This window comes from Phaethon aethereus (genome assembly GCF_964289735.1).
Source record: "Phaethon aethereus genome assembly, chromosome: 6".
NCBI classification, from domain to species: Eukaryota; Metazoa; Chordata; class Aves; order Phaethontiformes; family Phaethontidae; genus Phaethon; species Phaethon aethereus.
Window position 1 is genome coordinate 799,613 of NC_138580.1, and position 70,539 is coordinate 870,151.

At 46.5% G+C, this 70,539-nt stretch overlaps 2 protein-coding genes across 2 annotated transcripts in view; both read left to right on the forward strand.

The window, feature by feature from the left end:
• Positions 1-4,632: 4,632 nt before the first annotated feature.
• On the forward strand, positions 4,633-34,596 carry ACVR1 (activin A receptor type 1). The gene is made up of 9 exons (XM_082001714.1): positions 4,633-4,702; positions 12,321-12,587; positions 13,114-13,331; positions 18,623-18,722; positions 21,037-21,183; positions 23,747-24,022; positions 27,613-27,810; positions 32,229-32,359; positions 33,413-34,596. The coding sequence occupies exons 1-9, from the start codon at positions 4,636-4,638 to the stop codon at positions 33,545-33,547; spliced, it is 1,539 nt and encodes a 512-aa protein (XP_081857840.1). The 5' UTR covers positions 4,633-4,635; the 3' UTR covers positions 33,548-34,596.
• A 15,812-nt stretch (positions 34,597-50,408) lies between these two features.
• The window catches only part of ACVR1C (activin A receptor type 1C), a gene marked incomplete at its 3' end in the record, with an annotated part of 31,583 nt that continues 11,452 nt past the window's right edge, over positions 50,409-70,539 (forward strand). The window contains exons 1-2 of the mRNA XM_082001744.1: positions 50,409-50,686; positions 64,154-64,384. Of these exons, the coding sequence (XP_081857870.1) occupies positions 50,614-50,686; positions 64,154-64,384 (304 nt within the window). The 5' untranslated portion in view covers positions 50,409-50,613. The remainder of the gene's footprint in view (positions 50,687-64,153; positions 64,385-70,539) is intronic.

Here is a 70,539-nt window from a genome sequence, read left to right on the forward strand (position 1 = left end):
GACACCTCATGGGTCTCTAGATCCGTAGCAACTTGCTGTGGAGTTTTATTAAAGAATGGTTTGTTCTTTACATTAAAACTTATATTTTATTTCTCTCTAAGCGGGTAGTAAATGGAAGAGATGTGCTTGCTGGTGTCACTAGAACCCGATTTTGGTTCTTACGTATATGTATTATTAGTTCCTTATAAAAAAATTTTTTGTTTTGTGGGTTTTTTTGTGGGTTTTTTTTGTTGTTTGTTTGGGTGCTTTTAGCAATGGAAACTGGACTTTTCAGCTCAGCCCCTGCTGTGTCTGCAGTTTGCAGCTGGGGTAACCTGAAAGCGAAAGAGAGCAACAGCCTGGCCGCGGTGTTGTGTGTGGTTCTTGCGCCTTCACTTAAAAGGGTACTGTGGGAACGTGGATGACTGTAAAAACCAGAGCACCATTTGGAGCCGCAGGACGCCGCGGCTCCACCCCGCCCCAGCACCTGCGGCGGCCCCCAGTGGGGCCGGTGCCTGGTGGGACCCTGGAGAGGGGTCCTGGCACCCCCAGCCCCGTGTCCCACAGCTGCCTTGCAAGCAGCAGGCTCTCCGGGCTTATTTTTAACTGCTGATTTAACAGGCACGCAGCAGATACGGCATACCCTGGGCGAAATGGCAACTGGCAAGGGATCGGGGTGCGTCTTCTGAGGCTCTGGCAGGATTTCAGCTGTCTAAACGGCGCGTCGGCCGGTGCTGGGTAACGGTGCGGGCTGGGAGCAGACCTCGCCTGATGCCACCTGAAATGTTCTCTTGTTTTAGAGCAGGGATTAAGGACATGACATGGGTTTAATATAGTGAAGAGTTAATTTGTCACACTTAACTTTTAGAGTGGATGTACTTGCGCTAAAATAATTTTTTGAAGAAAATCAGTATTTTGCAAATGTCAGAGGCTCCCTCCTAACTCCTTCTCTCATCTGGTCTCCCAGTCCCAGCAGACCCAGTTGAGGCGGTGTAACTGGGCTGTGCTGTGCTGAGGGTTGTGCGGGCAGCTTGCCAAAAGCCCAAGAGCCTGCACATAACATGACACAGGATTTTAATAGGCAATAAGTACACACAGGATGGGGTTTTTATAGGCTGTTGTAAGTATGCACAGCACTTCTCGGCAAAAGCAGACAAAAAATTCTTTGAGGCTTTTGGGAAAATGAATGTCTACAGGAACAAAGTTTCATAGAAGCAGCGTTTAAATTCTTAGTATTTGACTTTTTTCTTCAAGAGGACAGTGCATGATGTTAAAGCCTGTTAATGGTCTGATTTTGTTGTTTTCATTTACAATAGGAAAAGTCTATTCATAAATGTAACCCTACCAAAGAGGCTTGCACAAATAGTTGCTTGCTAACACTGGGCTGAATGCAGGTCAGTGCCTTTCTAAGGGCACTGGGCAAGTCATTCCCGGCCTATGGGACCAGGATCTGAGCCGGAGCAGCCTCTGGCTGAGCTCCTGCCTGTCCCTGCCGGCGCTCGCCCACTGAGCCACAGCGGGTGGCTTCGGTTCGATGTGTGCACCTCTGCAGCTGTGAAGCAGGGTAAGGATGCTGGTCTTTTTCTGTTAGGCACTCAAATGCATTTAACACAAAAATTTGGTGTAATATCAGGTCTGTTACTGACTGAAGTCATCCTCGGGCTTTGTTGAAGAGAAACTCTGAACAGTGTTTTGGATGAGGGGGTCAAGAATGACTGTTACTGTGGTTTCGTGGCTTTTTCCTTATTTGATCCCTTTTGGTGAGGACTGGTAAAAATCCCTATACTTGTTGATGAACTGCTGTCTATCTCAACCCATGCTGGCTTTGACCTGAAGTGCAGGCATGGGCTGGGTACATGGGGGCATGTGGAATCGGAGGACGGGGAGCTGATTTTAGCACCCCGGCTGTGTTACAACCACCCTTCTTGAGATGGGAAATAGTCACCGCAGGCCAGTTCCCATAGGAGGTTGTTTGCCTCTTCAGGGAGGTGCAATCTAGATTTCCTTCCTCCTCCTCCCTCTCAGAAATACAGAGCAGGGGCTTGCATGTATACATATATATTTATTTTTTATTTTAGGGACTTGAAATAAACTGTTTGAAAATAAAACAAATAGGTACATGCAACTTGCAGAGCTTTCCTGATTTCCGTACTGTTGTCTGCTTCCTGTATCTTAAATTTCTCCGCTCTAGCTAGCTCATGTTTCTTGCGTTCAACCTCCTTTCCCGGCAGACCTGAACTGAACGCAACGCACGGCAGGTTCCTCTCCTGCTCTCGCTTCAGCCAGGTTTGGCAGGAGGAAGGGCTGAAACGGCCACGGGTGGGGGGACTCGCAGGTGGTGGACGGCTGGGAGGAGGGAGGGAGCCCCGAGGAGGGGAGGCTGCGGCGTGTGCGGGTCTCCAAGCCGACCTGTGGCGTTGGAGGGTGGTGTGAAACCAGCAGAAAACAGGCATTGTCGCTTTTTAATTGGTCATGGAGGATGCAAGCAGGAATTACAGATCTGTAGAAAACCCAGCAACTGCTCTGCATGCCAGCAGCATGCTACCATTTAATGTTTTAACCCGCTCTATGTAGTTAAGGTCATTTTTTTTTGTCTCTTGTAAAGCTCTTTTTCCTTGTGGTCGGTGTCCCCGCTGTCTGAAGGGCTCTCTGGGTGGACCAGCTGCCTGTCCCTGCCAGGCTCACCCTGAGCTGTGCCTGGCAGCCCCCAGGGTGGCTGGCTTGCCCAGCTCTGCTGCGGCTGTGGGCCGGCATCATTACAAACTAAAGTTTTCTGCCTTTGCTCTTTGAACCGTTGATGTGTTGAAAGAAAGAGGGCACGTCTCATGAGCCACCGTTGTCTGGACTTGCAGGGAGTTTTCTGGGTGTAATGCTGAGGAAAATGCTGGTGTAAGCTGTTCGGCCAAAGAAAGCCTGTGTGGTGGCTGAGGAGGACGGTATTGCTCTCATGTCCTGCAGCTGCCCCCTCTTTGGAGCAACGGACCTCTTTAAGCTGATCCGGAGCATTAAGCAACTAATCATTCTCTGGGATACCTTTGTTCTGCTTTAAACTTCCTGTATTGGATTGCTCGATGATCATTCTATGTATAATTTCATTTCATGAGTTTCCAACATAGTTGTTGAAGGTTAAATATTGGCACGTATTAAGAATGCATTGACGTGTATCAAGAACAAAGGAAGGCAAAGTTATTTGGTGAATGGATGTTTGAAAGTGAGAGTTTGACTCCTGGAGGTTAAGTGGTGAGCGCTGCCCGATCCTTTCTGTAAGGATGAAAACTCTGAATACTTGGGTTCAGAAGTCTTTGATCATTTTAACTGATGATGAAGCAGTTACTGAGATGTTTCTCATATTCTGCAAAACAAATCCATGTCAGGAAATAAATATAGAAGTAAATGGCTTGGCTTTCATCACCAAGCACTTATGCAGCCTGCTAATGATTTGAAAAGGCAGCAACAGAAGATATCAGAAAGAAAAATGGCAACATCAAATGTATTTTCAAGTTCCATCTCCTTCACCAGAATTAAATCTGAAAAATGAAGACAAATTCTTACACATAAGAAGAATGGTAATGACTTATGCCTTGGTCAAGGAGTGTAACCTTTGTTTTGCACATACTACTTGCTGCTGCTTTTGATTGAAATTTTACAGCATGTGATTAGGCCAGAGAGTCTCTGTAGGAACCAAGTAGCACAGGACAGATGAGCCCTTCTGAGTCATCCAGCCCTGCTTGTTGGGTTAAACCCCAATGAAGATTGATTGTAGTTAACCTCTATTCTCTCGTAATAGTGATCATTTAAATGCAGAGTTTAAGAAACTGCAGAAAAGTTTCTTTTCAGAAGCCTGTTAAGTAACTGTTATTTCACAGTAAAAGGTGGAGCTTTTATATTCTTGTAAAGAGCAAGCATCCTGGAAAAGATTTGAAACACACAAGAGAATTTACTCTTTTTTTTTTTTATTACTGTTTTAAAGGGAGCATGTGCCTCTACTGATACGCTGTGAAGAGCCCGAGTTTTCACACAAGATGTAGTTACCTGTTTTCAACAGCAGGTAAATTAAGCCAGGCTATTGAAAGACAAACCCTTGGAAAAGCAGTTTAAACTGGGAAATCATTCTTCTGAGAGCAGTGTCTCCCTTAAACGCATATCGCTCTTTTTCTTGCCATCTAGCAATGGTTTCTGCTGGTTAAAGAAAGTTACTCAGTTTTCTGGCTGAGATCTTTTCTGTTTCCCCTCAAAGCCTAAATAATATGGTTTTACTGAGCTTTTCTTCAGGTCACGATAATTTAACTTTTTCATAGGTGGTTGAAAGAACTTATCTCCTATTTTACAGGCCTGTTTGGTACTGAAAGGGTTCATGTTTTCCTACTAGCGTAGTTCTAGATATGCACTGTAGTTGCATGTGATGTTTCTATAACTCTAAATTAAAAAAAATCAGATTTAAGAAATTGCAGTAAATTATTAATTTTATAAAGCAAGGAAATGACTTGGGAAACAAGACACAGTAAAAAGGAGACCAATCAACCTTGGGTGTTCTGTGTTTTGTATAAGGAATTGATGAAAGACATTGCTAACCACTGATTTTGGGGTGGTTACATTTTAAGACAACAGTGAAAGCGTACACAGCTCTCATGTCTCTCTTCTTTCTGCAGCTCTACAATGGTAGATGGTGTTATGCTTCTTCCTGTGCTGATCATGCTGGCGTTTCCCTCCCCGAGTTGGCAAGGTGAGTGACGCGCGTGGCGATGCGGTAGCTGTCTGTGCTGGAGGAGCCGGCTTCGAGTGCCGGTTGGAGCCGCCTGGCACCGCGCCGTGGCACCCTGCTTGCTTCACGCGCTGACAGCGTGGGCAAATTCCTCTTGGGAATGACATGTTTGCTTTTCCGTTTCAAGTTTCTTCAAAGGATATTCGTTGCCCATTTATGTGTAAAACTTAGAGCATGTGCGATGGGCACAGGTCTCGCCGGGGCCTGGAGAGGGAAATGGGAAACCTTATTTGAGTGGCAAACTATCGAGCTGTGTAACAAGTAGGTCTTTCTAGCCCATGGGCTGAGGGGCAGGTGTGTTGCCTGCCTTCTTAAAAGTGAAATTTTTTCTCTGGGAAAGGTTTTTGGAGTATTTAGTATGGTGTTTGATAACTTTTCCATGACTGCCTCAGTAAGGTCTTTGGCTACGGAAGGTGACTTTTTTCATAAATCGTTTAGGCAGTTGAGTGCACATAAAGGTTTGATGACACGCAGTGCGTTTAAGATTTGCCTCAGCAAATGGGAGAAGGGCATTTCCACTGCCATGGAGAGGCAGGAGTGGTTCATTTGAAGGTCTTCTGGATGTTTTGAGAGATGACCTCCTGAAAGATGCATACTCGCTACTTCACAAACAGCCTTTTAAAAATGTTGAATAAAGGTTTTTTGCGAGTAACTGGGTTTCCTCAATTTTAAATTTTAAGTGACTTGAGAGATGTGTCTAGTGTTTGTTATGGCTTATCTATGGTCTCTTGTATTTACTTTGTGAAATCTTGCTGAACAACTATGCTGAAATGCATTTATTTTGAAATGTTGATGCAAATAATAAAAGGCAAAGGATTAAATGGAATGTTGGAATAGATGGTAGAAGGGGAAGGTGAAAAATGCACGGAGGTCTAGTGGTTGACTTTAGTCATGTCTCAATTTCCTATTCATAGACAAAATTTAAAAAGGGAGGAACGTCGGATGAATGTTTGTGGAAATACATTAAACTGCTAATGTTATTGATACAATATTATCTTGAAATAAGTAGCAGTTATCACACTGCGCCTTTTTACCACTCTTGAAGTGCAGCTATCTGCTTCTCAAACATTTTTTCGGCTTTCAGAGCTGCTTATATTAAAAATCTTAAAGTTAAACCACCTTCCTTTTACATCCTTAACACGAAGAGCAGTAGATGGAGAAGAGAACACATGGGAAAGGTGCCTGTTAAAGTCTGACGTTCTGGTTATTTTCTCTCGTACAATGTGCAGAATAGATGCTTGCGCTGCCTGTGTAGTGCAACCTGTAGGGCAGCGTTATCAACCCACCCTACCCTTCCAAAGCTACCCTGCAGGTGTTCAAATCCTAGTTATTTGACCTGACTCTGCTTTAAAAAAAACCCAGTGTGTTCTAGGGCTTAAACATTACCTCTTTCTTGAAAAGATGCCCATAAGTGATCAACAAGGGAAGAGTTACTAAATCCGTGCCAAGACGTTTTCTTTCTTTTCCTGGCTGGCTGCTGCTAAGGCTGGAGGTACAGGACCGTGCCTCACCTGGGAGCAAAGGCAGAGCTAGACCAGATGTGCTGCTGGAACGGGCTCTGGACAGGGTTTGTGTGGGGGCAGGAGCCTGTGAGCAGAGATGTGCAGATGTTGTGTTCTTGCTGTCAGTCTGCCTGTGCCAACTGGACGTCTACAAAGAGCAGAGTTTCCTGCTCACGACGTGGGGCTGCTGCGCCGAGGGAGAGCTTGCGCAATAACACTTTTTAAAGAACTCTCTGTTTGGGCCTGCATTTCTCTCTCAGTGACAGAGCTCCTGTGAAAGACTTTATAGAAGAGACATGCAGCCTTGCTTTGCTTTGCTTTTCCTGCTTTATTCCTTTCCTTCTCCCCCCCTTGTACTTCCTATGGTGAGTTTTCTTTTCCTGCGAGCAATTACTTGTCTAATGCACATAAACGATACTGCTCTTCCTGCTTTTCACATTTGCTAGTAGTAACGCTGCTCTGTTTCCTTTGGAAACCGTTTCCTCCTTCCGAGGTGGTTGTAGGGGAGTGTTTGGGGAGGCAGAAATACCTAGGGGACGCCTCAGCAAATTTTCATTTACGTCTCTTCATCTAGGTTTTGGCTTCCTCACCAGCCAGACACGTAGTAGCAATGGGACAACTCACCGCTTTGTTTTGAGCGTCCAAGTGCTGCTCGGTGCTTACAAGCCAGCAGCCTGTGCTGGAGTGTTTTTCAAGGGAGAGTGTGCTTTTGGAGATCCTTTGAGGGAATGGTAGTTAATCCTCTGCTGCCTGCTAACAGGCCCCAGCGGTGGGTCTGGTGCACCCTGACCAGCATGCCTTCCCATGTGCTTTTTCTGAATTTTTAAAAAAGTTGATGTTTTGGTGGAGAACAGTGATTTTTGTCTTCCCTTTTTGGAAAATAACAAAAGCGCAAAGCCTTCTGGTTGTTTTCCCCGTGTATTTTACCACAGGTCTGTCCTTTTCCTTTCACTGGGGTTTGGACCAGGGTGGGCTGGTTTTTTTGTGTTTTTGATGAGTGAAAACTGGCTGGACATATCTTTGGGTAGCATTCAGGAGCAGGCTCTGACTATTTCTGCGTTGCCCCTAGGCTTCAGAAGGTGAGATAAAACATGATTTTAAGAAAGGAAAAAAAAAAAGAGCAACCCTACAACCCAACCCACAAAATCAAATACTGTAGAATTCTAGGTGCAGAAACACTTCTCTTTCCTACTTGAGTGTCCAGAAAATCCTTTTATTCTAAATGTTTATTGCAGCTCTTTCTTCTGTGTTACTTCTTTATTAGCCCTTTAAAGTGGGGAGAGGCTTTTCATTTTGAAGAAGCTAAACCCTGACCAAAGCAAGCACTTTCTAAATAATGTGATGCCTATGCTTAAGCGCGTGAGGTTTTTCACTTACTAGCCACCGTGCACAAATGCCACTTCCTAGTCCCGATGGCAGTGTTAGGAGCACGGTGCACGAAGTGCTGCTGCCAACGCCTCTGCCCTCTCCAGCCATGGCGGAAGGCGTCCGGGCCATGTCCTGCTCTGGCCGTCACAACTTCCCTGCCAGGCGCAGCCTCTCCTGGGCACCAGAACTGGGCAGGCTGGAGAGGGTCTCGTGTCACACTGTGGCCAGGAAGCGTTTGGGAGCTGCTGAAACTCCAGGAGCCACCGTCTGGCCTGTGGGCAGCCGGCTGTGGGAACAGCATGGGACCCGCTGCAGAGCTGGGCACCTCTGCCCAGCCTTGGGGCTCTCTGACTGTCTGTGCCTGTAGCACTCGTGCTGTTTCTGGTTTAGGGGGTCTTGTAATATGGGGAACAGTAATAAGGCTAAGCAGCTGTTTCTTAGTGCTGGTAAATTCAAAGGCTTGTGTTAAATTAATAAATCTTAACCAAATTATTATAGGCTGCCCAGGGAAGTGGTTAAGTCACTTTTAAATACCTGGAGGCATTTAAAAGACATGTAGACCTGGCACTTAGGGATATGGTTTAGTGGTGGACTTGCAGTGTTAGATTTACAGTTGGACTTGATGTTAAGGGTCTCTTCCAACCTAAGTGATTCTGTGGTTATTATTATTATGGTTGTTGTATAATGCTTGTTACTGTATGCACTGAGAAAGAGAAAATAAAGCTCTGAATGGAGTAGTCAACTCTACAAGCTTATTTTCTGTTTCCCTGAAATGGCTAAGAATTACAAAGGGAAGCTAACCACCAAAAAAGAGCTGGCTAATGTACAGTGAAATGGACTCTAAGGAGATTTTAATTTTTCCAAGTCTGCTTTCCTTCATCTTCAATTCATTATGATATGAAGTCCTAGCAGACCCCACCTCTTCCCCCAATCCTAGTTATTTAAAAAGGAAAAGAGCATTGCTGCTTTTAAATATTTTGGCCTTTGAGCATGAAGTCCCTTTCATCCTACTAGAGATTTCAGCAGCTCTCTGAAACAAGCTTCGCCTGTGACTTGTAACCTTTCTGGTTTGATTTCAAGGCTGGCTTTCCATCTGAAAAGAGTGATCCCACTCAGCAGGTGGTCCCACTCAAAGCCTAGCAGCAAGCCTGCAAAGGGGCTAACCACTGTAGTACGGCTCCCGAGTGGTTTGGGCTTGGGGTCCCGGTGTCTCTGAGGGCTGGGACTGGCCGCGTGTGCCCGAGGTTAGCCCATGACTGCAGCGTCTGTGCACGTGCAGTATGCGGCCGCGGAGGCACGGCGCCTTCCGCCCGCACAGCTGCGGCTGCAGGAGAGTGCCCGGGGGGGTCTTTTCTGCCCTCTCACTTGTGACTGCAGGTGTCACTCCTTCTTGCTTTGCTTTGCTCTTTGGAAAAAGAGGAATCAATTAGATGGAATTGTTCCTTTTAAACTTACACCGTTGTAAAGTCATGTCTTGGTGGGTGAAGGATGAGTATGTTCAGGGCTTGTTTACCTCTCTCCATCCTTGGCCACTTGACTTTTTTTTCCAGCCACATACTAAGGTCTTGTGGTGTCATGTAGGTTGTCCCTCTGAACACTCGCTTGCATGCATGCACTAAATGTGTATTATATCTGTGTAGTAAGATGCACTAGTCTGTATCTGCAAGGTGAAATTCATTTCTGTGAGGAGCAGGGAGTTAGACTCAATGATCCTTATGGGTCCCTTCCAACTTGAGATATTCTATGAAATGTTGGAAGGGAGGGTATGCAGTGGTGGTGCACTGCTGGAAGGAAATTATTTGATATTGTTAAAGCCCTTCTTTAATAGGTACATGTAATATAATTAGAGACTGTGCCTTTATACACCATAAGAGTCTCAATTTCCTTTCTATTTTTACTTTTTAATGCTTTTTAAAATTACTTCAATATGTGTTGACCAGATCACACGGTTAATAAAGGTGTTATTTCAAGTCAAAGGTATTTGGAGAAACTGTGGTTAATAAAGGTGTTATTTCAAGTCAAAGGTATTTGGAGAAACTGTGGTGCTGTAGTGCCAATAAGAAAAGGTGGCCAAGTGTCTCTTGTACTAGCTGTTTTGATGGAAAATGAATCACTCTTCTAAATGTGAAGAGATCCCATCAAAATTAAGATGTGTTACCGGAAGCGTATGTAGTATATTTTTCCTCAGAGAGAAGCAGCTTGGTATTTTCCCAAACAGTTAACAGTGTTTATAGTCCAGGAATTGGATATAAAATATGACATAAAACTGTCTAGATTGGTAACTGGCTGTGTGAAATAAACTTCACCTAGAAGTAACTAACTTGTACAGATGCAAGGAAACCAAGATATTTCCATCATTGACCCACGTTATGAGAGTCCTGCGGTTTGGTGTCCTGTGGATTCAGGCCGGGATGGCTGGGCTGCGTGCGGGCACACGAGCGCTGCGGACAGCGGAACGTGTCCTGGGCAGTCACCAGGAGGGTTGAACACAGGACCTTCCACTTCACTGAGTAAAATGTGGAGTGTCTTGGTTCTTGTTCTGTTGAAATACCTAGGTAATTGGTTAGCACTCTTAATTATTGACTTGCACAAAGTGAATAAGCAACCAAAATAAAGGAGCTTCAATTTTGCCACTTTCTTAATAATGAACTAATAAAGTAGTTAATGAGAAGTTAATGCAAATCTCTATCTTTGTGTGGCAAGTCAGATTTTTTTTTTTATATGTGTATGCACAATATATAAGGGCCAGAAGTGTAGCAATGAGTCTCTGTATTATGAAACAAAAATATATGCAATGGATGTGTTTAGGTGATGGAAGTATTTTTAAGCTTGGCTTCAGGCCTGCGTGTGTTGCCCGACTGCTACATACGTAGTTGGTCTGACAGCCTTCCACGCCTGGAGCTGCTATTGAGTGGGTACTTACCTCGGAGCGTGTGTTTTTGAGGGAATTGATCTGCTTCAGCTGTAACCTCTTGATTGCAACTGGCCCATGGCATTTGCTGGTCACATCTGTCCTGCAGACTTGCTCGGACAGCCATGCTCATGAGAGCTCTGGAGAAGCATCGCCCAGTCCAGCTCTGCCCCTGCTGTGGGTTCCCCATATGCCACCAAAACCGTGCTTTGCAGGTGCGGCTGGTTTCACTTTGGGGAGCTATGGCTAGAATGCCCAGCCCTTCCCAGCTGGCTTTGTGCACGGGCAGAGCGCTTTGCGGGTGTAGTACCGTGGTTAGCTTGGACATGTTCCCTGAAGCGGTGTCCCGTCTGTCTGCTCTCAGCTTCTGACCTGCAGCTCTGTCTTCGCTGGTGGCCTGCAGAGACGGGAACGGGGAACACGGTCAGTGCTTTGGCTGGTTCTGCATCCTCAGTCAGCCTTCCTGTCTGGGTAAAGCCCAACCTGTATTTTGAGTGTGGTACTGCAGGAGCATTAATGAGGGAAGGGCTGGTTGGTCCATGGTAATACACCATGGAGTTGGAATACCAAGTAAAGAAAGGAGCAGTTTGGGCATAGGAAGTAGTAACAGTAGTAAAAGTAATGATAGGCTTGAAAAAGTCCCAACACACAGTATGCTCAGCTGCTATTTTAGGAGCATCCACTGTATTTATGGCTGGAAATTTTTCTTGTGTGTCAGAACTGAAAAAGAGAATGTAAATATGAGTAAGAGTTGCTATAAACATATGTGTGTATGCATGGGATGTGTGTCTTGTTCTGTCTGTCACAGCTGTGCCTCTTTTCTCAGCTGTCTGTGAGTGCGCATGGTGCTCTGCCACCACGGGCACCTGTATTTTCCGGGAAACTGAAGAGCTTCCAGTGTTGTCCATTAGCTAGTCGAGTGGTGTTCCCTCCTGCCGAGGCTGGAGTGACCCAGTGCTGTGCGTTTAAAGGCACGTGCTGCTCCTGAAAGCAGCAGTGTGCGTGGCTCTGCGTGGGGAGGGTGGGTTTTCCCAGCTCGGGATCTCCGAATGCTTTGCTGAGGATACTTAGAAGTTTAGTTTCGTACTCTATACACTCTTAAAAGCCCTTTCTTTTACTTATCCGAAGCATTTAGAGGTGGAAGGGACGTGGTGTACCTGCTGACAGAGTGTGCTGCTTCTTGCTTTACTTTTTCTCAGTGGTTACTCAGACTTGCAAGGTACTCCTCAAAGGCTTGGCTTCCTGGGAAAGTTGGTCCGGATTTACTTTTCAAGCAAGCTAGTTAAACCTGCCAAATCCTGTGTAGCTGTGTCCACTGCAAATTTAAGTGGCCTTAATTTGATTTAGTTAAAGTCGTTTCCGGAATGCTTGAGAATAACCATTTCCATAAAGAAATATAATGTGGTTTAGCAAATCTGTTTTAAATTTACACTGTTTGTTAGGTGTTTAGTTTTTTCCTGCTCTGCTGAGTGTCCCTGTGTAGATGACCCTCCCATGTTGTATGCAGTAGTGTGTGTGTGAGAGGGCGTGTAAAATGTCACCAAACTCTCAATTTGAGTACTTGGAGTGGGCAGATATGACTGGTATTTCTTTGATGGCACAAGCTCATATCGTTGTCTTGCTGAAACAGCTAAATTAGTATCGTTAGCTCCTACTTGGTGGTTCTTCAGCACCAGCTGCAAGTAATGTTTCTTCCCTAACACAGAAGGTTTTATTGTCTAACGATTTCATTATCTCTGTAAAACTGAATCTATTAAGAATATGATGGTGTCTTTTCCTCAACTCTCCCCTTTTACAGATGATGAACTGAAGCTAAATATGGTCCACTACGAATGTGTGTGTGAAGGCATGTCCTGTGGGAACGGAGACCGTTGCCAAGGCCAACAGTGTTTTGCTTCCCTGAGCATTAATGACGGTGCTAAGGTTTACCAGAAAGGCTGCTTCCAAGTCTACGAACAAGGCAAAATGACGTGCAAAACACCTCCCTCTCCTGACCAAGCTGTTGAGTGCTGCCAAGGATACCTGTGCAACATGAATATCACTGCACAGTTGCCCTCTTCTAAAGGTGAGAGGTTAATTAATAAATAGTGAATTTTGAGAAGGACAAAAGGTGTTCAGGTTTCATCTGATGTGATGGGAGTGAGATGGCTTCATTGGTAGTGAAAGTAAGGGTTTAATCGATGCAGTAAGACCCTTTCTACTTTGTTCCCCACCCTGGGGCCCACTGGCACGTGTCTGATGTCTGCAGGTTGAATGATCCGTATTGCTGGGTGAAGGGCGTTCAAATGCGCAGTCACGGTCAGGATTGAGTTGCTGCCTGTGAGTTGCACGGTCAGGGTGGGGTGTGCTCTGAAGGGATGGGGTTATTCTGACTGCGCCGCAGGCAGTCACTGCAGTAGCGTCCCTTGTGTAAGTGCACACTCATAGCTCCGGCTGTGTCACAGCTCCTCTTTCAGACTAGGTGTCTACCAAGTTAAATGCTGGTGTCAGCGCTACTGGTTTTAAAGACTTTCTCTGGGAATTCGCAAACTTATTTTTTTTTTTCCTCTCTCTCTTTCCCCTCCCCCACCCCCCCCGTCCTCCTTTCCAAGGGCAAACCTTTCAAGGAGAAGCTGCAGGTTACAGCATGGAAACACTAATAATTGTTATACTGGCTCCTGTGATAGTGTTGATAGTTTTTTCTGCAGTAGCTGTGCTGATTATCCGCAGAATACAGAAAAACCATATGGAGAGGCTGAATTCTAGAGATGCAGAATATGGCACAATTGAGGGACTCATCGCATCAAATGTTGGAGACAGCACGTTGGCAGTAAGTAACCTGCGTGCGTGGTGAAAATCTGTGTGAGCTTTCTTTACTTCCAAACTCCCCTCTCATTCCCTCCGGACATGACCACATCAGTAACAGGACATTTTGCTGCCAGGGGATGCCACTTAGCATCAGGGCTTCTGTGTTTAAAAGAAGCATAAACTACTATGCTCACAAAGCCGTAGTTTAAATGAAATTTAACTAAAAGATAGCTTTTGCAAGTATAGCTCCTTTGACCTGGAGAATTGCTATAAACTGTAGTCAAACTGTTTATGTTCCTAGACGCAATGTCTAAACAGTGAAACAGAACATGCCTGATTGGTGGGTAGCCTGAAGTGATCTGAAAGGTGTAAAAATGTAAAAATGCATCTTTAGTATACGGAAGACAGCCTGAAATGCTGGAAAAGATGTGACACTGGGAGGAAGAAAATACAAATATTTTTAACTTTTAAAAACGTCAAACCTGACTCCCATGATCTTAGCAGAAGAGCTCTTGGATGACTAGGAAATTAGTGAAATTTTGTTGACAGAGGAGTGGTAGGAATTTTCAGAAATGAGAACCGCTTACTCAGAATTCTTTTTTTAAAATCTGTTCTTGTTCATGCAATCTCTGGAAAATAAAATGACATGCAGAAATTTTCCTTTTTAAGGACTTAATGTATCTTTCACCCGAGGCCAGGAAAAAAGTGATCCCAGCAGCTTTCCCATGCTTTATTGAAACTGAGCAAGTAAGGCTTCACAGACAGCTTGAGTGTTTGTTTCTGAAACCAATGCAAAGAGGAGAAGTTTTCTCCTCCTTGCATTTCTAAGGTAAAACCTCTTTGACATTAAGAGGTTGGAAAACATTTTCCGTTTTGGTGCTTTCCTGCCATAATGTGCTTTCACTGTAGGGTTGAAAAGTGGCTAAAGAAAAATGGTCCAAAACACAAATATTTTTAATAATATGCTACTAAATACATTGACTGCATATTTTCTTTCTGTGTTTTGGACTGTGTTGCTCTTTGTAGGAGAGAAAAACTGAAATGGGTGTTTCTTTAAGTGAGGAATAACCTTCAATATCTTCCTTAGAAGGTGTTGCTTTTACCACCAACTAAGTAAGCAGTTTTGACTATGTCCAAAAAAATATGCCAGAAAATGGTTGCACCTCCTCCGCTGAAAGTTGACAGCTGCTTTGCAGGTCCAGCTGTGGAAATTTATTAAAAGAAAGATCTGTGGAACCATACAAAGTTGAACTATTTTGGGGATCTGGAAACTTACTACTTGCATCTCTTTTGTTTTGAGTCAGAGATGTTTCTATAAAATACTGCTGTGAATAAGTGCTGGAAAAGTCACGTGCAAAACCCTTTCATTCACAAGACAGTGTGTCCTGACAAGGAAGTTTTCAGGGTTTGAGATGGCCAGTAAGGGGTACCATTGGAGCAGGGAAGGATAAGGAAGAATAGGTTAAAAGCGAGTAATAGGAGTCCTGGTCGTCTGGATGCTCTAGTATGCATTTTTGAAACAGCCGATGTGGGGAATGCGTAAGTAAACCAAGGCTTCAGCCAGGAAGAAGAACTTGGTTCTCTTAAGGGAGTGAGCGTTATGACACAGTCACAACGAGACAAGGGGTCAGGAGAGGATGGATAGGAATCCGTTTTTTGCCTGCTGCAGTACAGTAACAGGGGGAAGCGTCAAAAATTAGCGAGCAAGAGCAAAGATGAAAACAAGGAAGGTGATTCTTAACACAGTGATAATTGAACCAGTGGAACTCCTTGCCTGTTGACTTTTCTAGATGTCACAGGTTTGTATACGTTCAAAGAGCAACAGGATGAGACTTTATGGTGTTAAGCACATTTTTAAAAAAAAAAAAAAAAAAAAAAGGTCCAGCTAAGGAAGTCCCTTGAGCTGAATGTGCTTGGAGGCTGGGTGAGCATTAGAGGAAAGTATCATGTATGTTAAAGTATTCCCATATTTGCTTCTAATTCACTCCGCTTCTAGTATCCCAATATTCTAATACCCCAATGCCTCTATATACTTCCCTATGTCTAATACACCTATAGGTCTACTACCCCAATGTGCTGTACTTGTGATACCCTAATAAAGGGCATTGCTTTTGGGTATGGTCAGAGACAAGATACGGAGCTAGCGGGACCTTAGGGTGGCCACATGGATAACAGTTTTGGCTTTTAAATGTTTCCTGAGTAAGATGGAGCAATGGAAATTGCCTCTCTCTTACAGCTTCGAAGGTCCAGGCACTTCCTGTAACTGCAGGACCAAGTGTGGTGCAAACTGCAGCAGCTTTCTACTACTGCCCTGCTATTTTGCTTCAGCTTGGCCCTATATAAACTATACTTGGTAATCTTTAATTAGCCCGCAAGGCTTGTGTTGGACCTGTTGGAGCAAGTCCAGAGGAGGCCACGAAAATGACCAGAGGGATGGAACACTTCTGCTGTGAGATCAGACTGAGGGAGTTGGGGGTGTTCAGCCTGGAGAAGCGAAGACTCCGGGGAGACCTTATTGCAGTTGCCAGCTCTTAAAGGGGGCCTACAAGAAAGCTGGAGAGGGACTTCTTACAAGGGCACGTAGTGATAGGACAAGGGGTAATGGCTTTAAACTGAAAGAGGGTAAATGTAGATTAGATAGCAGGAAGAAATTCTTTCTTCACTATGAGGGCGGTGAGGCCCTGGAACAGGTTGCCCAGAGAAGTTGTGGATGCCCCATCCCTGGAAGTGTTCAAGGCCAGGTTGGTTGGGCTTTTGAGCAACCTGGTGTAGTGGACGGTGTCCCTGCTTATGGCAGGGGGGTTTGAACTAGCTGGTTTTTAAGATCCCTTCCAACCCAAACTGTTCTGTGTTACTCTTTCAAAACAGAGAGTTTTGATATGTTCACTGTGAACTAGGCATGTGCGCAGCGGTTATCTGTCTTCAAGCACTGACTTCCAGCTCTTATCTCTTATCAGTACAAGACCATTTCCATTCCATTTGCAAACCCTTTGCACTTCAAGTCATTTAATGTTACTTGGAAACGGTGATAAAACCTGAGAAGAATAAATCAAAACTCTTTTAAACAATTGGAGAAGTCGCTAACTGTAAAGGCTTGGTCTAATGGAGCTGTTTAGTTCTCGGCTGTCAGGCCCTCTTAGCATTATGATCACAGTGCCTCTGGTGTGCCTCTTGAGTGTTGGTAATGTAAATAAAAGATGGATAGTTCCTTGTTTCTAAATGTTCATCTAAACAGTAAACCTTTCTTAAATTCCAGATTTTTCTTCTTCATTGTGTGTTTTAAGTCGCTGGTTTTGTTACACATTAGATTAGTTTATGTTTAGGATTAGTCTCCATAGTGTAGCAAGTGCTTAAAGCCCTAAGCTTCCTAACGGGGAATGGAAAGAGCTGTGGCCTCTTCAAATCTTGTTGTTACAGTCACTGCAGATAAGTTTGATTTTTGGTTTTTTTGGGGGGGAGTTGGCCTCCGATACAAGCAGGAAGGAAAATGAGCTCTCAGTTTGTATTAAAAAAGCCAAATAGCAGTCTCCTGTCATTCTTAGACTATCTTTTTCTCAAGTGCTCACTAAAAAAATTGTTAGGAGAAATGAGATTTCATCAGATCTGATTAAAGCCCAGTAGTGCAGTTTGCTGGACATACTGGAAAGTTGTTCATGCTTATGTTTTTTTAATCATATTTTACTTTGTAAAGAGAAAAAAAAGTACAGTAATACAGTTGTTAATGCTTTGAGCTAGTACAGAAGTCCTAGCCTTACATAAAAGTAACTGGGCATTAGCATTTTAAAAGGCTAATAGTATTTTAACACCAAAATAGAATCTGACTCAGGGTTTTTTTATAAGCTTACGGTTTAAAGTTTGGTTTCTATGCACTAAAAATACCAGAAACTGATAAAAACTTTTAAGAAAGACTTGTTACAGAAAATTTCTGGAGTATCAATGACATAGCTGGTGTAGATGATACAGGTAATACTCCAATCGCCTTGTTTATTTTAAACCTGTTTTCAGTTACATGTAACTGTACCAAACTTGAATAGTTTGGGCCAAAACTTCCCATGACTATTATCTACCATAGAATGACTTTTCTTCTGAGGGACTGTTCATCTAGCATGGTTCAGCCACTTTAGGGAGGGAGACTTACAACACATTGTTTGGGTGTTGTCTTTTAAAGAAGTTCTAATTTGGGGCAGGGACTTGCGATTCATCAGAGAAACGCCTGTGGTGCCAGACGTCCTTGTGGCCCTTCTTCTCGGGGCGCTCCGTTTTGTGCCACTTCAGAAGATTATGGTTTTATCTCTTACCATTTCAACTAGAAAGTGTCAGCTGTGGCTCTTTCCAGGGTCCGTTTATATTAATAAATAAAAGTTGAAAGTTCTGAATGTCTCTTTCTAATGCACGTTTATTCACAGGGGATTGTAAAATAGATTTTGAGAGTATCTGATACCACAGATCAGTGGGGCTGGGACATGACCTTAGCTGTAACTAGTGAAAACACATTTGTGTTGCTGTGCCCTTCTGGTCATCTTTTCTAGGAAAAAACTTCAGGTAACTGGAAAATGGGAAAAAGTCTGTGTGAATGTTCAAAAGTAAATTATGTTTTTCTTTTTGCTAACCGTATAGGGGTGAAGGCCTTGGGTACAGGAGAAATCGGAGAAAGTAAACTTGTGTCGTACTGAGGTGGCTCAAATTATTGCAGGACATGGGAAAATTGGGGGGAAAAATGTTGATACAAACCTTTTTGAAATAGGTGACAGATACAGAATTGAGAGAGCACAAGCTAAGTGAGAGAACAATTAAGGGCTGAAAAACTGGAATTTCACTACAGAGGAGAGCTCGTAGGCTACGAGTGGGCTTCCAGGTTCACAGGCAGTAAATTTATTGTCACATATATATTAAAATGATTTCTTTATTAAACCACGTGATAGTGTATTGCTAAGTAGAAGATGGAGACAGAATAAGAAATCTGAGAATGAAATGGTGCTTGATTTGTCTGCTGTTCATTGTTGTATTGTGTGTAAAATTTCCAACAGAAAGTGATTATGCCTAAGTTATGGCTCCCCTGCGAGTCTCTTCTGTGCATGGGGTGTTCTTTAAAATGGTAAAATTTTGCGAAGAACATTGTCCATCCATCTGTATGGTGATGGCAACAGTATGTCTTGATCCCGAGAGATCAAATGGCATCACCAGAGCCATTGAGATACCAATGAGCTTTAACTTAACCTATCCTCTAAATACACAATACCTTTGTGTATTTAAATGGGGGGAAAAAATGTAGTTTCTCAGAGTTTATAAAATTCTGCTTTTCCTTTTGAACAGGATTTATTGGATCATTCCTGCACATCTGGAAGTGGTTCTGGACTTCCTTTCTTGGTGCAAAGAACTGTGGCTCGCCAGATCACACTTGTAGAGTGTGTAGGTTAGTATAAATCTTGTTCACGTCTAGTGTCAAGTCTTGGTAACAAACGCAGAGAGGAAGCTTTATCTTCCATCTTAATTTTCTGGTTTTCTTCAGTTGCTTATATAATACATTAAACTTTCAGGCTTCACCTTACATAACATATTTGGTTTTGGAAAGTGAAGTGAAAAAATTTTGTTCAGATCTATGCAGAAGAAAGGAGCAAATATCATCTGTGCTTTATGATTGAAAAAATTTAAGCTTTGTTCAGTAAGGTGATGTTAAAAAATACGAACTAGGCTTGTTTGGGTACTTTGTAAGTGAAATAAACCGTGTTTTTAGAAAAGCAAGCTCAATTTGAAGTTTGGAAGTGTCAAACTGAAACAAACAATTCATTAAAGTTTATTAAATGGTGGTCAATTAGAAAGCTTTAGAATTACAAAAGGATCATCTGGATTTCAAATCTGGAGTTGAAGCATTAAGCAAAGTGGCTAGAGTGGCATTTAAAAAAAAAAAAGTGATTCTGTGCCATTAGAATGCTAACACAAATGTCTTGTAGCTTACTTGCTCTGCACTCTTGCTTTGGGACCAATGCAGTTGGTGAGGTACTGTTGCTGCTCTTTTCCCCCTAAAAAAGAATCTGTCTAGTAATTCTTCTCTAAAACTCTTCTGGGTCTTCAGGGGTTTTTTTCAGGACTTTAGTGTTAATTTTAAGGAGCCATTAAATTTTTATTCAGCGTGTATATATTATTAATTGAATAGTGTTAAATTTGAATGTAGTAATTCTAGGAAACATTTGGGTCAAAGTTATCCTGAGGCAGAGACACTGAGCCAAGATGCCATAATGGCACTGAGGAGGTGAGGAAGACATGATAATGATTGATACTATTAGAAAAAAAGCACTATTTAAAATATGTTTTATGCCACTGCTTCAGTGATTTCAACTCGGAAGGGTTAACACCTTCCTCTAAGTAACTAGAAGTTTTAAGTCATCAGGGTTAAATCGAGACCCAGACTAAAACAGATTAACTGTGAATCTGTAGGGGCTGGATCTACATTTTACCAGCGTTTCTTTGCTTCTGCCTTATAGTATGTATTGAGTGGGTGCAAATGTTCACACTTGCATTAAATCCAAGTGTACCTCCTCTGATGTTGTGCAATTTCACTTCCTCAGAAACTGTAGAATGACGTGCGTGATGATTTTGCCTGCAATGTAGACCTATCTTTTTGTGTGTGTATATACGTGTGAATAAGTGTGTGTCTCTGGAATTGTGCCTGCTCCCAAGTTAGCCCAGGCTGGCCCTATTTCCAGAGACCATGTGTTTTAGCCTGTGTAGCCGAACCAGACACTTCCTTGTGCAGGAAGTCTCTTCTGGGTGGCAGCACTGAGGCATCGGTGTTGGGTATCTCTCTTCATTTGGTTATACCTGCTGCTGATTCATATATACCTCTAAAGAACACTGAACGGCAGAGTAATAGAAGGGCAGAATTTATATTATATAAATTGGATATTTATAGTTGTCAAACCTAGCACAATTCATTGCATTAAGCCTGAGGCTGTCGTATTCAGGCTGCAATGAAAATGGCAATGATCAGAACTTTTCCAGTGTGCCTTGTCCAGAATGTTGCTTTGCTGTTGGGCACTTGATAATTTCCTACATTTTTCTAATCTTTTTGCGTCAAGAGCTTGGCATGCAGACAGCATGCCCTGATCGCCACAGGGCAGGGGTAGGCTTTTTGAACTGGGGTTTTTTGTGGGTTTTTCTTTATCCTTTTGTTTGTGGGTGGATTTGGGGCAGGGGGGTGGGTGTGTCTTGGTTTCTGGGTTTTTTAAATTGTCATTCTGCATTTTGTGTGTCTGGCTGTGCTGATTGTTTTTCCAAGAGCTGATGATGCAAGAGAAATGTAAGGGCTCTATCCCCAGTGCTATACATCCTTCCTGTCCTCCTAACTTCATAATTCCTAGACTTATTTGTATTGTGTACACTGACCCTGTAGTATGTTGCCGAAGTTGCTTAAGCTGCAAAAGAGCTTTCATTGCAGGCAGTTGAATAATTACACCTGCCCAGTACAAACCCTCTGTGTACTGTACCAACGTGTGAGGAGGAGAGATCCATACTCTCGGAGCTTGCTGTTGAAACAAACAGGAAAAATTAAGTGACAGTGGAGTGCAGTGTGACACTAGAAGTGGTTAAAATTTTATGCAGATGTGATCAAACTACGTCAGTGTGATATTTGGGCTGTAACTGTTGAGTTTCTATCCTATTAGCTAATTCTGACCTGCCCTGTGAAGATTGTTAGTTGACAACTTTTACTGCTTTTTTTTCCCCACTAGGAAAGGGCCGTTATGGAGAAGTTTGGAGGGGTCAGTGGCAAGGAGAAAATGTTGCTGTAAAGATCTTCTCTTCTAGGGATGAAAAATCCTGGTTCAGGGAAACTGAATTGTACAACACTGTATTGCTGCGGCATGAAAACATTTTAGGTAAGTAGAGACCATGTTCGTGTTTCCTAGTGTAGCTGGCATAAAGGTGAGTTAACTGAAGAGTTGACTTGTAAAGTGCTGCAGATTTGCTGGGTATCTTGCAATCTTTGGGATTAGGCTCTTGTGTTTGTGATAAATAGTTGAAGGGAAATTTTATGAGGGAGACTTGCAGGAGGGTGCTGAAGCCTGAATCTCAACTGGAGAAAGTGTTGTAGCAACCATGAATCATTGTCCTCCTGCAGAAATACTCTAGCAAGAAGCAGTCAACCAGCTTAATCAGTTGGTGGCAGCACAGTGTGTGGAGAAGATAGAAGGTGCCACAGGCCCTCATGCCAAGAATTAAATCCTGCAGCTCATGTTGCAGGGCAGCCAAATGGCAAGAGTATTGTGCAGTGTGTTAGATGAAGAAGTTCTGGTGGATCTAGTTGTTGGGGGTTTTTGGTTTGTTTTTTTTCATAGCTTCAGTTTACCTGGGAGAAATAAAGGGAGAAAAAGTGCGGAGGAGTTTATAATGAGATTTAAATATTTGAATACTTTTCCTTGTGCCTGAATAAACTGCAGTATAAATCCATTATTTTCTTCTGTTAACTGTTCTGCTTAGGGTCAAACTAAGCTCCTTTGGTGTTTAAACTTCAACTATAGTTGCCCCTTTATGATGTATCTCATTTCCCTCTAAGTGTGATGAGAGATATTTCATACGTACATTCGTGCACGAAGATTTTGAATCTTCTGCATCCCTTGTACCTTGTGTGCTCAGTTCTGAGAGCTTAGAAAAAGGCTTTTTTGTGTAGTGAGCCATGGCTGAAGTTTAAGCAGCCCTTTTGATTCCTAGTAGACGTGACCTTCTTTCACTGGTATGCCACCTTTACAGATAAAAGCAGTAGCATGTATTCTGTGTGCTGACATTACCTCACCCATAATCTGTCTGTCCTCAACCAGTTTTACTTGGGTTCCTTAGTCTTGTTTCCTGCCAGAGAATATTCCTTGGCTCTGTAGCTCACCCTGCTAGATATTTGTCTAATGTTTCCTGAAGCAGTTTCTTTGTTACCAAAAAAAGAATTTGGTATCCTCCTGAAATGTGAATTATTGAACCTTCCTTCCCGAGAGAGTAAGTAACTTAGTTGAAATTACATTACACATTTCCCATGTTCCTCTGTGCTTAGTCTTTCTTGATAACTGTCAAATTTGTTGCATCTAAAAAAATTCTATAAAATAGACAATATTAAACAATATCACAGATTACAGAAGTGTCACATTGCACAGAAATCTGACTTCAGGAGAGAAAGTAGCGGGTGTTCTTTCTGACAAATGTCATCTGTGGGCTTTTAATAAACATGACTTCTTCCTCTAACTTGGGCATAAAACTTTTGTTGCTTCCCAGCTAAAGCTGTTGAGGTCAACAGTGTGCTGATACACAGCAAGTTCAGTGGTAACAGGAAGGGAGCTACTTCTGAATTTTGGGTTCAGTTTTAAAGACACCACATTTTTGAAAGCAGTTCTTGAGGTTCATGAGTTTCAAAGAGAAATTTTTCTCCGTTCCGTTGTGGAAAATCATTGTGAAATACAGCTGTGCTGCATAAAGGTGCTCTGCCTTACTTCACCATGGAAGTTAAGTTGCACACCAGTTGAACTGTCTAGTATTTAAAGTAGAAGAGTTACTATTCTTTGGGTTTTGGTATGCTAAATCTTCTGGTGCTGCCACACCGTACTTAGCCATCTGCCACATTTTATATCCCGTGGCTCCCTTGCGAGCTGGTGTGCGGTTAAGAAGATCAGACATTTGGAGCCTACAGCAGTTTAGAGCAGTCCCATAGGCCTGATAATTTATCAGACTGCAGCAATCCCTCTGCAGCCTTTTAAGCAATCAGAGATCATTGGAGAGCAAGTTGTTGCTGTGGTGAGATGTGCTTTATTCAATCTGTATTTGGTCAGAAGGGTGTGATGTTTCCTGTGGGGACAGCAAGCTTTTGACATGTCGGGGTTGATTGTTGAAGTGCTCCCTTGGATGTAAGCATGAAGCTGGCACAACATACAGTGTCTATCGGGATGTGATCCGTATGTGAAACACTTTTAACGCTTTTCTCGGCAGCCTGCACTGGCTGCTTGTTGTCCTTAAAAATGGAAATGATTACTTATGACTTGTCTATTTGAGGTATTTCTTCTCCCCAGTGTAATCCTGATGAGTGGACAGCAGCACATGTGCTACAGCCTGGTGGTCTTTTTAACTGGAGACTTCCCTACCCCCAAGTCCTTCAAAAAGAAGGATAAAAAAATAAAAACAATTTTTTTAAGTATGTGGTCCGAAGAAGTAGTTGTGATTGGTGTGACTGCCAAAATACATAAATACACTCTTGTCAATAGACTTGAGTTAGTGTTCCAGAACGTCGTCTCTTTTTTCACCTGTAGTCTGTTTTCAGTGCAGTACAATTGTGGAGAAGTTTTAATTGAACAGTTTTAAATTGTAAGAGGGACCTAGCAGCATTAATGCTTTTCTTGGGGGAGTCTTGAAGGAGCTCTGTCGTCATATTTTATTGTTTCTTTGTTCTTCTTCCTCTCTTTCTAGGTTTTATTGCATCTGATATGACTTCCAGAAACTCTAGTACTCAGTTGTGGTTAATTACTCACTACCATGAAATGGGGTCTCTGTATGACTATCTACAGCTCACTACCCTGGACACGGTCAGCTGCCTACGCATAGTACTGTCCATAGCTAGTGGTCTTGCACATTTGCACATAGAGATATTTGGAACCCAGGGGAAGCCTGCCATTTCTCATCGGGACTTGAAGAGCAAAAATATCCTCGTAAAGAAAAATGGACAGTGCTGCATAGCGGATTTAGGTGAGTTCATTTCGATGCTAATATACTCAGTGCATTCCTGCAGAAATCAAATATATTGGATAACGCCAACAGGAAAAGTCCTAAAGTAACCTTGGAACAACCTTCCCATGATCTGATACTACCCTGAAGGTTTGCGACAGCCACTAGATGGCACTTACAACTTAAAAATGCCACTCTGCTGCTGAGGCGACCCAGCCTTGCCTCTGAGTCCAGGACCAGATCTAACATTTTGGACTCTTTCTTGGGTTTTCGTTGTTAAATTCCATCATGGATCCCAGAAGGCAGCAGTTACTAGGCTTCAGCTCATTTCTGAACTAATAAATGTCATTCCACTCACAGGCTAAGAACTATGTGTTCGCTGTCCCAAGCTCTGTAGGTCCATCCAGCTTGTCTTTTGCCAGATAATTCAGTGAGCCCCAAATTGGGTTCTCCATGACCAGCTGGTTTTAGACTTTAAGCTGGTAGGATGCTGAGAAACAGTTGCAGCAGTGTGGCTTGTTCACACCTTGGGTGTATATCTGACAATATTTCTTTACTTTGCTCTGAAGACAAGAGAGAAAGTAGCGGTAGAACAATAGTACTGGGGAGTCATTGGCTAGACAAAAAGTGTATTGGGAGATGGGATTTTTTTCAATAATAATCCCACTGCATAGTTCCTATCAGTTTTGCCTCAGGGACATGAGATACACACAGAGAAAAGATGAAAGCCACACACCTGGGCCTATCTAAATTTGCAGAGGGAATAGTAAGTAAAAAATGGAGCAGTAAGTTGAAAATACAAAACTTATGAGACTGGCTTTTAAGTGGATTTCCGCCCCCACTGAGGAGGGGGAAGCACATACTGACATTGACTGACATCACACTAATAAAGTGAAATCTACTCAATTATTTATCTAGAGGCTTCAGATGTTTGAGAGATATTCCTGAGAGAGCACCGCAATAAACATTTCCCAGTCAGTTTTTATGGTGGTAAAACAGCTATTTTCTTTAAACATGAAATCCTCAGGCGTGTATCTGGCATGTTCTTCATTTGTTCCTTATCTGTAAAGGAGAGTTACCAAAGAATTTGTTGCGTTTGCCATATATTCAGACCCTTTTTTTCTGTATAGCTTTGTATTTTTTCCTCCTCTGGTCTCCTCTGTTTCAACACATGCACCATACAAGCAAAATGGCACTTAGAGACTGGTAAGTATGAGCAGATGGAAAGATTCACTACAGCTGCCCAGAGCTAAGCTGGACTTGGGTTCTGTTGGTCACACCAGGTTCTGGACTTGCAGTGCACCCATTAAGGATAGGTGTCAACTCTAAAAACAAAGAGGGATAAAATCGCTTTGATGGGTGTCTTGTAATCGTCTGTGTCGCCGGCAGCCTGGGTGCAGCGCGCCTGCACCGCAGTGTAGCTTGGTGTTTGTGGCCATTCAGTCCTGGTCCTTCTGGCTGGCTCATGTGCAAGAGCTGTGTGAATTGGCCGCTTGTCCTTCAGCAAGCGTGCCGGACACTAGTATCTCGGAACAGCAATCCAAGTATCCAGAGTTGCAGTTACAAAACTGGCCCTTTCAGATGTGTTCTAGCTAAGCAGAAACTGTGTGATAAAGTCCAAGGATGGATGTCAGTCTTGCTTCAATCTGTCAGCACTGTGGAAAAGTTCTGCCCTTCTACTTCGAAAGCAATTCATGTGCATGGTAATAGGTCTTAGTTGACCAACTTTATGGACCAGCAGAATAATACTCGTATGAAAAAAAGAAAAAGCCCAACCCCCCCCTTACTCCCTCCATCCCCTTGCCTGTCCATATAGAGCAGTGAATGTCTGTTTGAAAGAAACACTGGTCTTTGTAAGGAAGGTGCAAAGACTGCTAACAAAACATATTTGCTCAATTTTTGTTCCTAGCAGATACTCCAGTACACTAAAAAGGATTTTTTTTGGTGTCTTGAAAACCAGTGTTTCATCAATTTGTATTCCTGTCAAGCGCTTTCTTTGCCCCCCCTCCCCTTCTTCCCCCCCCCCCTTTTTCGTCCCTTCTTCTGAATTAGTATCTTGCAGTAAGAGCTTGTCTGACAAGCACTTACATGCACTTAAATTAAATGTGCATTGAGATCTCCAGAGGTGAAAAGAAGCTGAAGCAGTGCAATATCTGCTGCCCAATTCTCATAAACAGCACAGATGCCACCATGATCAGAACCTGATTACAACATTGCTGTCCCCTGACCTTATTGCAACACTTCCTTAGTTTGTAGTGTGTGGGATGCTGACTTGCATCCCTCAGCCTCGAACCTTTGACCTGTCAATCTATTGAATCTGTTTTGCCCAATTTGGATGGAGCATTACGATTTTTATCAAAGTGTTCTCCAAAGTCTTGACAACTTCAGAGTTTGCCAGGAAATTTGTTTTCTAACCTTTGTTTCCAGTGTGCAAGTTTTTTTAAAAAAATACTATAATCCATACATGTTGTATAATATAAATTAATATAAACAAATACATAAATGTATAAGTGTGTGTAAATATGTCCTCTGTGTGTATGTATATGACAATAAAAATTTTTATCTTGAGAGCAGGCTTTCCAAATTATCTTCTCAGCAGTCATGGGGTCAGTAAATGGTATCTTTCTAGAGGTGCCATCATCATTTTCTAAGCAGTTTGTAATTACTTGAAGTGCATTTAAATTGTAGGAAAGTGGTTTCCAAATTTTTGTTATGGTGAAATACAGACTGTTTTTTTGGAAAGGAAAAAACCCCAATGATCTGGTGATAGGTTAATTTTTTGTAGGACTGAGTTAAAGCTTTTTAAGTTTCACCTAAAATAAACTAATGTTAAATGTAAGTAGTAGATGTTATTCTTACAAGAGTTGTTGAGGAAATTAGGGAGTTTGTGTCTGTCGTCTTTTCTATTGCTTAGTTATGTCATGCACTTGTTGCTATTCAATTTGCAGTGCTCTCTGTTTACCATGGCAAAATGAGTACTCTGTGTGTTTCCAAGTTTGTAGTAATTTAGTCCCTCAACATCATGTTCTTTGCTTAAATGTTCGGTAATTAGTAGAAACCAGGTAGAGTGGTTTTGACTGACTCATTTTAGATCAGCTTGAGGATGTTTATTTTTCAAGCTACTGCAAATACGGTGTTTTTATTTTCTAGCTTTATTTTTTAACTTGTGTATATCCATCATGCAGTGTTTTTCTTCTCTCTTCCCCGCAGTTCGGATATATCCACCTACCCCAAAGTTCTATAAATAAATTTGAATGCCGTGTAAAATTGTTTTCTTCTAAGTAACAGATGTTTGGCCTTCTATGTATACGTGCCTAGAGCGCTGGTGACATCCAGTGGCTGCAGAACACTTAATGACAGCATTTTGCAACAGTGCAATAACATGCTTAACGGTAATCCCTGAGGAGATAATTGGTCTATGTCTACAGACACAGCGGCTATTTTTTGATGGCTAGTTTGGAGCTGACCCAGTTGGTCTTTGGACAGTTGGACTCCCAGCTCCTTCTTTTTAGAAACTGTCTAATGGGTGTCACTGCTCACATGTGATGTTAAACGTGTGCTGCGATAGTTTGAAAGAGTACTTAACAGCGGTTTTTCTTTCTGTCCTTCAGGCCTTGCAGTAATGCACTCCCAAAGCACGAATCAGTTGGATGTGGGGAACAATCCCCGTGTGGGTACCAAACGCTACATGGCTCCAGAAGTCTTGGATGAAACTATCCAGGCAGACTGCTTTGACTCGTATAAAAGGGTCGATATCTGGGCTTTTGGGCTGGTCCTTTGGGAAGTAGCTAGACGCATGGTTAGCAACGGTAAGTATTTGGGACTCCTTTACTTGTTTTTAGAAGGGGCTAAGCAAATGGTAATTCACAGCAAAGCATCTACCGCCAAAATGCATAGGATGCACAGTAAAATACCGGACCTCCAAAGTATTTTGATTCCTGACACTTTGCTGCTTGTGTTGAAGTTGTTGATAAGTTGAGTACAGTGGCTGAGTGTTGTTGTCGTTTCTGTTAAGGTAGAAAAGAAAGAGGGTCCCCTGCTACACCTTAAATCATGATGAGAAATAATTCATACCAAATGGTTACTTAAGTTGAAATTTTAGATCATAAAGTCTCTAAACTTTTCCTATGTGTCATTAAACCATAGTGGATTCTTTTATGTGGCTGTTTCTCATGACAAAACCTAAGGAACAAAAGGAAAATATGGAGGAAGTGAAGTGATCAGAATTCAGGGATGCTCTTGCTTTACCAGGTGAAATGTACTCACAAAGCAGGACTTGGTCAAAGTGCAGTTTTGCTTGCATTGCAATTCTGTTTTCTAGTGCACAGTGTGCTTCATGTTTCCTTGGCAAGGGAGTCTGAATTTAAGAACCTTAAGCTGGGTATCTGTTGGTGTGATTTCTTGTGCTTGTCAATTCAGGAGCCCTTTCTGACTGCTGGACCCCAGGTTGTACTCACTGGACCCAAGCGGACAGGCGAACGCAGAAGATGCCATTCAGGCGTGTGTGCAGACACTGGCGGTGGTGGATTGCTCACCGTGACGTGTTTAAATCTGAGGAAATTCTGAATCGTTGTGCGCGCTTATTTGCTCTGCATCTGATCTATTCCTACTAAATCCAAATTTGGGATTCTGTAACTGACATCAGATAACAGGTTTATTTTCTTCAGGAAAGGACAACTAGTCATCTGTTTGCTGCAGTACCTCTGAGCCCTGATAGTAGGCTGGAACCCCACAGGGCAGGTAGGGCTGGTGCCAGCTGGGGTGCCTGCCAGCTTAGGATCCAAGTATGAACTTGTCTGAAGGAGACATGGGCAGAATGATAGGCAGCAGTCAGAAGAATTGAGGGCGCTTTTTTTTTTTTTGGTGAGAGCTATTGCAAGTCAAAATTTGAGGGAAGACTTTGGAGGAAAGGATTAAGATAGCTTTAGAGATGTTCTCAAAGAGCAGTTACCTCCCAAAGGAGGGAGTACGAGTGGTTTTGTGGAGAGGAGCAGGGAGTGGACAGAGGTAGGCGGCAGTAAGGTATGACAGTGAACACTTGTGGTAGCTAGTACAGAGTAACAAACCCTGGCTCAAATTCCAGTGGAAGTTAAGGTACTAGCCTCATATTGTTTCTCATGCATTATCTTCCCTCCATTCCCTGACCCCAGGGGAGGTCCTGTCCAACTGGTGTTACACTGGACTATGGAGAGGGGGAGAGAGGATGGGCAAATGTGCCGCAGCTCTAGAAGCAAACAAATGTTGTTATTCTATCGAAGCAAAGGACTTCTAAATATGAACCTTTTACTTACTTTTATCTGTTGGTGGCCAAAATAACTTAACTGTGAATATGGGGGGGGGGGGGGGAAGGTATTGCTCCCTTGTTCGGGGTAATTCTCAGCACAGCAGCCACAGGCGGCTAGTTGTTTCCAGAAACACTGCAATGAGGCTTCTTATATGAGAAGGCTGCTGGAAGGTGACACTTCTGAGAAGATTTGCAGACCTTCCAAGCTTGCTGTGAGATTCCCTGGGGCCTGGAGCACTGTCCAAAGCCACTGTCTTCTCTAGGATACTTACAGGGTGCTTAAACAAAGCTGACTTGGAGGTAGCAGAATGCATCAGGTAGACTCAGGTGGCTAATTTAAGTCTCCTTGTAAGCCTAAGAGCTTGCTTTGCTAGCTCTGAAGAGAACCATTTTGGCATTTCTCTGTGATCAAGAGAGCAGGGTAATCTGTGCAGGTGGACTGCTGTTTTGGTGCAATTTAACTTGAAGGGTCCATAGTGAGCAGCTCCTGTCTTGCTGGAAGCCGGTGGCAGTGACGGGACTGACTGCAGGAGCGGAAGGGCACTTGCATAGGCTTTCTGTGGGGTGGCCAAAGCTGAGCTCCTGACCTCACCCCCCTTCTCCCTTCACTGTCAGAGGGGTTACCTGAAGATGTATGCAGCAAAAAGAGTAGGTATTGTTCTGATACAAGAACATGTCAAGTCTCATTCCCAGTATTGTGATCTTGTTCAATTTTAATAGTAACACCAGAAGCTGAAAGGTGGTTACTGCTCAAAGCCACCCCTGGTATGTGATCATCGCTACATCTGCAGGGCTTAGGGGTTTGCGTAGGTCTTGCTTTGCTCCAGCAGTTAGATTCGTGCATGCACAGGACAAACTGACATTAAAGTAAGGAGGAATAAAGGTGAAGGAAATGCTACTGTGTGTGTGAGTTCTAGTTGATTCGGGTAGCAAAAAGCCAGCAACCCCAGGGGAAAAAATACAATATATTGTAAATTAAAGAAGTCATCTTAAAACTGTCCAGAAAGCAGCAAGCTTTAGGTCGTGCCGTGTGACCCTCGGGTCTCCCTCGGAGCGAGCGGCTGGCTGGCTGTCCCGGGGCAGTGGGCGAGGGAAGCGTGTCACAGTTCAGGGACAATTCTGCGAGCGGAGCGGGGTGGGCTAGAGGTTGCAGTGGCTCGCTGGCACCGCTGACGGGCTGCTGCGGAGCCAGCGGGGGTCCCGTGGGGCCAGTGACGTTTGGCTGTGGTAGATTGAGTACTCTAGAATCACTATTGCAGTAAAGGCTAGACCCAGTTCATTTCGGATTTGTTACTGTATGTCTTACCTGAAATAGCCAGTTGTGTACCCTGTACTTTGGCGCTAATTTACTGTTTTCACGTGGTCTTTCCAGACTCTGTTCTAGTGATAAAGTTCATCTGTAGTATCCTAATGACCCTGGAAAAGTCTTGAGCCACGTGATGTAGCTCTGAAGCTCTGCATTTGACTTGTGTAAAGCTGCTACTTTATCTGAACCAGAAGTATAGACAATGTGGATACACAAGAGGCTTTTTGTATTCTTGAGTTCTCACAATAAACTTTATTCTGTGTTCTGGGAGGAAGCAGGAGGAGAGTAAAAACAAGAGTTCAGCCCTGTAGGTGATGTTTGGTATATGCAATTATGAGTTGCTTAAAGGAGGAGGGTGGGTGATGCTTCTTTATGCAGCACATAATGTGGTCTGTCCTTCCGCATCCATGTCAGAATACCGTAGGGCGAACCCTGCAGCCTGCTAGCTACTTTGTTATGGTATAACTTGCCTGGGTAGCCAGATCTTCGAACTGCCCTGCTATTTTTCTAAGGGAGCTGTAATTTTCTTAAGGCAAATTAGCCATCACAAATGGGGATTTACAGATATTTAGAGGATCTGTGGGATTTTGATCTTCATCTCTGGTAGAACAAGAAAACTAAATCCCAACCACTGTAGCAAAGTTTGAGAACCCTTTTCAACTTCAGTATATCCAAAGCAACAGAAATTCTCCAGGATTTCATGTACGTTTGACTGTGGGACAGCTGCCGGTCTGCTAAAAAGCAGTTTTAGGATTGTTCTGCTCATGTTTCTCTGCTGTACACAGAGGGCCTCATTCGCTCGGTGTTTTTCCAAGCTGCTGACCCAAATGCCTGTCTTTGAACACCAGTTTTTAAATTGGCTTCCTAAGAAAGTTGAGCTCCCTATAGATCATTTGTGAGCTTAATCCACTGATGAAACAGCAGTGCTGCATGCATGCCTTAGAGAGTAGGCAAAAGGCTTTTTAGCCTGCCAGTTTTATGCAAGCTGAGCGACAAGTTGTGAGAGCAGATCCACAAACTCATTTTTCAACGCAGAATCCTAAAAAATGCATTCAGACACCCTGTGCCACAGGCTCTTAGGTGTTTGGCTTTGTTGATGGCATGTGGTGCCAATTACCCTAGGTATTTTACTATTTTAATAACAAGAAATGAAATTCTTTGAAGCACCAGCGTGGAGGTCTGTAAATACTGTCATGCTTATTGGGCTCTTTCAGGAATCATAAAACAATGCACAGTGTGTGGAAGCCTATTAAAAATCACAATGCAAACCTTACATTTTTTTCATTTGCTGGTAGAAATCCCAGTTTTGAGTTAGTCAGCAAACCTTCATGCATTATAAAAGACTTCTTGGCAAGTGAATTTTTCTGTTCATTTCAGCTCAAGTCCTGCAAATTGATATAGTTCTTACTTTGTAGAATTGTAATATGAGCCAATTAATTAACATTTTGGGTAGAAAAAGCTGTTCCTATGATAGTGCTATTCTGTTGTTTAATGGCTGTTTGATGCTGTGGTGTTAACTTTTAAAAGATTTTTGTGCTTCTTAGACGGCTGGGTCATCTGTTCTCTCTTTCTGTGCATAAATGCTGTTTCACTGACACAGTCATTAAATAATGCCTCTCTTGTTTGTGTCTCGCTAGGTATTGTGGAAGACTACAAACCACCATTTTATGACTTGGTTCCAAACGACCCCAGTTTTGAAGACATGAGAAAAGTGGTCTGTGTAGATCAGCAAAGGCCAAACATTCCCAACAGATGGTTCTCAGACCCTGTAAGTGGGTGTGCCTGTGCCTGTGGGTGGTTTGCAGAAGATACGAGCTGACCTTTCTTTTTTTAAAATAGTCATGAAAGTTGTTTTAAGTTATCACTTGAAACTGAAATGATCCCAATGCTACTTGTCATGAGCATTACCTGTACAGATTTCGGAAGTGTGCTGGCGTGGCCATTTCATTTTGGAGCAGGAAGAAAACGCAATAAGCAAACTTAGGATTGTTAAGCCTGAGCTATTCACAGATTAACCTTTTAGTAGCATGATTTAACAATAACTATTTTAAAGCTGCTCTTCCTATGTCGTTATTCTCTTTCCAAGGGGGAATTTCTTTAAGGGCAAGGTAGCCTGTGTAGGCCTTTGTGGCTTGCAAGTACGCAGATTTAGAACAGAATTTTGGTCTCTGGCCTACAGGGACTGTTGTTCTTTTTGAAAGGCTAGTGCTGAAATTTATTTTTCTTCATCAGAATCAGTCTGGACTCTCCAAGTTGACCAGCTGTTTTGTTCCTTATTACTGAAGCTACGGAGCTGGGTTTGAATCTGTGTGGCTGGCTAGGGCCAGCAAGGATGGGAGGTCCTGTCTATAAGGCTTTGGCTGTAGAGCCATGACCCGTGCTGCCGCAGCAGCCAGCTGTGAATTGCAGCCACTTAAACCTGCGCTGGACCCAACAAGATCACAGACAGAAAATCTGTACCTTCTCTGGCTTCCTTCATGGATCCTGCAGGAGTCAGTTTCATTGAAAGGAGGGTCTGTAGAGTGTGTTCTTAATTAGGAAAAATCCCCAAAATTCCATTGTTTAAAATTACGCTAGTTTGTCACTCCAGACAGCCCTTTGATAAATTGGTTTAACCAAGAGAATAACTAGACAAACCTGGGGTGTTTTTTCAACATGTGAAAGCTGTATGTTTGATAGATAGATACCAGTAAACTCTCTGAAAATTGAGTATTAATAAGGCAATAAAACCTTATTGTGTTAGTGTTTAACCCAATCTAGTGCTTTCTTCACTTGTGATTTGTGTACTTACATGCATGTTTTGTTTTTATTCTTTTCCCAGACATTAACATCTCTTGCCAAGTTGATGAAAGAATGCTGGTATCAAAATCCATCAGCGAGACTAACAGCCCTGCGAATCAAAAAGACTTTGACCAAAATTGATAATTCCTTAGATAAACTGAAAGCTGACTGTTGACCTTCTTCTCGTGGTGCTCTCCTGATAGGAAGGCATTTGTCTGGTTCAGAAGTAGTCCGGCCAGACAGTTTATACGATTGGTCCCCATGTGGCTACTTATAGAAGCAGAAGTTCTTACCAAGCCATCTGTTTGGGAGACATCGGAACCATGTGGACTTTGCTCAGTGACTACCATGGGCATTTCACAAATGGTCAAGCTATAAGGACTCACGCTGGATGTACTGTTGCAAAGGTAGTGGCCTGAAGGAAGACAGAGAAATCCTAAGACAAGATCAGGGCATTAAATAATGGCTTTGAACAGCTTTTTTTTCCTCTTCTTTTTTTTTTTTTTTTTTTAATTCTCCTAATCACTCCCAGGGTGAACACATGGAAGTGGTAAATTTTAATCAGCAATATTGCCTGTGCTTCTCTTCTTTATTGCACTAGGAATTCTTTGCATTCCTTACTTGCACTGTCACTGTTAATTTTAATGACATGACTTGCCAAAAATATGATTGGCTGTATACTACATTGATCTATGCCTGAATAATAGGAAATGAATTTGGTAAACTGAAAATGTAACTGTCAAGATTTTAGCTGCATTTTACATGTGTACTGATGTTTACAATAATGCTGAACACTAGGAATTTCTCGTTTATACAAAACTTGCAAATTATTTATTACTAGTGCACTTGCCAGTTTTTAAACTGTAAAATAAGTGCATAAAGTTAAAGCTTATTTTTATGTGGCCTCTCTCATGATTTCTTACACAGATGTTTTTGTAACACAATATAACCTGAAACATAAATTGTTTTCTGTATTATCATATTACAAATAGTCACATTTTAAGTGCTTCACATTTGTAGCTGTGTGGTCTGTAACATATTTTCAGTTCAAATACGAACATATATATAGCCATTACCCACATGACATTGTGTCTAGTATCTTACTGATCTAGAAAAGGAAAGCAATGGAAGAGTTAACTAGAATTTTAGGTCATGAATGCCGTGGGGAAAATGCATTTTATTTCTTCTAAGCTATATAATATGCATTTAAACTCTGCCAGAAAAATAACTATTTTGTTTTAATCTACTTTTTCTATTTAGTAGTTATTTGTATAAATTAAATAGAATGTTTTCAAGTCAAACAAAAGAGTGTTTTAGTTCTCTTACTGCCTGTTAGTAACAAAGGAATACTAATGCAGCAGTGGGCGTCTCCAGTCATGTGCTCGCAGGTGAATAGAGCTGGTCCAGGTCAATACTGGGTGGAACACCAAGGTCCTGAGGCTGTTAACAGTTGTTTGTCTGGGTGTGTTTTTCCTGTACTGAGCTGGATCCCCAAATAGTACAGCAGGGAACTGGTGTACTCTCTTTGGACGTGACATCAACCATGACCATGCCAACCTCCTAGAGCACGTCTTGCAGAAGGAGGTATGTTATCCCCTAGCCTTACGGGGAAGAATTCAGCTTTGTACGCAGAGAACTGCTTCCTCTGCCTGTACCTCTTGATAGACTCATCTTATTTGTTATGCCAAGTGGAAGAGCAACCAGGAAGTGACAGTGCCCTTTCATTCTTGGACAAGAACCCCTTTATTTGTGGGCTTGAAATCCTCAAGGGAATCTAAGGACCTGGATAGTAATTAGCCATTTGGACATGTTTCCCCTCTGGGATAAAAAATTTCTCTGAGGTTCCCTGCTGTGTTTTAAGTCCAGGGGATTCTGCTCTCCTGTTCCTCTGTAATTTTTCCTTCTCAGCCCCAGTCGTCCTTGTCCTGCTCTGGCCAAGTGGCATGCCTTTCTGTTTTCTACATTTCCAGTGTAGAAATAACAGCCAAGTTTGCGGGGTAGGTACTGCACGGGGCTAAGAGACTGCATGGTACTGTAGCTCTGCAGAGCAGACTGAATTGATAGCAGTTGCCAAGTCTCTTTATACTTCATGAGAATCTGAGCAGAGCCAGTGCCGCAAAAAACATAGGAAAAAATGGGATCAGGTTAGTTTTTTATTCTTAGTTTTTAATGGGAAGTCAAAGGCTCAGTTGCCTGAATGCATTCTGGTTTGTGTATGTGACGCATGCTGGGCTTGCTGTTAAGTAACTGCAGCCCAGGAGGGACAGTATTTCAGCAACGACTCGAGTGAATCAGTCTGCTGGGCTGAAGATGCTGTATGGATGGAAGTAACTAGTGACAGGTACAGCTGCAAAATGAGTAGCTGTATTCATGATCATTTGCTGATACAGAGTATGGCCTGAGGTTCTCTAGTTCTGGGTGTCTGGTGCACATACATACGTACTTCTTTCACATGCACTTATATGATGGAACAGGCATCAGTATTTAAAAAAAAAAAGGGAAGCCTGCTCGTGGAGGTCCCAGGCTGCTGCAGTGCTCATAGGCAAGGGCAGCCGGGGACATCCGGACAGCGGAGAGCAGGAGGAGAGGTAGTTCTACAGCGGGACATGCACAGAGCCGGGGTGGAAGTTCAGTGTGCGGTGGGGGTTTGAAGTGGCTGGTTAGCTTTTTTACTTTGAGTTTCCGCATCTCCAGCATTTTGCACTGCAGGTGTTGGAGGAGAGAGCCAATCTGTCGTGCTGAAGATTAATAATGGGCTGAATTTGCGGTGCCTTTCTCAAACGCTAACATACTGAGTCACAGCATCTTACTAGCTATTAGAGATGTGAAATACTTGATCCATCTCTTCTACGTACACAGTACTTTTCAGAAGATGCTGCAGCACGAAGAAGAATGACATGACTTCAGGTTGGAAACGGCTCTGCATACTCTAACAGCGGTTTACTCTGCTGTCTCTGAAGATGGGAATTTTCAAACTGCAGCGCTGGGTACCGGTCTGTCACCTCTGCCAGGCCTACGGTGATCCCGCAGGGTGTGGGGCCTGCGGCCAGGAAGTGCCCGGTTCTCCAGCGCCCGGCTCTGGCAGCTGCCGGTCTCTTCCGAGTCCAGACACAGACTTGACTGAGGAACTTTAGCATGGATTAAAACTGGAGTCTTGGCTTTCCCTGCCTCCAAAGCAGGGATAACCAACTGAAGGGTAAAAACGAACCATAACACCCCAGTAACATCCCATCTATTCTGTGTTAGGTAAAGATTATCCAAGCAAGCTGCTGGCAGGGTAAAAAAACTGCCCAATGCTAGGACTCTTGTCTAGTACATCGGTGAGTGCCCAAGGCCGTTTTCATTGGTGCTGCTGCTAGTGGTGTCCTTTTGCATATCAAAACATCCAGGGATTATTTTAAACAAAATTCACATTCATGCCCTGCTAATGAACTATTTTTGGTGTAGACTTTGACTGAACTATTTGAAATGTTAACTTTTTTTTTTAATTAGGTGGCTATTTGGCAAACCTGAGTTAAGAAAATTTAGTGGAAAATAATCGTAAGAAGTAATTTCTTAGCAATTTCTTATCCCTTGACTTAGGGATAAGTTGTTCAGCACGATGCTTTTCTAATGTATAGTTGCTGCTAAGGATAGTCAGGGTCCGTGCTTTCAAAAAATAGCAGGAATAGCAGTGTTCAAACAGTCCTCTTGGGAACTAGAGGCTGATGCACCTGGGAGCAGAGAAGGAAAAACTTGGTGATAGCTGGTGAAGGATTATCTGTGGTCTGTGTTATTTAACCTCATTTTCAAGTGTCTGAACAGTCAGGCAAAAATTTGTTGCCACTTTTCTCCTCAAGGTGTTGAGACTTGGGCAGTGGAGGAGAGCTTCCAAGTGATGTACGTGACAATAACAGCCCCACCTCCCACGCTGTTTTTCCAGCACGTTTATTAGTCGATGCCCCTCTAGTACCCCCATAAAATCTAATCTTCTAAAGAGATTTGGAATGCTTATATATAATCTGCCGCATTAGGGACGTCACTGCATTTATTACTATGGTGATGGCACAAGCAGATCCATAGCTGAGGCTGAATTATTCATGTGGCTGGCGGATTTGCACTGTGTGCTGCCAATACGGATCCGGGGTCTTGTTTGAACAGCGCCTGGCCATATATCAGAGCCCAAGTAAGAGGAGGCCCTGCATGTAAAAACTAAATAAAATGACGTGTCAGTGCATGAGCAGCACTGATCCAGCTATCCTGCTGAGGGGTACGACCAGCTGCCAGTCATAGGGAAAAAAAGAGGTACTTTAGATTTGAGGAAGGGGCAGGCTGTTACTTTTTGTTTGGTTTTCTTTTTCATATGCAGAAGCCTTCTTGCTGTTGGCTAGGAGTACCTTGCACTTCGGCGGGTGTCCTGGGGACAGCTGCCCCAAGCAGCCTGTGACCGGTGACTGTGAGTGTCGCTATAGTGGAGTCACTGCAGGCTTCCACCTACCTGTCTATAACTTTGTGGGCCTCCTGTGCTGGAAGTTCCCATGAAAAACCCTGTCAAGCCTTCCAGAATATTTTTATTTACCTGGACTAAACTATTTTGATAGGGAGGGACAAGGAGGAATTCCCTTCCCTGCAGGGCGAAATGTCTGCTGTGCAAAAAGATCAGCCTTGGCGTAGTGGTTGGCACTGGAGAAGAGAAACAAAGCTGTTACAGGTGCTGTTCCATTTATATGGAGAGAACATAAATCTTTCTCCAACACAGCATACATTTTTACATCTTAAAGCTGAGATTTGTGTGGGAAAAGCAAGGACTTTATCAAATGTAGAGTTAGCGATGTACTGTGACAGATGCTCTCACCTGGGAGCGGTGCGTTTGCTTTATCCCCAGTTGGAAGGAAAAACGCACAACAGCTCTAGTGCCTGAACCCAGAAACCGTGCCGAGATGCACACCAGGAAAAGCAAAGCTCAGCCCTACACGGTTTACGTCAGTCTTGGCCTGTTACAGTGGAAGAAAGGCTGCAAGAGGGACCGCTGGTACTTGTGGAGGAGAAGCTGGGACCTTCTCTGTGGAAAGGGCAGTTCCTTGCTGGCTATGGACTTGTTTCGCTATCTTCAGATCCTGCGTGCTGGAGAGCCGTGTGAAGCCTGCGGAAAGGATCTTCTGAGGCATTTGGGACATCTTCTCAGTGGGTCAACCTCTTCTGTACCAGCCGTCCTGCTCAGAGGTCCAGCGCCATGGCCCTCCTGGGGCTGGTGGCCTCTAGGACGATACACCAAGGGTGCCTGCTGGATGTCAGACAGGGGAGACCTAGTTCTTGGGTTTGGTTTTTGGTTTTTGGTTTTTTGCTGTGTGTTGCTCTGTGTGTAGTGGAGTTTGTCCGGCGCCTAAGCCTGGGGCTGTAGGCCTGGCAGAGCAGCGGCAGAGCAGCACCAGAGCTGGGGCGCGTGCCCTGTCCCGCCGTCCGGCGTACCTCCTCGGGCCTCTCGCGTGCAGCTCTAATAAACGTCTTCGCTTGTTCTTGACCAAGAGGTTCCTGCCCTGTATCCACGCCTGGTGGCCAGCGCTGCGCAGCGCCCGCGGGCCGCGCTTTCGCCCCGCCCCGCCACGAGGCAGGGTGGAGGGGACGCGGCCCAGCGCTCGCCATGGGCTGCGGGACACGCGCCGCCCCGGCCAGGGCAGGGCCGCGGCCCGCGGCGGCCGCTGACCAAAAAGGCCGCTCCGTCCTCCTCCCGGCCGGCCGGCTCTTGGCGGGGCTTCAGCGCGCTCCAAGGCACGCCGCGGGTCTTGGGCTGGGGCCTTCCCGCTTTGTGAACTGCGCGAGTGGCAAAACAGCCCGTTCCCAGATGATGTGAGGGGGATTTTAAAAATTAGCTAACATAGTAACGACTAATGCAGTCCCCACCAAACCCCTGCCCGCCTTTGCCAGCGCGACAGCTGAGGGCTTCACTGTCACAGAAGCCCTGAACTAACGTCAAGAACGCTCAGATACCGGCATCAGTTTTAGCAGCGCCATGTGTTTGTGGCTGTGCTAAAATCAGTTCCCTTCAAAAAATTAAAAGCTGATGTTCAGCTTCAACACCTGGTGTTTCTCGTCTTTCTGTAGGCATCTTGGAGAGCTTTAAATACATAGATATATTCCCCCTGCCCCGCCCTTTGGTGGCTTTCACAGCCTATGGCCGGGGCCGGCACACTCCGGCCGGATGCAGCGTGGGGAGGCAGCACCTCGGGCAGGAGAGGGAGAGGCCGGGGGTGGTGACAGTACCGCACTGCTGGCGGGTCAGTGCCAAAGTTAACGCTGCGCTTCATGGTTGCTTCTTTCCGCTGATTCGAAGAGCCACCGCTTCCGTCTCCTGGTCCCAAGCCCCCCCTCTGTGTCCCCTCCTCCCTCGCTTCCCGGGAGCTCTCCCTGTGGAGGGGCAGCTTCTTCCCGAGGGCAGCGCCTGGCCGTGCCCGCCGCCCCCCTCTCCGTGCCCTGCTCGCTTTCCTCGCGGGCTCGGGGGAGAGCGCTGCCAGAAGGAAATCAGACCTAGCTAGGCCAGAGACTTTCTTTGTTAGAAGACATTAAAACCTGCAGTCAATTTGTTCTTTTGATCTGAAAAGATCGTGACACTTGACGGACGCTTGATGGCCGTTGCTAACTAGATTTAGGGACTTTGTATCACACCAGTCTCTTCCCCCATAGGTCTCCGCAGCAGTCTTGGGAATTTACAGCACTCAAAAAACCCCTACCCCAAATATCGTGCATACTTCAGATTCAAGGAATAGATCTCTTCCCGTTCTCGGAACGTTCTCCTGGAAAACCTGGAGCTGTAAAATGCCATACCTACCAAAACTGGTGGGGGGAACTGTTGGATGAACTGCGGGATGCTAGCCAGGAACTTCATTCTAAAATTTGAAAAAATAGCTATCCCATTACATTGTCTATCTCAATAAAGAGAACATATCTTTAATTAAGTGCTAAAGAGGAGGAAATGAGAAGGGCTGAAGGGCAGTTTGTAAGAATAGCGGAACTGCTAGCAAACAGAAGCTTGCTATAACTCGGTGTACAAAGGAGTTGCAAAATAAGGAGGAAAAAATAATGCCTTCTGTCTGCCCATTTATCCCTGTTTGATTATTTACTGTGTGTGGGTCTTGCAATCTTTAATGCATGGAGTTAAACATAGGTTAATATTCGTCGTGCACTCGAGCTCTTTAAGAAATGTGGAACGCAAGCAGTAGTGTTCTCCAACAGGAGGTCAAGCACTGAACGTGGCGCTTGGGCGATGTAATGCCCGGACTGTACGGCGGTCAGTCGATAGCGTGGCTGGAGTTCACTTATTGCATTTCAACTTTATTGAAAACAAGCTGAAAACTGTGACAGATTTACTATGTCAAGTCTCTTGTAATGAGATTCTGTGTGGATTTAAAATACCTGACTACTCACGCTCATTAGGAGAAAGATAACAGTAAAAAAAAAAAGGTAATGGTATTTTACTGTTTCTAAATGCTCACTGAAAGGAGATAAATTGTGTTTTCTCCGCAAGCACCTATTTAAAAAGTTGCCTGAGATACGTCACAGAATTAAATATTCTTAGTATCTTCTGCTCTGTTTGATAAGGATCTCAAACTAAAATGGAGTCCTTTAGGCTTAGTACTCCTGCCCTTTGTTCCTTTGGCCAAAGGAACTGCTGGATGGTTCAGTTTTCCTTTTTCTGTTCCTGGTGAAGCACCTCTCATCTTGCTCCCCCCAGGAGATGGTTCCAAAATGGGCCACCAGGAACTTCCCATGGAAAATATGCTGAATCAGCCCTGACGCCCGATACACCCCGGCCTGATCCAAAGGCCAGGGTTATTGTTCGGGAGCGATGGGAAGACTGAACACGTGCGTTCTTGTCCAGACCAGTATAGCAATGACTGGTGAGGACGCCATTTCAGGAACATCTCTAGCACCCATCCTCCTGCGAGCAGCGGTCTCTCCGCTTGTGCTTTTCACTGGTGGTTAACGGATGGACGGTCCTGTCCTCACTGCGGTAGGTCAGGCACAAAGCAGAGCACAAGCTAAAAGCTGGCCTGGGCTTAGTCTATGCTTCATACTTAACACTGCAGAAGGCAATGACGAGGAGCCAGGGCCAAGCGCCCGAGTCAGCAGTTTCGTCCCGCTGGGGCCCTGCCGCCATCTCCCCTGCTTCAACGGCTGTCCTGGCACTGGCAGCATTGCGAGGAGGAGGAGGATGTGGCACCATCAGTGCTGGCATGATGAGGGCAGGACGCTGCCAGTCATCACGAGAACAGAGGTAAGGAGCGGAGGGGCAGTCCTGTTAGAGAATTTTTAATTACGCTAATGCTCACTCTTTGGGTACTGCTTACGTCTGAGTGATGCTGAAACGTTCCGAGAAGTTCCACTATTACCCTCCTCATCAAAAAGGCAGCCACTCGGATTAGCACGAACTTTTCAATAGATTTATGGGCTGCTGTTCAATAGACTTCAGAGCTATAGAAAGCAGCGTTTGGAGCGGGATGGGATACTAAAGAATTGGGAAATGGTTCTTGGAACAGTTTGGGAATTTTTTGATGACTTCTAATTGCTATGGTCAACAACATAACGTTTGTGTAGAAACGTATCATTCTGATGGCAATTTTTGGAAGGTTTCATAGCATTTCTGGATGAACAGAGCGGGAGACAGACAGACTGCAAGACAGCTCCGTAGTTGGGACACTGAACTGGGATGTAGAGGATCAAGATAAGTGGTAACTACTGACCTGCTGGCCATTCTGGGATGTTCTACGTACATTGTTTTGTTTTGCTTGCACAAAATTTCAGTAGGTCTTCGTTTTGTCCTGATGTGGAGCAAAACAAATTACAAAACAAAATTCTTGTTTTCCAGCCAACCCTAGAAGTACTTCCAGTTGGCAAAGGTTTTTATGGTGTTACCCATTTCCAAAGACTCTTAAATCCCCAGGATACGCTATTTCTATCCTGCTATGAACCATGCCATGCAAACATCCAACTTGGGAGCACGTTTGCCTCACAATAGCCTCAAAGCATGGTGGGTTTTTTCCTCTGGCCCTTGTTTTGTTGTTCTTTTGTTTTTCACTGGCATTTGGTGTGTCAAAGGCCTGATGAAGATTAGAGACGCAGGGTGAAAGACCAGTGACCGTGGGTCGCTGGGGACCCAAACCTGCAAATCACTGAACGCTCTAGAGAGACAGTAAGGCGTGAGTCGCGGGCTCCCCTCCCGCGCTCTGCCCTTTCGTGTGCTCTCCGGTGGTTCCCGGCGTGCCGGGCAGTTCCAGCCCGCGGCCCGTTAGCGCAGACTTCTGCCTGGGCTCAGCTGTGCCCAGCAGGCGCTGCTCCTAGCACGTACACAGAGAACTCTGCTTTTAAATTACAGAAGTTCAATGTAAATTCAGATCATTGCATTTTCTACTCTTGCTGCCTCTCAAACAGTTCACCAGACTCCTGGCTGTAGAGTCCAGCAATGCTGGTCACCTTTGAAGAACATAGGAAGGCCAGTGTTGAGAGCCAACGTGAAAAGCCACGTCAGCACATATGCTGCTGCTTTAGCAATGGGCTCTATTACGTGTTGTAGTAACCTTAGGTACTTCCTACGCGCTGGCTGAGGGTGAGGGCTGGAAGCAAACCAAAACAGAGAACAAAGTGCGAGGGAAGGGTTAAAAGAATACGAATAGGTTCTGTGGTTTGGGGTGTTGGGTTTTTTTTGGTTTTGTTTTAAATTCAGTTTCAAAACAATTTTAAAATGTAAGCAGCTTGTAATTCTGTGTCAACAATAGTTATACTCACAATGACATTTATTTACATGAAACCTACTGAAGTAGGAGGTTAAGACCCGACGGACAATTTGAAATGCGTTGTTCCAGATTTCGCAGCCACGCTATAATACAGAATATAATAGCGTATGAAGTGCCCAGACAATTAGTTTTTAATGGCCTAGATGGACATAAAAGGTCTCAAGTGTGTTTTGAAGACACACAGCAGTACCAGGATTAAATCATGCGAAGGGGGCCTTGTCTAAATCGGATAACACTGACAGCATTGCCTTGTCACGTCTGAAAATGCTGGATACAGCATTTGACCTGCTAGGTACAATAGAATAATATGGTTAGTGTTCTGACATACTACTTTTCTTTCATAAACACAAATATAAACGAGGGGGGAAGTGGAAAAACTTGTCAGATATTTAAATATACTGCCAATACCCGTATTCTAAGTGCTATGGATTGATTTGTGTCAACAAGCATTAAAATTTCTAATAGATACGTATTGAGGTCCCAAATAAAATACTCCAGCTTTGGCCTGCAAGTATCTGCAACACTGCTTTTCATAAACTGGTAATTAGTTGGTGTTTAAATTTGTCTTCTATCGATGAAACATTTGTTCAAAACCAAAGCACAAATGTCCAGAACAGGGGGGCAGCTTTAGAGGGGACCTTCCCACCCCTCTGTTCTCCTCGATGTCCTCTCTGCCCGAGGATCAGGCCTCCTGTCCCAGACAAGATATCTTATTTGGGACAAAAGTACCAGTTGTTTTCCAGGTACTGGGTGTCTGGCATCTTTTCCCGAGTTCAGCAAATCTCTTCTAAAATGAAGCCCCATCTCTGCTTACGTCCCTGAACGCTGCCTGGATGCACCCAGCCTTTGACAATGTGGTGGTCACTGTTCACCGAATGGCTTGAAATCCCTTAGGAAGAGCTGCACTAATTAACAGGCGTATCAATTCGTCAGGATATTTCTGCACTCCCCGTGTGCATGATATTAATAAAACCAGAGTTTTCAAACTGTATAAATCGTGTAAAATAGCACGTATAATGTAATATAATCTCTTGGTGGGGGTTGGATAGATGCAACCTATATTCCTACTTGTTCAAATTGGTGGATGTTGCATTCAGATGGATAAATCCTCTTTAATTTGTGTGGAATTTTTGCTGTCCACTTCAGTGGAACTAGCTTTTAAGTATATATTTCACTGAAAGTTTCTTGCCTTAATGTATCATTGGTATTCTATCATAACTCCAGCCAAAAAAAAAAAAAAAGAAAAAAAAAGATTGGTTGGTTTGCCCCCACCCCCATCTATCTATTGTTTTAATAAGTTAATTCATGTAATTTGTCAGCAGTGTATTAAAAGTCATTTATTAACCCCTTGCGCAGGGTTCCATGGCACTGACGTTACAGACGTTACCTTGGAACAAAGTTAGTAGCGTGATAGAAGAGGAAATACAATTTCTAGTAAGCAATTTTCTTTGGCAACACTTTCAACTTTTTGCATCCTTGACTGTAGTTGGCAATAACCCCCACCACGGGTTGCCGGGATGTGAACTGCCACAGAAAATAGGAAGCCTGGAGTGGTAAGGGTTCGACTCATCTGCTTCAATTTCGGGCAAGCTTGTGCTGCTCAAGAATTGTGTCCTGTGTTGACTCTTCCATGAACTAACTGGGCGGATAGGATTATTCCGGTTAGGGACACGACTTCCGACGTCAGAACAACTGCGCTTGCACGCGTTCACAGTTTTTCCTTCCGCGCCGCTGCTCTTCCGTTGTCTCATTGCAGCAGCAACCGCCCCGCGGAGGCCGACCACGCGCTGGTGTGGCTTCCTGTGCTGGGTGCCAGCAACCCCGGGGCATTTCCATGTAGGCCACCGTCTTCGTATGGTACGAAGTCAGAGATTCTCGGCAGCCTAAGCGCAAAGGGAATATTGCGAACAAGGATAGAAGTGGGACTGGATTTAAAATCTGGCACTAGGCAATGATAGAGCATCACTCGCACCACCCCGCACCCCCAAATCCCTGAGCAAAGCTGAGAAACCCTTTTACTCCATGAAAATGAAGGTTCTGGCTTCTGAACTGACTTCTTGGTTTTATAACGGCGTGATACTGAGTTAGTCATGTAGTTCCTCATCAGCAATAACCTATGTGGTTTCACTGAGCAGTTTGGAAAACAATCTTGTAATCTTTGTGCATTATCTCAGCCTGACGTTTTTGGTTAGATTTGGTCCAAACAAGAAATAAAGTTATTGGTAGAGGTTGCCATCAGATTTATAAGGAAGTCATGTAGAACTCGGCAGCTGAATAACATACCAAAACTCTGCTGTAATAAGCCACTTCATACCCTTATCTCTGTGACTATGAGTGCGAGAACAACAAACACTGACTGGTTGGAAATAATTTAATAATAATAATAACAACAAACAAATAATTTAAAATAATTTTATTCTTTATGAGTTTCGAGGGTGCTCATTATATGTATGTTTTCTTGAAAAGTTTTCTAGAGCAGCCCTCATTTTTTGGAAGGAGTAGAGATTTGATTAGACTTTTCTATCTAACAACATGTTAATTGCAGGTAGCATTTCCTGGGCTAGGTCTGTTTAACTACAAGATGCCTCTTGGCATCAACAAGTAAAGATAAACTCATGCATATACGTTATTAGGGACGGTGGGGAAGGGAGGAATAGGAAGGAAGGGATTAAGGTTGCTACAATATGTAATCAAAGTGGCAGACTTACTGTGGGAGAGTTTCATCATTTCAGTGTTTATATATTCTGGACGCTCCAGGAAAAAATGCAATTATGGTAGCGGATGTGAGAGGGAAAGGAGATACTAAAAATGCCCAACCCAAAAGCCAGGATGTAGAACAAAATAATGCTTGAACCCCCCCCCACCCCCTCCCAGTATCTGTATTATTCAAGGAATAATGTAGATGCAGCTAAAACAGTGTTCTAACGGGGCAGGGTGGGCAGGAACAGACAATTACAGACTGACCTCTTCGTGAACGTTGAAACGAAAACTACGGCTCTGCATTATCCTATTTAGATGATTGAGTAGCTGCTCTATATTTGTGTGGTGGAACTGCGAGGGTTAACGATGCCGGATCTCCGACAGCAGGATGCCCAGTACCCACCTACGAAATTTGTTGTAGGTGGTACCTACAAGACAAGCGTTTGTAGCTATTTGTGACCTGAGCTCCCACTGACTTGGATGCAAGGTCAGGCACTTTGCCATTCTGAAAACCAACTAAAAAACATTCACATTTACAAATTTCACTTAATAAAAACCGCGGTACACTCAGGACAAACTAGTTAGGACAAATGGAGTCTGATTTCGGCACTGCTGATGAGAACACGGCGCATGGCTCTTCCATCGCGCGCTGTGCTGCAGAGAATGATCGAAGGGAGCGACCCAGACTGCTAACTGCGCCAGAAGCAAGAGAAGGGGTGGTAGTAATGAGGGGGTTGATAATTAGCGTTCCTTTCCTCCCCCTGGGGCCATGCTTCTGGGATGCGAAAGAACACGTACGCGTGTTCAGCCGCGCCAGCAAAGGCTGTGGGAGCCGGCGGGGGCTGCTGGCCCGTCCCGGTGCCCGAGGGAGGTCTGGGGGTCCTGCTGGCGGGGTCGCAGGGCACCCCGGCGGGCAGAGCTGCCGCGCTTCCCCGGGCAAATCGGGGAGGTCCCAGGCTTTGCGCACCGGCGTTGCACCTGGATGAACCGAGCTATGCTGCTCCAGAAGAGAAAGTCTGATAAAACCGCTCCCTGTACGCAAGAGCGTCGGTGGGACAGGTTTCCAAACACAGTGAACTCGTACACCGGCAGTGTTGGGGTCACGCTGAAATATGTTGCTGTAGCTATCATCCCCGTTCCACCTGGTGATGCTGAGCCTATCTGTTTCTATAGATTTCATCAGTCCCCTCCAGCATTCAGGTACCAACTGCAATGTTCTCATCCTTATGGAAGAGACAAGTTTGGCTCCATCACCTGCTTGAAAGTAAGTTCACACAACAGGTTTTCCAAAGGCTACGAGATAGAGAGCGAGGGCACGTACAGAGAAAGGAGATGCAGTAAATCACTGGGCTCTGCTCCATCATTGTACCAGAAGGGAGAAAGTATGGAACGTTCTTCCTGCTGGACCCATTAATGCTTGTAACAAAAATGGAAAATTTTAGAACAGAAGCCTTTATTTTTTATTTATATAGTGAGCTAAAAAGTACACTTGGCGATACTATTAAAATAAATAGCCAGCCATGTTGCCCAGAGAGGTGGTCGATGCCCCATCCCTGGGGACATCCCACTCAGGCTGGACGGGGCTCTGAGCAACCTGCTTGAGTTGAAGATGTCCCTGCTCATGGCAGGGGGTTGGACTAAGTGGCCTTGAAAGGTCCCTTCCAGCCCAAACCCTTCTATGACTCTATGATTTTTTTATCAGAAATGTTTATTTAAAAACAGAATGGACGTTTTATTAAGAACTATTTTTTTGCAAGTATGTGTCCTGCAAACTTCTTCCTATAAACTTTGATTCTGGTTCTTAACAAGCACAGGAGATACTGTTTTCTTCATCACTTCTGTAAAATGCGAGCAAATGTGTTCTGTAGATTATTTTTTTTAAACTGAAGAATAACCTTAACTACTTTAATTACATAATTCATAATTCTATGTCTTCCTTCAAACAAAAAAGCAGAATAATTACATGCTATGAAACAGAGATGAGTCTGAATGAGATATAGCTACACTTTCTAGTAGTACTGAGCAAATAAAGTAAATTATTTGTAAGTCTTCAAAAGGAAACAAAGAAAACATGGGTTTGCCAAGAACAGGTTTAGGTTTATCTAATTCTGTCAGAAAGACGAGCAGTAGCTAGGTGTTGGTGAGGATTTTGACATTCTCTCATGGCATTCCCACAAGCAGGCTAGGTTCTAGGTGAAAGTCACGTATGGCTTAACAGGTATCTGGCAAGCCATAGCCAGAGCGCGGTTACTACCGCTATGTTTTTGGAAGGGATGGAGTTGCAGCAATTTCCTCTATTATTTTATTGCTTTGATACCCAAACTGGCATTTTTTTCATTAGATCTTGGTGTGTATTTTCTAATAATTCTCCATTATTTATAAAGCAGTAAGGTATGTAATATGCTTCTGTGTTAGAGTTCAGCATGATTTTACACATACCTATAGTGTTTGCTATGAAAGAGTCAACATGTGGGACTTAATAAGATGTTGTCATTACCATTGCATTTGATGATGGGGTGACGTGGAAGTCCTGAGCACCTTCCCCGGAGATGTTTGGATGACAATTAAAAAAAAAAAAAAATTGTAGAAGAGCAGTTGGTTGGTTTTTTTTTTGTCTTATTTAATGGCTACTTAATCCTAGACTACTTGGATTTCATCTTTGCTGTATTCATATTTTGGTACAGGTTAATTCATTTTCTTTCTAGAAGCATTTAGTCAAATGATTTTTGCTTGTGAAAGAGTAATGCAGAAACACAGATGGAGTAATATTAATTTGAGCGCATTAGTTCATATAAACACATAACAAAATTCATGGAACAAACCCAGAACATTGACACAGAGAGAACCATGCCGAGTTCAGTTTACTGGGTTGTGAGCTGGATCTTTTTAAGCTGGCGGCCCTTGTCCTTCAGGTCAGCACACTGAGCAAAGAACGGTGCGCTCGGAGGAGAGGAAGGGGGGAGAAGACGACAGGTCGCTGCAGCCTGGGGGGCACAGGGCTGCCGGGGCTGCTGTCCCTAACCCCAGGGGATTTCCCCTTCGCCTGTGTCCGAGTGCACGTGGCCGGTAAGGCAGGCAGCCGCACTCCTGCTGCGGTGTGTGCGTTGTGGTGTTCTCCTCCTTTCTTCCGCCCTGGAAGGCAGCTCCCTTGGATGCACCTTCACACCAGAGCGTGCGAGCCCTCAGCAGGCAGCCGGTCTGGGCCCCTTCCCGGCGTCGGAATAGCATGTCCAGTGGCAGAGGGAATTACGCCCAGCTTTCCCACTTCCCAGGTGAAGGCTTCCATCGACGCTTCTATTCCTACACAGCGGGGCACTCCTCCTCTGGGATATTTTAAAATAATTTAGTTAATCTGCTTGATTTTTCCAAAGCAGGCTGTGAAGGAGGATCCAGGGCCCAGGATCCCAAGTCGGCAGGGATGCCTTGCCGTGCTGCCCAAGCTCAGGGCTGCGGAGCGGGAGCTCCAGCACATCCACGCGCTTGGCATTCGCTGTTGGCAGTTTGTCATTCAGGTTTGGGGCTCTGTTCCACAGCATCAGACTCCTAATTGAACAGAGTCCTAAATTAATTTTCTCACATTAGCAGCAAAGCCTTGGAATGCATTGAATTCCCAAATCCCAGGACCTTGCTGAAACTCCCTAATTATAGTTGCCTCAGAAAAGGCGTTCGGAGGAAGGCCAGCTCAAAGGGTGCGTGGAAGCAGCCTGGTGAGGGAGGCAGCGGGGAGGCTCAGCTGTGATCCCACAGCGCAGAAGCATCTGGGATTAGGAGCTAGTAAAGACCCTGTGAATATGGCCGGTGTTGCAACCCCGAATAAATTCAGGAAAATTACATGAATATAATTAACGGACAGTGATGATTCCCCCCCCCCCCCCGGAATTTTAATACAATTATGGAAAGTCTGCCAGGGCATTTGGAAACACCAGGTAGAACCAGGTAGGCTGCAAAAGGCTGATTTGGCAAATGTCATTAATTTCAGTATTCAAAAACCTGGAAATTACTGCTAGGAAATTACTGTCTGGGGAAGTCTAAAAGGCTTAATAGAGGTGTCGTAATAAGGGTAAAGTATTACAGAGCGGTCATAAAAATCTAGGGATGCATCTAACAATAGGTGGGAAACGGGGCTCTTGCTAGTATTTTTGCGTTAAAACAAACGGAGAGACGCGGAGCGTGCGCATCACCTTCCCGAAGAGCAGCCCGCCCGCGCACTGACGCCTTCAGAACAGGCTTGACGCCAATTTCGTTGATTTTTCTTTTCCGAGTTGAAATCTCGATGCGAATGCGGTTGATTTTTGGGACGGTACCCACGGGCGCTACCCGGGCGCCCGGGTTGCCGGGCGCGGCGGCTTCAAGGCTGGCGGGACGCGGGGCGCGGGGCTGCCCGGGCCGGGGGCTTGCGGCTCTCGGCAGGGACCGGATCCCGCCGCGGCACGGCCGGTGGGCGAGCGCGCGCGGGGCGGCCGGGGCCCGGCGGGGCGCGGAGCTCGGGCCCGGGGGCCCTTCGCCGTCCCTCGCGCGGCCGCGGGGGCACGGAGCCCGGCGCTGCGCGCCCGCCCGCCGCCCCGGGGCTCGCAGCCAGGCCTGCCGCTCCCGGCCCGCCCGCCCGCAGCGGCGGGCGCTCCCGGGAGGGGCAGGTGGGGGCGGGCGGAGCCGGGCGGGGCCCCTCCCCGCACCGCTATAGCGGGCGGCTGCCGGCGGCGGCGGGGAGCCGGCGGGGCCGTGCCCCGGCAGCGGCAGCAGGATCCGGCCCCGGCCCCGGCCCCGGCGCGCAGCCATGAGGCGGGCGGCCGGCTCCGCGCTGCGGGCGGCCCTGCCGCTGCTGGGCGCCGCCGTCTCGCTGTGCGCAGGTAGGGCGGGATGGCGGGGGTGGGGCCGCGCCGAGCACCGGGACCCCCCGCGCGCCCGGCGCTGCGGCCCCGCCCGGCCGGGGCCGGCGGTGCTCGTCGGGAGGTTAAGGAGCTTGGTGCGTTGAGTTCTGACCCACGCGTGTACACGAGAAATAGGTCAGCCGGGGTTTGCGGGGAATAACCAGACCGCAGCGGGTTCTAGCCCGCGCCGTCGGGGTACCGCGCTCCCAAAAGTCCCCGCCCGCCGGGTGTAACCGGGCAGCTCCCCGCCCGAGCGTGCCCCACAGCTCTGCTCCGCGTCCGCCCGCGCTGGGCGTCCGGTGGGGCTGCCCGGGCCGCGTCCCGTCCCACGGCGGATGGGAGGAGGTTCACAACCCGCTGGTGGGCTTTGGGCAGGGGTGTGAAATGGCCGCTGCCGAGGTTCTTCACATGCAGGTGGTTCTCTCGCACGGCCGGAGGTACGAAACGCTCATTCCCTGCAATCTTTCCTTTAAAAACTAAGCCTCTGCTCTCAGCTAAGGCTCTGTGAACCAGCAGTTATCGTCAAGGTAAAGTAAGGCAGTGTAGAATTGAGCGTTTTAAATGTTTTCTGTTAGGTTTACTCCAATTTACTTTTCTCGCAATGTTTTCATTGCAGGAGTTTCTTGGTGTGATGCTCATTATGCTCCTGCAGAGAGGGGTGGTCACAGCCTCAAGCTGAAAGGAAGGACTGTGCCCACTCTCATATCAAAGTACTCCTCTAACCCCTTCTTCTGGGAAAGAAGGAGTGACAAAGCTCAGCTATTGATGTTTCAAGTACTTCTGGATAGTATCGTACATCTGATAAACCCTTGTAAAACCTGATCTATCTGAGCTCTCCTCTTCATTGGTCTAGTTTTTTATTATTCGGGTTTGGAACTGAACCGTAGAAATAGGCAACCCCGTGCTACTGGTGTTTTTCCCTGATATGCTGTGGGCATTTACCACCTCCCTCTGGAGACTGTTCAGTACGCTAATGAATCTCGTTGGCTTTGGTTGTCATTTATAGAAAACAATCTTGCATCGCGTTGCTCTCTGAAGTTGCGATAGTATTGTCCTCTGTTTTTCTTACCCCGTTAGTCTGAATCGGGTATGGTACGTGTGCGTGCGGTCCAGGGTCAGCAGACACCCTCCTTCAAGGGGGGCATCAAGGGGAGTTACATGTATCTCGAAAGCATCTTTGGGTCTCGAGCGGCGGTCGCTGTTGAGTGTCAAGTGTTTAGCTGCTTGACCTACATCTGCTCATGCTCCGCATCTACTCTACATCTGCTCATGCTCCACCTCAAACTTGTCTGATCAAGATACATGACTAAGTGTGCTCTGGTAAACCTTTTACCCCCGTTCTCTTTCATGCAAGTTCGAAGATGCTGTGCTGGGCAATGGAGGTCTCCTGAGGAACTTTCATTGTACCTCAGTATTCAGGAATATTTATAGGATTAAAAGTATTTTGTTACTGACATGGTGGATGGTCCTACTGTGTCCTGTCTGCTTACCTCGTCTGGGCTCCTCAGAACTGCTGCTCTCTTGGCTCCTACCATCTTTGTTCTACACAGCCTCCATCTGCATTGTGTCCAATCCTTTGTATACTCTTCCATAATCTTTGCAGCATTATTTCGGGGAAGTAGAGAGTACTCAGCGTGCTGTACTGTTTCCAGATAAACAGGAGTAGAGGGTGCGGATAGCGGTAAGGAAATGTGTTACTCTATGTGGCGGCAGCAATACGCGAGCCTCTCGTGGCACTCACCACTGAATCGTGTTCTGTACTTCTTAGACTATGTCTGAAGGCTCTCTTAAGTTTGTGAGAGTTTGTTTCTCACTTAAGTGCAGCTTAATCCTCCAAAAAGCAAACCACAGAAGCCATAAGCTATCCCTGATGGCGTGGCGCAGGTGCCTGTGTGCAACAGTCAACCAGGTGGGTGGGAAGTGGCCGGTGTGCACCTTCGCCGTGGCTGTGGGAGAGCCATGGGGCCGTGTAGCTGGAAGCAGAGTGGAGAGCGCACGCACGAGCAACCAGTGCTTACAGCCAGGTGTAATACAAACTTTCTGTTTAAAAATGAGAAGCAAACCAGGTTGCTACTGAAAACTGCTACATAAGGGTAAATGCATGAAAATAGCATAACATTGGAGTCTGGCTACATGAGTAGTACTGCATTCAAAGAACTTTGTCTTCTTGTCTTTCCCATGTGGTATGATGTCCTTATATTGAGTTATAAACAGTCACTGAAAACGTCCTGTGAATCTTAAGTTTGAATTTTTAGCACACCCCGTTTATTCCAGTGTTTCCTATAGAGTGTGAACTCGGAATGAAAGTCTGAGGTACATAATGCGCGTGGCGATGGCTGCTGCTTGCACACAAAGCTGAGAACCAGCCCCTGCCATCCATGTAAGTGTGTGTCGCTGACAGGTCCAGAGCACCACGTTCTGCAAACAGCACCTTTGTTCCAGCTTAATAATTTGGTTTGCTTAGTCCTTATTAACTGGTAATATTGAAAAGCCTACGTGTTGGCAAGCACCAAAAATAGTATGTCCTTGGAAAGAAGTACCGCGATAGCAAAGCAGTTGTACTGCACTAAACAATTTAATTCACTGCTCTGTAACAAATTACCAGTATGATGCTATCTTCTCATTTCTGTGGGTCACTGAAGCTCTGTTTTCCTAGCTTTTAGTAAAAAAGCTTTAATAATAAAAAAGCTTTAATGAAAGAACGTGGATGAGAACTGTAAGCACTTGATGGTCTGACTGTGAGCTGCCAGGGTGTCTGCCAATAATTCGCACAGATAAGAGAGACTATATGTGGGGTGAGTGGGTGTAATTTAATTCTGCTTTTTTGGAGTAGGCTCTAGATCCTTATCACTTGCTTGCAAATGATTATTCTAGGCTTTAATCTGGCCAGGATATCTTGTCGCTTTTGACGAGCACTGTTGGAACGAGAGCAGTACCGTCACTCTCCGCGTGCGGTGCAGCAGCGCAGCCATCTGTCCCTCTGTCGGGGCGGGAGCGAGCTATGGGACGCGCCTCTCGATTCGGCTGGATTTTTGTTGGAGCGTCTGCCGGAGCCCGTCTTGAGCTCTGGGTTAGGGCATTAAGATGTCAGAGCTTTCAGCAAAAATCCTTAGAAAAAGGGGTCTCGGACATGACGCTGAAGCCCCTCGGAGCTGTAGCCTGTTACCATATTCTTCTCCCCATCAGGTGCTGGGAGGGATGGGCTCAGGGCTTTTTCCCATGCTTATTTTTGTAGGCTCGAAATTCAGCTTCTGCCTAGCTGTGAAGGTTCTGATAACCTGGTAATTAATAAAACCATGACATGAAAGTGTTGAGCAGCGAGCAGATGATAGGGAAGAAATACTTAGCTGATAACTCCATCCCAGTTCAAAAATGCAATTTCCTCTCTTGTACCTTGAGTGCTGTTAGCCCCTGAGGTAGCCTGGGTTGGCTCTAGCTATCATGCAGAGAACAAAGTCCTAATTGAAGCCCAAGTCGGATGCCTAAATTTAGATGCTGTGAATACCTGTTGGGGGAGGATACCCACCCTTTGGACGTGTGTAGATGAATCTGGGCACGTGCGAGTCGCTCTGATGGAGGTTGGCGGGTTTAGCACATGTCCTGTCCTGAACACTTATGGTGACACTGTAATTCCGGTGTCCCTGGAAGGTGCCAGTATTCTTCCATGGCCTTCGTGCTGAAGCGATGGACATCACCCTGGTTGTGCTGCTGCCCCTGCCAGCCTTCGTTCAGAAGCGGCTACATGTCGCTGCTGGGGTAGCCTTGGGAATGCTTTTTTCCAGAATAAATGGTCTTTGCAAGTTAAGTTTTTCTTATAGAAGAGAGTACTTCCGTTGGAAGGGACCTATGACGATCACCTAGTCCAACTGCCACTATGCAGTTGGCATTTTGTCTTTCTGTTCTCGGTTCGTCTTAGGTTTGGTGGTGGCAAAAATAAAGTAAGTACATTTAAAAGTCAATGTTTTCTTGACTCCATTTCTACCAGGAAGCTAGTTCTAGGTAATGAGAGCAGTGTCTGCAGGGCTCGCATCACTCTCGCTTCTCCAGCAGTACATGTTTTCAGTCTGACGTACAACGGGGCAAAACCAGTGGTGGTTAAGCGAAAGAGGATACCTGGAACACCGCGTTTGGTTTTGGTCTCTGCTCTGCAAAAAAGGCGTGGACAGGCTGGAGCGGGTCCAGAGAAGGGCCACAGAGATGATCAAAGGCCTGGGAAGCCTGCCTTGTGAGGCAGGGCTGAGAGAACCGGGCTTGTTCAGCCTCGAGGAAGAAGGCTGAGGGGAGACCTTATTGCCATGGCCCAGGCCATTTAAAGCGTGGCTACAGAGAAGATGAAGACCCCCATTTTCCAAGGAGTCACGTGGAAGGGATGGGGGGACATTCCGACTGGTCACAGAGGACGGTTTGTCACAATGAGAGCAGTCGGCCGTTGGAACAATCTCCCCGGGGAAGTGGTGGATTCCCCGGCATTGGACACTTTTAAGGTTCGGCTGGACGGAGTGCTGGGCCATCTTGTCTAGACCGTGCTTTTGCCAAGGAGGTTTGGACCAGATGATCCTTGAGGTCCCTTCCAACCTGGTATTCTGTGATTGACTTTTAGGTTTCCAACTGTTTTGAAATGCTTTGCTCTTCTTAATACAGTAATTCGGAACCATTCAAATTTTCATCCTCAAAGTCAAATTTCATTCTTCAGTAGTGGCTACTTTTTGTGAAAAAGGCTGTGTTTAACTAGAGGGGAACTGTGTGGCTATAGAAAAGACAGTCAGTGTGAGTTCCTGCACGTAAAATACTTTTTCAGACTGCTTTCAGGTGTTGACTATATTCAGCTTTCAATGCTAGGGATTCTCTTTTTCTTACGCAAGCCATTTCAGACTTGGAGTCAGTAAATGCTGTCAGCACTGTGTTATCGCAGCCGCCTCCCCATGGAATTTGTACCTTCAACCCTGCGCGTCATCCTCCTTCAGCGCCTTACAGACCGAGACCAGCACGTTCTTCCTCAGCTTTATGTGTACGCTGTATTGCACAAAATTCTTGCATGGTTAGCTTAGTGTTTTGCTGCATAGCTAATGTTTCAAAAAGCATAACTTTTCAAAGTATATCTTGCCTATTTGAAGCCGGTGAGAAATTAACAAATGTCCTTTGACGGCTTATTTCCACAAAAATAATTTCACTGGGTTTTGTTGCCCTTTCCCTGCTTAGTTAATATTAATTTAAATGTCTGGCCTCAGTTTCTGTTTACTTCTTTTTTTTTTGTGTGTGTCATGGCTGCTAAGCTTTTCTAGAACAGGGATTTCGAGTACCCAGTATCCTCCTTCCGAAATTAAGATACTTGCACACATTAATAAAATCACTTCCCGTGCGTATTTTTAAGAAATGAAAATATCAGAACTATTTCAGGTCTCGTTCTAAGACATTTTCTTCATTTCTGGAATAATTACTTATCCTCTTTTCTCTACAGCTTTCTGGTTTTTGCCTAGTCTCATATCGGTCCTTTTTGCAGCATGTTTATGTAGCAAGCTTTTGATCCACTACTACTCCTACTATTTTTTTGTTTGCAGAGCCCTCTCCAGAGGGGGTACTTCTCCATATTTTCGTTAGCAGTCCAAAAATTCAGGTTTTTGTAAAGACCTGTCATTGCTGAAGATTCTGGTTTCCTCTCGCTGAAGAAATGTGTTACGCAAGAACAGATTTACAGCGACACGCTACCCCTTCCGTGATCCTAGCTGGCTGTAGAAGGTCCCCCCTCGCCGTGCGGGGGGCGCGGTGCTCTGCCGGGGGATGCGCGTTTCCTGCCGCACGTAAAGACCCGCGGAGTCTCGGTCGATATTTGCAAGTAAATGCTTCTCCCCTCCGGGCTTGGCCGTGCTCGTGGCTGCGTGCGGGAGGCAGAAGGGTGGTCCCAGCAGCCCCGACCGCTGCTATGCCTCCAGCAGATGCTGGGGGAAGGAGGGTGGGACATGACGCGAGCTCGGACGGTGCTTTCTGCCGGCGTGCGCTGGCGGCCGCCGGCTCTCGGCGGGTTAAGGGCTCTCGGTCGGAAGATGTGCTTGTGTCGTTATGCATGGCGGTTTCTATAAACCTCTAGTACGTAAAGGTGGATTTGACCAATGACTTTTTGAACACACTAACACTTTTTCCTAAGTGGCGGCAATAATACCGGCACCTAACGCTGCCGGGGAAGGTGGCAAGGCAGCGTGAGAAAGGGGAGCGCTTCCTCTTGCTCACTGCGCGTTTGCTGTCGGTAACGTCGGTGCTGCCCCGGAGCTCTTGAGTTAACGGGGAACGGTGGTTATCCGATCCCATTTGTCTTCTGATTTCTTTATAAAACTCTCCCACCGCCCCAAAATTGCCTCTTGCATGAAAGAGCCCAGTTTCTTAATCCGTGCCCAGTCCCCCCTTGCTCTCTGTCCTGTAACTCACTCTTAGTTCTCCTGTGCCCCTTTGAAATGGGTGACGGGAACCGATCCCAACTGGCTGAGCGAGGTGTTGGATCTCCTGCTGGTTTCTCCTGACTGCCCCCTCCGTGAGCTGAGCTGATGTTCTCCAGAGCTCCCCAGAAAGGCACGGTCGTCTCTCTTCCAAGGGGTGGTAGCTGACATTGGGCCGGTTACTGCACGTACACAGCTGAAGTGGTTTTTTCTCCTGTAAGATTTTACGCTCTTCTGGCTTTTGATCTCCCAGCAAGGTGAGATTCCTTTGCGATGCTCTGAAGTCAGTTTTGCTTTTTCTATCCTCAGCAAATCTTGCTGCTTTATTATTGACTCCCCAAGGGACTGTGCCAGACCCGCACCGACCCTGCAGCTCCTTTACCAGCGCCTGCTCCGGTCGGCCTTGTAGCTCCATCACGAGCAACGGACCGGGCAAGGGGAAACAGCCAGTCTGTAGTTTCTGGGGTCTCCTTTGAGCCCCCTCTGTACAGTAGTGAAGCTTTTGCCTCCTGGCACGCTGCGGAGAGCGAGGCGGCCGGGTCGGCTGGGGGGTCGGGTCCCGGAGTGGGTCCTGCCGTGCTGTACTGCGCGTGTACGCGCTCCCACGCGCGTCCTCGGCCTCGGGGCCTGTGCCCCAGGCAGGGCACCCAGGCAGCGCGCGGCGCCTACGCCCACGTGAGCCCCGTGTCTCTCAGTTTGGGAATAAAATGAAAGTATATCTGGAAGTGCGCCATACAGGACGACTGTCCAGATCAAGGATGGAAGCGTTCTGGATACTCAGCCCTCCGTCCCACTGTGATTAAAGACACTGTAAGGCCACTTAGACATTTGCTTTCCAATTTCGTTTTGAAATGCTCTACTGCCCTGTGGTCGCAAGCAGAAACTGCTAACTGTTGTGGGTAGCACTAGATTATGACCTAATGGAAGACTGATGCCTTGTTAATCTGCATAGTAGAAAGTCTGTGTTGAAATGTAAAACATTGTGTTGTTCATAGGAAATAGCAAGTCTGGGCTTTTTTTCCCCATGTTTTTTAGTATATTCTTTTAGTCCCAAACTATTAGACAGCTTACGCCCATTACATGCTCCATTTAACTTTTGAGGTTGCACTATGTCTATCTACTTGTTTTAATTGTTAGCTGCTTTCATTAAGCTGGTGTCTAAACTCACATTCTTCCACTTGTTCACCTGAACTATCATCCTTGTCCTTAGTTATCTAGTAATTCATGTGCTTGAAGCTGACACTTGAGGAAAAACTGATGGAAGTGTTAAAAAAAAAAAAAAAAGAAAATCTTCTGTTGTGCATCTTTGTGTTGATTTGTTGTGAATCAGATGCGGGTTCAGTTCTTCCTGCTGTGTAAGGTAATTGCACAGCGCGTTTGTACTGTACTGTGCGTTTTCTTACAATTGCATTGAAAACAAAAAAGGAAAAAAGTTGCTTTTTATGTAAGTCATGTCAGTTATTTTCTGCTCTGAAAAGTCACGCTTTCTTGACTGTCACACTGTCCTTGATTCCTAGTGGCTCTCATCCAAGAAATTGGCATATAGCCTCAAGTCCTATTGCAGTAACAGCAGGAAAAAAATCCTTGAAAACTACTTGGGTCTTAAAAATGCTAAAACCAGGGAACACATGTTCTTTGGGGTCTCTATAGCTAAAAGTTGCTTTCCTTGTGTGCTGAACAACGATTTAGTGAATCAACTTCCCAGTCGCCATGGTGGGCTGTAGTGTCTCCTGTTCTTCACTGGGGTCTTGCCAAGCGCCACGCTCCTCTTTGGAAGGCAAGAGGGACTGCGCACCTCTGCCGTGCAGCGTGTCTTTGTTCCCCGCTGAAGGGAACCCACAGCGGGTCCTCTCCTGCTCTGCCCCCAGCCCTGCCCGGGGCTGCGCAGCCGGTCGCGGACGTGCCCGTCGCCCTTGCGGGGGTGCAACCTCTGCAGGGGGTGCGGCACTTTGGGGAGATTCGGGACAAATCTGTTCGTGACTGCTGGAGAATTGCATGCTCGGGGAGCTGTAACCCTTGGTAACCACGTTGGGATGCCTCACATAGCTCTCTGAGGCCATGGCACATTTCAGGCGTTCACTTTCTCCTAATTTCTCAACCAGAGAATGCAGCGTTTTAAGGGAAATGTTGTGCTTGAGTAAATAAAGGAGTCATGCTCGTTACTGGAGTGCCTTATTTGGAAACTTTGGGAGCACATTTTCCTCCTGCTTCTTTGATCCTTTTCCCTTAACTCCTTCACAAGCACCTTGTGCTACTTCTCTGGTTCCCGCGGCGGTGGAAGTCCTGACTTTCCCCCCAGGACAGTGCATCGCCGGTAACGTTGCCAGGACCATCCCTGGAGAAGTGCAGCGTGCCCTCCCTGGGGAGGGAGTAAGAATTTCTCACTGCATGGAGGAACTTGCGGAATTTCAGTCGTCAATATTTGCAGTCTTCCTCTTCCCTCGTGCCATAGAATGGCCACTTGGGGGGGGCATGGTTCAAAGCTGGTGTTGGCATGAGCGTTGTGAGAGACATTCGCCATCGTGCTGTTATCCCTCTGCTCCGTAAACGGCGGGGAACATCTTGCCAGCTTCTCTGGGACAGTGATGGAGTCAAATTAGAGCAGAATGTGCAGATGTGTAGTGTGAAAGCTTGAAATATGTTGCTAGATGTAGAACTGGATTTGGACAGTTTTTTCCGTAAAAAGGAAAGGATAGTAGAGGAAGCTGAATGTCTGTCTCCGTGAATAAACTGGAGCAGCACTGGGACATGTCTGGTGGATCAATATCGGTAAGTCACAAATCCTGGCGAGTCACGTGTCCCTGAGGGTGTTAGTGGGGATGGGGATTCAGGCCCGGCAGAGTTCGAGTGGTTGTACGAGCGCCTGTGAGGAGCTGTGCCCGTGGCGCGGTATGGGGATGCGACGCTGGGCGAGAGCTGATGGGGTTTGTCACCTACGCCTGTTCAGCGGGGCTGGGAGCAGGAAAAGCACGGACCTTCCCAAAGGCGTGTTCGGAAGGGCCCAGGCTCCTCTTCTGACTCCATTGAGGTGAGGCAGCTGAAATAGCATGGGTGTGGGAAAGTTGTACTTTAATGGTTATATTTTAAGATCATTTTTCTGCTCTTTTAGCAAAGGAGTCTTGATGTACGTAAATGCTCTTGGAAATAAGGTCTTTGTATCTGAGTTTTCTTTCCTTTTTTTCTATGTGAGAAATTAGCCAGTAGCACAGGCAGATAGCTGGGCAACCTCAGGCTTCTATTTTTGTAGAATTATATTTAAAAGTGATCTATGTAAATCTTCTGGGAAGAGGGAGTCTTGTCTGCGAAAAGGCTGCCTGCGTAAGGGCTTGAAATTTGGCAGCGTTTGACTCCGGGTGAGGGATGGAGCAGACACAACGCTGGGAAAATCTGAAGTATGAGGCTGAAGGGGGTGGGAGCGCGGATTTCGCCTTTCGGTAGGACCCCTTTGAGTCTCGTTAGCAGCAGAGATGTGTGAAGTCTTCATTCTTGCTTACCAGTGTGTTACTCCCAGCTCTCACGCCGTTGTCCGTTTGACTTCTGCCATGCATCACCCGACAGCCCAAATTTGTTCCAGCCCAGAGAGTCTCGGTTTAGGAAGGCTCGGCTGGAGCAGCTGATCTCGGGTGCTGTTGGAGGAACAGAGAGCAGAGAAGCTTCTCCCCGGTGCTGCCAGCGCGGCGCTTCCCCGGCACGGGCCGCGGCCGCTGCGCAGGGCTGGAGCTGGGACCGCGAGGCTGTGGGGGCTAACGCGGCAGCTGCCAGCGCCGCAGGGAAGCAAGCGAGGCCGAGAGCAGGGGAGTAAAGCGGGAACCGGGGCGGGTGAAGGGGGAGACGCGTGGGCTGGGAGGACGCGCCAGCGGGGCTTCGGGAGCTGGCAGGGCGTGAGCAGCGAGCGTGAGCCCTCTGGGCAGGACGGGATCCCTCGTCGGCGGATGCAGCGGAGCGGAGCTGTGGGCGCTCCCGGGGAGAGCGCCTGGGGTGAGGTGGCCATGGGGGTCTGGAGCTGCCTGCTGATGGGGGGCCGGGCGCTGGGCGGGGGTGGGAGTTGGGGTGGAAGAGGACGGCTGGACGGCGCCGGGCTGAGAAGCACAGGGTGAAGGCTCTGTGCCTGCCAGCTCAGTGGTTCTCAGCTTGCTTCAAAGGAATGAGTGGAAAAGGCAACAGTTCAAGAGCGGTAGGACAAATACACATTAAAATGTTTTTTCGGTTGTCATGTTTTTGGGCGTGGACAAGTTTTTCTTCGCATGCTCCCCCGCCTCTCCCAAACGGAACATAGTGTTCCCATCAGAAGTTTGTGTGCCTGTCTCACGTGGCTTCTGCGAGCTCGGTGGTGCCGAAGGAGAAGAGGGAATGCTTGTCGAGCCACCTGGCTCTCCAGGGCTTTATAGTCTCGAGTGGGCCTGAAAATTCCCTGGAAGTATTGAGTTCAACGTGCTCCTGTCCCTGCTTCGTCCAGCTTGTCATCAGGTGTCTGAGTGCGTTCACTTTCAGAAGCAGTAATAGTGTGCTTGGGTTGTATTGAGAATTTTGACCAAGACTTTGTTTCTTTTTGTTCTTCTTTGCATAGTGACTCCTTGCAGAAACAACTCTCTGGGGACCAGGGCTGCTTTCCACAGGTTTGTGAACGTTCGGTCGTGGGCAGTAGGTTGGACAAGTCGGTTTCAAGCAAAGCACTGGGAACTAAAAGGAAAAATGGGGTTATAACCTTTCAGCGATGTAGAAAGGAAAAAAGGGCATCCATCAGCGTAAAACCCTCTCCGAATACAACAGAAGAACACGCCAATCCTCGGGGCAGCACCCCTTGCTCTCCCCGCCCGGGAGCCAGCCGGCGTGGCTTACAGCCAGCCCTGCTTCCCGGCGGGCCCGGGGCGGTGCCGGGCCCCTCACATTCTGGAAGCAAGCAGCTGCCTTCGGCTGGTCAGAGCGAGCCCGCCGGGCCCCTTTGGCATCCTGTGCTCAGCCTCTGCCACGGTGCTCAGAGGAACACCCGTGGGGCCGTTCAGGACTTGCGGTGGCAGTTTGGATCAGCTCCTCTCAAGCAATCTGCAGAATACCAGAATCCGGATAAAACTGCCCGTTAGCTACTGTGGGTGGCGTCGTAGAGCCCATTTCCCGTTTTATTTTTAGGCCATGAGAAAGGGGAGAAAACCAGCATAATGACGTGTCTGAAACACCGAAGACTCTTGCAACAGTCGCATATTCGTTTCCTCAAGTAATGCGTTTATTTTGCGGTGCTGGCGATGATGTGCCTGTTTTTCTTCTGCTAGACCTCTTATTTATTTCAACCTGATGAGTCTTGCTCCTGGCATCTCTTCTGGAACTACGGCAACGTCTTTAAGGAAGAGAGCCTCCCGTTCTGTTGCTGGGTGCCCGTGCTCGCTCCCGGTGCCGAGAGGACGCCGAAGCAGGCAGACAGCGGTGTGGTTCCTGGCGTACCCTGCGCCCAGGATAAACACGAACAGATGGTGTCAAGGAGGTTTGTTGCGGGCCCGAGCTGAGGATAAACACTACAAGCTGTTATTTCGGCAGGGTAGCACAGGATGAAGGTTGTTGTAAGGCAAACAAATAGCGTCAGGGAAACAGAAATCAGATTCGCGCCGACGCCTGTCAGGAGTTCTCCGCTCCTCCGGAGACTGAGACGCATCCCCGCTGCTCCGGCCACGTGGCCAGCGCTGCCGCAGCCGTCGGTCATCGCGCCTTCCCCCTCGGCCGAGGCTGTGCGGCACGATGAATTACGCCGTGAGCCGGGGCGCGCTCGCGTGAATGACCTTTGCGCCGGGTGTCAGCTTGGGCCGGTGGCAGAGGCTGGCGTAGGTCCCGGTCCGGTCAGGCAGAGGCGTCGGGGAGAGAAGCGAGGCAGCTGCTGGAGCACGCTGGCTCGTCGGGGCTAGCTAGCAGTCGGGCGGAAGCTCTTCTGTTCCTGGTGGCCGTCCTAGTCATCTCGTGATTTTACTTTTTAGACGTCTATTACCTTTAAGTAAAAGAAACAGTTCCCCCCCTTCCCAAAGCAATAGAATACATTTATGGATAATTTTTTTTTTTGGTAGTATACCCCTGCTCCCACAAGGAGAACAGTGTTCAGTCTTGCAGAGTTATAACTGACCCGGGGAGGTGTACAGAATGCATTTTGGGGACCCTGTGGTGGGATAAGAACTGTTTAAGTCAAAAGTTGAAGAGATTGTCTCTGCACTCTAAAATGAGGGTGTTTTTACACAAACAATCATAGAAAGTGCAGTTAAGGAGGTGTTTCCTGTGGCAATTGCTTTCAGCCCAAGGTTAAGATGTCTTGGTTATTGTATCACTGCTAATATGGGCTCCTAAACTGGGCATGGAGCAAGTAAAAATTGTTTGTTATGAAGCAGGTGAAGAAAACAAGGCAGGCAAAAAAAAAAATTATTGTTGGCATCTGGTGTTTCACTGAGATGATGTGGCTTTGGTTTCCACCTCTTCTGCCAAGGCAGAGTCAATAAAGCCTGAAAAATGTAGTGGTTAGTGGTTATTAAATGTGTTCCTATTTGATATGGTAAAACACGAGTGAGCATAGCTGTGTCTAAATGTACATCTTGGAACGGAGCACGTGCCCTCGTGTTTATCCTGAGTGTTGTCTGAGGTGTTGTCTTGAGTCCGTGGGAGTTGGGAACAGAAACCTGGAGACCTGAACATCCGTCTCCCCACCCAGGCAAAAGGCAGCTTTCACCGAGACCGCTTCTCAGGGTGGTCAGTCTTCTCCACCACGCGCGAGAGATGCCATACACCTTCCTCTGGCTGAGGACCACGTGGTTTAAAAACTTGTCATCCCAGGGTGTTGGGGACCTGTGCTCTCGGGGGCCTCCCGGGACCAGCGTCCTCCTGCAGCCCGGGAGCCTGTTCAGCAGCGCGGGCCCCGTGCCGGCGCTCCCGCCGGGCGCTCGCGGTGAGCGGGCTAGCCTTGGCCGGCCGGTGAGGCACGCCGGCACGCTTGCCGTGGGGGTGTGTCTGCCTGGGGCCTTCTCACGAAAGCTGGAAACCTCTTTTTCAGGTCTGAAGTGCGTGTGCCAGCTGTGCGAGCACACCAACTTCACCTGCCAGACGGAGGGGGCCTGCTGGGCTTCCGTCATGCTGACCAACGGGCGGGAGGAGGTGATCAAGTCCTGCGTCTCCCTCCCGGAGCTGAACGCGCAAGTCTTCTGCCACAGCTCCAAGAACATCACAAAGACCGAGTGCTGCTACACCGACTTCTGCAACAACATCACCCTCCGCCTGCCCGTCGGTAAGTGCCGTCCGAGCGCGAGGCGCCCTTCAGAGGCTTTGCCTGAGAGCCCGAGAGCGCAGAAGTAGCGCGCGGAGGGCCCGACCGTGAGAGCCAGCTGACGGGGGCTTTAAAGGCTGGCTGTAAAACAGTAGCTGTATTTTCTCCCAACTTGCTTCAGACAGGAGAAGCTAAACTGCAGCTCTATTTGGGGAAAAGTGAATTTCTTGCATCTCCAAATGATACCCTTTGATATCCCCACAAGGCATTAACTGTGAAGATGAAATGTCTGAAGGAAACAGACTTGTAACCTCAAAAATTTTACGGGCTGGAATATCTTAAGGGAGTTTGTGATTTGAATTGGCTTTAGACTAGATGTTAGGAAGATGGTATCTGATGTACGGGGCACTGTCCATGGGGCATGAATGCGCAACGTACAGCAGCTGTGAATTAGCAGTTGTGCGGAGCCGAGAGCCATGAACTGGCGCTTCACAAGGAAATAACGAAGACCTTGCACCGGCCAAAGTTGTACAGTCCCAAATGTCCCTGCACACTGTGTAAAAGACCTGCTTTAGGGGGCTCGGGTAAGAATTCAGGCCAGAGAGACTCGTACAGGAGACAGTTAGTTGTAGGCGCTCACCATGAATCGGCTGTGGGAGATGCACCCCATGTTTTCGGAGAGACACGTGCCTGGGCTGGCGGTGGGTTTGGACCCGTGACGGGGCAGTGCCCTGGTGCCTGAGGAGCCGCCCTCCTCCTTGTCCTTGGCCAGTCCGTCACCGAGCGCCACGTCTTTGTGGCCCGGATTGCCGAGCGATTACTGCAGCTGACGTTGGCGTGCCCGGGGGGCTGCAGGGGGGCTGCAGGGGGGCTGCAGGGGCTCCGGTGTGCTCGGGGAGGCAGGTGTGTCCTGTCCATTGATGTGGGTCGTGCAGCACGTAGGGTCTTCTGCTGGGGGCGAGAGGGGTCAGGGACACCACGTCGCTGCTGGGGGAAGGCTCTGGCTGATGCCGTTTCGGCAACCTTTTTAGTCTGTCTTGAACTTTGGGGTTCTGCAGTTCATTTTCACAGCTTGTAAGGCAGCTTTTCTTCGGTGTTAGATCGCTGTCATCGATTCTTGCCCAGCAGGGACCAGAAGGTGTAGGATTCCTGGCCCCAATTAGAGGGAGGGAAAAGCACTTCCAGGAGCTCTGTGTATTGCACAGCTGGGGCAGTACTCAAGCCTGCCAGACTCGAAACTGTGTAATGAAGTTCATTCAGTGCTTTTTAAAAATAAGTATTTATACTATTTTTAAGTTTAATTATTTGACTCTTCTTTCCAAGATTTGTGTTTAATCCAGGCTTTTTTGAAAAAGCTGTAAAAATATACTGCTTCATCAGATGATACCTTTTTTTACATCCTTAACGCTAGTGAGAGATGTAACAGGTAAAAAAAGATGAAAATTAATACATAATTTACAACCGTAACTCACACTTAGGCTGCAGTCATGTAGTACTTGGCAGAATTTAAAAGGCTGCTGCTGGGAGCACTTGCCATATCATACACGGATCATGCGGGAGGGCAGACCGCGGCGGGGTTGCTGTGGTGGCCCTGGGGACCGCCGCCGCCTGGTGCGGGCAGGCGGGTGCCAGATGCTGCCGGGGAGGGTCTGTTCCCAGCGGCCTCTCCGGAGGAGCCGGCCTGGGGGGAAGCCTGACGACCGGGAGGTCTGTACCTCATCTCACCCGTCGCTTGCGGCAGGAATAAGGATTATTTAAGTATTTTTCTTTCAGCTGACAACAGAAGGGAGATACTAGTAGCGGGCATGCTCTAGAAATGTAGAAATGAAATAATTTTTTTTTTTTTTTTTTTTTTAAGTTGGGGTGCTGGAATCTTGGGAGAAAGCTGCTATTTATAGAGGAGCAGTGGAGGCATGTCTGTTGTCCTAGCACTTGAGCTGGTAGTTGCAAAACCTCTGGTTTCATATTTCAGCACCAGAGGAAATTACTTACGTGATTTTTAGCCTGAGCCCTTTGCTCTAAACATTTGGGGGAATTCGTGTTAGCTGAGTACTTAACAGCGCCGATGTTACTAGTTTGCTGGTCTTTTCTGACAGCCCTTCTTCACGCAGCTCGCGCTATAGGCAGGCGTCATCGGGGCCCAGTGAACACAAACCTTCCGAGGGGCGTTGCGGAGCGTGGAGGTGCGGCGGCCGGGCGGCGGGAGCAGGGCTGTCCCGGGCCGCCTCTGCGGCACCCGCGCTCTGCGCGCCCGGAGGTCCCGAGCCGGGTGTGCCTGCTGTGCCGGCGGCGGCGGGCTCGAACCGGGGAGAACCAGTTGGAATGCCGTTACCTAAGGCTGCGGTTGCAGGTGCGTTCCTGTGCTGAGGAAGTCGCTGTTTCCAAAGTGAGTTTTTAGGCAACTCCTTGCTCAGCCTGCAGTTTTCCTTCTTTTGCTTCTGGTCTTACTTGGCACTCAGAAATCTGAATCCAGATCTTGGGTTCGTCTCTGACTCAGGGCAAGAAACTTAAAATGGAGGCACCGTAGCAAGAAACCAGCCCTGCGACTGTCAACCGGTCTGACAAAACGCGGGGCAGTTCTGGCTTTAGCGATGAGTGCGTTGTCTTGCTGACATCGTACGCGTTCCTGTTGCCACCACCGCGCAGGGGCGAGGCCGGGGCTCGGGCGGCTGGGGCTTGCTGGGCTCGGACCCTGCTGCCGTAAAGGGTTGCTTGGCCCAGAGGTCCGCGTGTAGCGCAACCACGTGCCGTCGCACGGCTCGCCGCACGCTGGCTGTCCCTTGCCGGCCGTGGTAGGCGACCGAGCAAGCACTGGGTCTGTCAGCGCCGAACCTGGCACACAGGCTCTCACACCTCCTCTGTCAAGGGACTTATTTAAGCCAGCCCCCCCGCCACCCCCCTCTTTTTTAAAGAGTCGTAATACCTGCAGGTTGACTGCTGGTGCAGACGCCTCGCTGCAGAATTTGTACATGTATCTCCATTATGCAGGTTCTAGTTTAAAAGCGGAGCGTGTGGACGCGAAAAGCCGGCCGTTAGGCAGGAGTGAGTCTCGGTGAGGAGGTCGGGCACGGCGCCCGTCCCCGCCGCTGAGGCGGGAGCTCCGGCGGGCTCTCCCCTCCCCGGGCCGCAGCCCCCAGCTGGGGACACCGGCCTGTCCCGCAGCCCTTCTTCGCGCCACCCGCTTCGGCGCGGCTGCTGTTAATTGGCAAGGGCTTGTCTTGTAAGTGTATGGGGAGAGGCTGGAAAACAGCGAAACGGCCTGTGGCGTGAGGATTTCCGCGAGCCGGCGGCCATCCGATTATTTTGATTGCCCGTGCATGAGCTTCCGTAGTGAAGCTGTAGATGGCATTGCGTGCCTCAGTCAGCACGCAGCTCCTCTCGCTCTGCCCTGCAGGATGGGAGGTTGTTCTTCTTTTGGGTGGGTTTTTTGTTTTTTTACAATGTGTGAAAATACACATTTTTAAGGACATAGTCAACCTGGATATCTGCTTTTTACACGCTCGTTGTTGTTGGCAGGGATTTCATTACAATATTTTGCATTAACAGGTGCTCAGTTTCAAAGTGCAAGGTTAATTTGCAGTAATTAGGTTTCTTCCTGTGTCACCCTGCCTTTATTTCCGGGTTTCTACTAATTTGAACTGGATGCTTTCTGCCGCAGCAGGTGAGTCGAGGTGACCTTCCCCTGTCAGCAGGATGCCGTCACAGGGCTGCAGAAAACAACCTGCACGCCGCTGCCTCGGTGGGCCTTTCTGTGGCTCGCTCTCTGCATGAGAAATTGCCTCTGTGCAGCTCAGCATGCTACAGATTGTTTTGAGGAGCTGCTAATAAGATCTAGAAGACTTCTTCCCGTTGTAGACTTGTGTCTCGCAGGCTTGTCGGGCCATATTTCAGGTCTGGGAGACGGTGCTTGCGATCTCTGTCCCCGGGCCACTTGTGAGCAGGATTTACCCCGCTCACGAGCCTGGCTGTAGATGACAAACCTTTACCTCCAGCCCTGGAGCGGATACTGGAGCTTCTTACGCAAATGTAGGCACTTGGTTATGGCGGAGGGTGCTGTTTGACCCCAGGAAGAGTCTGTCCAGCCTGGGGAGCTTGCTCCCCATCCCTTCTGCAAAGCAGCACTGTTGATGGGTTCAGTTACTGCCTTCGGTGGCAGCAGTGGCTCAGCAGCTGTTGAACGGGAGCCTGAGGGCTGCGACGCTTTCCGTTTGTTGCCGGACACAGTTAACAGGACTTTCTCGTGATCTGGTGTCTTTGCTTTGACGGCCTCTCTGCGGAGGGGTGGGGAAAAGCTCATGCCGCTGCCCGTGCTCAACCTCTTGGTCTCAAAACACCTAGTGATGCTGCGTGTCAATTCTCCACCTTCACAGGTACTGGCAATCAAGGCTGGATGGGTGCAGGTGGGTTTGCAATTTGTCACAGGGGCCTGGGCTTTCTGACCGGGCTGCCTTCCGCGGCTGGCTGCAGAAGACAGCAGCCTCTCTGAGAAAAGTCATGGGGATGTGTTTGGTGTGTACAGCCACGCGCCTCTGAGTCGGTGGGAAACTTCAGCACAGCAAGAAATTCTCTGTAAAAGCTTTAATTCTAAAGGTTTTGGGGTTTCTCCTTCAAAGGCACCTCTGTGCTTCCAGCAAAAGGCAGCATGCAGCGAGCACGGTCTCTTCTCTGCTCTGTTTTGGTGGCCTGGCACAGCAGCATCTCTAGAACTTGAGATGAAAAGCATACAATTGCTGTTCTGTATTTGCATAATGGAAAATGAGTCAGAGGAGAAAGGAGGCTTTATGGAATAAGATTAAGCTAATAGTGGGGTTAAAAAACTGTATAATAAGTAATTTCCAGCTCTCTTCTTTATTCCTATTGCCCAAACTGTACAAAGGCACAAATGGCCCTCATATCACCTACGGTGGCACACAATGGGATGAAAGAAAGGGAAATATAACAGAATTCCTACGACAAAAATCCCTTGAGTATATTCATATTGCCAAGAGAGATGAACAGTACCAATTAGACTAATTGTTGGGCAAGATTCTTGTATTTTTGCCTTTTTTTTTAAATTAAATATTGTCTATAGGTTCTGCATGAGCAAATAATTACTCTTCGTTTACCTTTTTGAAAATGCCTGAAGACACTGAGGCCCTTTCAGGAGGATGGTGTACGTGGATATGTTAGTATTAAAGAACAGACGCTACTGTACCAGAAGTTCTAGAAGGTAGACATTAATGCAGAAAATGAGAAAAGTCAGCCTTCGACCAATAACTTTCTGAATAAAACCCGGTATTTGTCTAGAGAGTGTAAAGGAAATCTCTTCAATCCTTTGTGGACCTTGAGAGCTTCCCCGGGTCCCGAGGGGCAGAGACATGCGTGGGCTCCGCTGCAGGGTGCGGCTCAGCGCGGCTCTGGCCCTCCCGCTCCTTTACTCTCGGCGCTCCTCGTCTGCTGCTGAGCAGGGTGAAGAGCTCTGGCTTTGTTTTCCTCGCGTGGGCTCGGTCCAAGGGTAGAGTTAGAAGGAGGGTCCGGACGATGAGTGAAGAGGCAAAACAGAATTCTTCTCACTAACTCTCCTAAAATGTTAGGGATGAATAAATACAAGGAGGATAGGGAACGGAGCAAAAAAAGAAGAGGAGGGGAAGTACGTTGATACATATTTTTTTTTTTTTTCTCTCTTCTGTATGGCCGCTTTGCTTCCTCTTGACTGATCGTTTCTGAAAGCCGCTGCTGGAGCTCGGTGGCCAACGTTAACAGTGTGTGTTACTACTCTGCTGCAAAGGAGTAACGGGCACTTGGTTTAGCTGGCTGGCTTCGTTTTGTAGTGAAGAAGGTGAGCTTGTCTGCTGTGGCACGGACAGCCTCAGATGGGGGTCAGGACTCAACAACAACAACAACAACAACAAGTGGGGAGGAAGAGCTGCTCGTGACCAACCTTCACTTGGCTCTGGTGCCTTCCAGCCTGCTGGGCTGGGCTGAGCCTGGTCAGGAGCGATGGAGAAGACGCGACCGCTGGGACCTGCGCAGGCCAGCGTGAGAAGTGCTTCAGCCCACCAGCAGCGGGCTGAGCATGTCAGCCCCCGAATCGTGGGCGTTCTCTTTCTGGCTGTTGGGAGGCTAGCTGTCCGCAACCCAAACCGCGGGCTGTCGGCCCGGCTTGTGGTGGTGCAGAGCTGCTCACAGACTGAAAT

Excerpts from the sequence above, each read along its gene's own strand:
- ACVR1 (XM_082001714.1), top strand. The coding sequence starts at position 4,636 with ATGGTAGATGGTGTTATGCTTCTTCCTGTGCTGATCATGCTGGCGTTT. Across the intron at positions 4,703-12,320 it reads TCCCTCCCCGAGTTGGCAAG|ATGATGAACTGAAGCTAAAT; the intron begins GTGAGTGACGCG and ends CCCCTTTTACAG. Across the intron at positions 24,023-27,612 it reads GTGCTGCATAGCGGATTTAG|GCCTTGCAGTAATGCACTCC; the intron begins GTGAGTTCATTT and ends TCTGTCCTTCAG.